Below are 72,089 nucleotides of genomic sequence, written 5' to 3'. Positions count from 1 at the left end.
AAACTGTTTTACACGCCGCATACAGCGATTTACAAACATGCCTCTTCTTAGATAGTCCTGCCACGTCCACCCTCGTTCTCGAAGCATACACACTGCCTGGTCATGTGCCTGCTTGCAAGAGAAACTCACAAAAACCCGCCCACCAGCTGCCTGTGTGTGTGCCTCTGTCTGTCTCTGGCGCTGCCTCTGTGTGAACCGGTCAGCTGCTGAGAGAGCGTATTGACTGTTGCAGGGCCTGCATTGGTGAAGCAGGCGAGACGGTAATGAAACAGAGGCACAGGGCTTATTGGTTTTTTAAGACTGCTTCCTTTATTGTGTTTTAACCTCAGTTTTAAGGATCCCATGGGATACCCTTCGCAAACTGTTTTACACGCTGTATATAGCGATTCACTTACCCGAGAAACATGCCTCTATGAACAGTCAACGTGGCTCAGAGCTGCCTGTGGACTCTACGACAGACGAACATAAATGACGCCGTTTTTCCTGTGTCGTCACGTCCAAGTTGGTGGGCGTGGTTCAGCGGGTTGTCGTCATATCCAATGGTCTTAGAGTTGGTGGGCGTGGCTCATTCCTGCGTGCGCCATGGGCGGTTTAGTGATTCCACGCCCCTTCCGGCGTGCTTTCCATGAGTGTCTTACCTTAGTGAATTATATTTATAGATTATTGATTATATTTTTGGTTTTGTTCTTTCTGTGTTTTATACATTTCATTTATAGTGGTTTACTAATTATTGGGCTTTGTATTGTCTATTATTTATCCATGTTTTCTGCATGTGTTCCAAATAACGATATATTATTTACCCAACACATCTCCAGGCACTTCACTCCCAGATAAAGAAACCTGATTCTGAGAATATTTTGATGGACTCGGCTCTGTCAGTTTATTTTTGGAAAGGGGGGATTTTATAGCAGGCTGGTAGCTGCTTGTGCTGATCAACACATTTGCAAAACTAAAGATGATAATGGAGAGGTGCAAAGAAATTTAAGGTGGCTCAGGATTACAAGTTTTTTCATTGGCTTCATGGATTCTAGTGTTAAAGTTTGTCAAGGTGTTTGATTCAACTACATGTCTTGGTGGTCTGTTCCAAATTCACACAACGTTTTGCATAAAGAAGTGCTTCCTGGCTTCAGATTTAAATGTACTTTCCCTTAATGTCCGTGTTGAGACTCAGGGGATGGGGCCACCTAATGCTACATCTGAAGAACTGCCCCTCCAGTGTTTTAGGAAGAAACAACAGATAAAATGGTTGCTTCAGTACTGAGGTTTCTTCCTGTATTGCGGTTTGTTTATTTATTTCTAAGTTTGAATTCACTGGTTTTGACCCCCTGTTCTTGAATAAAGGTAATGTTTTTGGCTTCTGTCTTTGGTTTTGTTCACATCAGATTTGCTTACTTCTGTTTTCCTTTTTTGTGCATGCCTTTATTTTCTATTGGATATTAATTTTGGACTTTTGGATAAATAAACAGATTATTATTAAACAAACTTTGTTTTTCTTGGCCATTTTTATAATTATCATTTTTACAATTTTTCTTTTGTCTCTTTCCCTGATGTATATGCCTCTTATGTCTTTGCCCCAATTTTGGGCCTGTGCAGATCTTAACAATTGCCCTTTCAGTTTGGGCTGAGGTGATGAGGCCTACTTTGTTGACACAGACCTGCTACTCCTTTTTAAGATTTTTGGAGCAGGCAGGTAACAACATTCATCCTGTCATCAACAGTTAGTCTAGCAATCCTGTGCATGAACTTCAATATGGCTACTGGTACACAGGTCTCATTCTTTTGGTTATTATTAAAGTGACTGCAAAGAAACATTTCCATCTCTCTTATTCCCAAACCAAAAATTAATTTCTGGGTCGTTGGAGTGAAACAATGCCCTATCATTCGGGGCCACATGGCTCGCAAAGTAGTGGGAACTAACCAATCAACCTGCAAATATGTGTCTGAATTTCTGGAAGGAAAATTACCTGCACAAGTTCAGAGAGAAGATTCAAGTGGATGCAAATCAGGTGGTCAAATGAAATAAAGTGGCAGTACTGTCATGGTCGTGAATCTAAGCATTTTATCCATATACAATTTGCCCTTTTCAGGAATTTAGGGCATATAGTAAGCATATGTGTATATATGTATCCATCCATCCATCAAAGGGTGGTGGCAACCCAAAAGTAATTCAGGACCCTTGACAGCACACTAGTTTAACATGAGGCACTTCCACTGGAGGCAAACTAAGAGTGGAATCATCATGATTAACTTTGTGAGGGAAATCAGAGAAAACCTGACAAGAATGTGTAAAATTCTCACAGTCAGTCATTGCACACCTCTATAAATTGCATCCATAATGAAATTTTTAGTGTAGCAAATGGTCATATTAATTTACAGTATTTAAATCCATCAGTTTCATGTGGATAGCTTACACATTTGTGATATTATTCATTGGTGAATCTTTCAGCCAGAATCCAAAGAATATTTATTAAGGTGATTAGAATCAACGATATGTGTGTGTGTGTAAGTGAGTCACACAGCTACTTTATGGAATGGCAATCATTGTTTTAATTTTGTGTTTGAATCAATTCTAGCTTCCCATGACGCTGTGTTAAAATATGACCACATCCACAAAAAGTACAGTATGCTATGTTGCACTTGGCACCGTTGTTACGCTCATCTTTTAGTTGTAGCCCATCTCTTGCTCTGCACAAGATATTTCAACTTTGCCAGCTCTTTTCAGTTTCTAGCAGTAAGATCACTATTGGCTAGATGCTTCTTTGGGCAGGGTCCATTCACACTACACACATGCATATAATCTGTGGATGGGTGGTTGTTTCTGAAATGATCAAGGCAGCATATCTGTATTGGAATTTTAAAGGGGTGCACACAGAAAAAGTCAAACCTGCTCTATTTTTAGGTCTGGACCTGCCGAATTGGTCTCACCCTAGACAGCCTTACCCTCGATAAAAAAACAAGCTTTAGACCTACAAAGACTCAAAAATGGGGCCAAGTTTTTTAGGCTCAGAAATACTTTTTAAGTTTTTAAATAAAAAACAATTGTGGTCCAAAACACACACAAAAAAAAGTTTCTTATTTAAAGAATGTATTATATCATTCTACCGAAGAATCAAAAGCATTTGTATTCATCACTCAATATTTTAATTTGTGCTAAAATAAAGACATCATAGGCACCAGTTTAGTCTGTTTGGGGCTTTTTTATGTGAGGAACGCTGACACACTATATATATATATATATATATACAAATAAAGGGCAAAGCCCTCACTCACTTACTCACTCACTCACTCATCACTAATTCTCCAACTTCCCATATAGGTAGAAGGCTGAAATTTGGCAGGCTTATTCCTTACAGCTTACTTACAAAAGCTAAGCAGGTTTCATTTCGAAATTCTACATGTAATGGTCATAACAGTCGACAATGTCCGCCATGTTGAACTTTCTTATTTATGACCCCATCTTCACGAAATTTGGTAGGCGGCTTCCCTGCGCTAACCGAAAGCAATGTACATACTTATTTCGGTGGTATGATGCCACTGTCGGACGCAATATTGAACTTTTCAACGGTCTTTGTTACTTATGGGCCCATCTTCAAAAAATTTGGTACGCGGGTTCCCAACGCAAACTGAATCCTACGTACATACATATATACGTCCATAGCCTGCAGCTCGGTCACTGTGTGAGGTGGCGTTGGGTCCCTCATCCCAACGTCTCCCACATTGTTGGCTGCCTGCCTCTATAAGGCCGTCTGTCGCTCCGGTCTCTACATTCCCTTCCTTGCTTCGCCACGGGATTCACATCTCCCTGCTGATAACTACAGCCTTTTTATCTTTTTATTTAATCCACGGCTTTTCCGCTGTTTTATTGTTCGTTTATTACGATTATAGTTATTGTGTAGGTATTTTAGACTTACTTTACATTGTTCAAGTACCCATTTCCTTTATCATTTCAACCATACCCCCATTACCATGTCTATCGAGGTGATCACCATTGATCAAAGAAGTGTCACTTACCGAGTGGTTTCCATGCCGGGAGATGACATCTACCTTTTCCATTCTCTTTGTTACATATTGCACGGCCAAATCAGGCTCACTCTTGATATCCGGAGGAACATTGTGCCTTATGTATTGAATGACTGGCACAGGTTCAAGGTGTGGACTGATGACGGTACAGGAGATAATTAGACTACACAGGAGCACTAGAAGAGTGAAATGCTTAAGACCTTCACCTATGGTTCTGCATGTGAGTTGATGGCTGCCGCTGAATTGTTCGGTTGTCGCTTTCAAGTGTACCGAAATGGCCAAATATTTTACACCTTTCGACAACTGCCAGTGCCTCTTAAACATCTTAGACTCACAGGTGACGATTTCAGTATTGGACACTTTGATGTTTATGAATGTTTAAACTCTCAAAAGCTGGATGTGAAGTTATCGATGAAACCGGTTGTATGCTTACAACGCTTGACAGATGCCGAATGTCACTTCAACACAACAAGTCCTGCAAATACTATCGTCATTGAAACAAACCATGAAACTCAAACCGATTACGACAGCAGCAATTCAAGGTGTGAGATTTGAGACAAGATTACTGTTCACATGGCCGACTGTACGTTACATGCTCAAGAGTAAGCTCAGCGCACAGCTTGGTCAGATTACAACCGGAGGGCCGGACTCACAATGTGGTATACAAAGAGATCCTTAACAAATAATTATTGGTATATTTTCCTTCAGTTTTAAAAGGTTTAATTTTTTTCTTAATAAAAATTTTAAGGCAGTACTTTGCTGCTGCAAAGCACGGGTATTTTGCTAGTATATATATATATATATATATATATATATATATATATATATATATATATATATATGCCCTGCGGTGGGCTGGCTCCCTCTCTGCGGTTTCTTCCTGCCTTGCGCCCTGTGTTGGCTGGGATTGGCTCCAGCAGACTGTTAGGATACAGTGGGTTGGGTAATGGACGGATGGATACATATATATATATATATATATATTTAAAATAACTTACAGAAACTGTGCTTTTAAATCAAAGCAGAGGGTGAAAGCTAGAAAACCCAACATCAAAATCGTAATCTCAATAGGCAGGACTCAAAATCAGAAGTGCAACGCTGAAACTGCAGGAAGGCTGGCTAATTATGTGGCCCCATCTCCTTGACCTCAAGTTAAATGAGACAGGGCAAATAACAAAGCCTTTCATTAACAAAACACACAATTACACAAAAAATTGCAATACAAAAAAAACAATATAAAGTGAATCCTAAAACAGAATTAATACTGAAATACACAAAATAATATAAAACAACAACAAAAAAAAACTTTTGGGCCAGGGAAAGAACCTTGGCTGAACCATGACAATCTGATGCCCTGATCCATGTCTCATTCATATCCCCATACGGTTTTACCAGGAAACACCAAATGCCTGTCACTCTCCTTTAAATAGCATTTTCTCCAAATGTCATGGCAGTCATTAATTAAGTAGTTGTTAACCTGTGAAATGAAATATCAGCCTAAGATAGTGTCCAAACAATATATCCATACAAATCCTCATGGGCGAACTGTTTAGCCAAGGGGCAGAGATCTTAATTTTATTTTCTTTTATTTCTTCAGAGGTGTATTAAAAGTATCGTCAAATGTAGCAAAGTTCAGAAAGTAAAAACCTGAGATCAGCAAGTGAGGATCAGGATCAATAAACTCATATAATAAAGGTAAATTAAAAAGAGGATGACATGAAAATATTATGTCTCTCACAAAAATTTCTTATTTTCACATTGTTTGATCCCCCTTGAGATAACATGGCTACAATTACATCATCCTTAGTAACATGCTACTTGTATAGTTACATAGATATCGAAATTTCCCAAATCAGATAAGATATTATTTGCACATATATAACAGTATATTCCACAAGGAAACACTCAGATATCTGGGGCCTCATGCATAACGCCGTGCGGAGAATTCAAACTCTAACATGGCGTATGGACAAAAATGGAAATGTCCATCCATCCATTTTCTAACCCGCTGAATCCATACACAGGGTCACGGGGGGTCTGCTGGAGCCAATCCCAGCCAACACAGGGCACAAGGCAGGAACCAACCCACCGCAGGACACACACAAACACACACTAGGGCCAATTTAGAATCACCAATCCTGTATGTCTTTGGACTGTGGGAGGAAACCGGAGCGCCCAGAGGAAACCCACGCAGACACGGGGAGAACATGCAAACTCCACGCAGGGAGGACCCAGGAAGCGAACCCGGGTCTCCTAACTGCGAGGCAGCAGCACTACCACTGCGCCACAGTGCTGCCCTAAAATGGAAATGTGCTTATGCAAAAAAACATCTAGATATATAAATCTGTGTGTAAGTCAACTTCCACATTCTATATGGCTATATAAATCAATGGTCAGCGTGAAAAGTAACGCACGTACATGCGCCTGCCTCCACTACTAAACTCCTCCCAGAATTATGCCTCTTTGAATATGCAAATCAATATAAAAAGCCCTTAAACTCAGCATTCTGTGAAAAGACAATGGCAAAAGCATGGGGGGAAAATAGAAGAATAAGTTTTCAATTTAGACCACGATCAAGGCTGTAGTCCCAGTGTTTCATGAGTAATCATGTCACAGACAGGCACAATGCTTAACATTTTTTATACGTATTGATTCTTTTGAATTCTATTCTGTTCTCTTGTATTTTATTATGGCCACTAGAGGGCATTCTGTTAAGATTAGAAACATCTTTAATTTTTCTCAGGTTTGATCACACATATTTGATTTGCTTTTTCATTGGAATTTTTGAGTATAAGGAATTAATTCCTGTACTTAGTTTAATGATCAAAGTTAGTTTGGAAGTTCCTAGAATTTTTACATGTCTTGCTGCCATGCCATTTAATTTTTTTGTGGCCACATTTATTTATGGTTGTTTTTCCTGCTGCTGCCTTGTGGCAACTGGAATTTGGGGCCAGCATTGTCAGCATTGCAATGGTATAAAAGTTGTGTTACACACTTCCTGGTTAATAATAATAATAATACAACGTAATACATTTTATTTATATAGCACCTTTCCATTGCTCAAGGCGCTTGCCAAATAAAGAAAGACTTTTGCAGTGATAGCTATTCTTTGCTCAGTGTAAAGGTTTAGAATCTGTTACATATATCGTTATTGCAAATATTAGATTGCATATTGGGGTTAGTTAGTTTTTGTACTTTTTAAATTAGAACTCTTATTTGGACACCCACAGGGTAGCAAGGGAGTTGTACTTCCAATTGACAGCCCCACTGGAATCCTTGGGTGCCACTAATGGGAGATGCTGAGGGAAGCCCCCATAGCATGTGCAACACTCACCTGGAGAAGAGGAAGGAGAAAAAAGATTACTGTCACTATGGAGTCAGAATCTTTTTTGAGTGCTTTAACCTGGATAAAAATTAATGTAGCCTAATAAAGCCGCCATTTTTGGACAGCAAGTTGTGTCTGAACTGGTATTGTCTGGGGTTTGGAGTACAGGATGCCTCCTACAGACTACAATATATATAAAAGGACAAGAGTACCACCAGGATGGCACACTGGAGAGCATTCCAAACAATAAGTATGGAGAAAAAGGAGAGGGAGCCACACTGGCAATAGAAAAGATTCTGCAGATGCTGGTGTGGGCATGCAAGGGCTGCTAATACCTGAATGTCTTCTGTGTACTCTTGAGGGGTATTAGACATAATAACAGCTATGGAGGAGATAGAGAGCATGTGCTGAAGCAGGGCAAGCAACCCAGCAACTGGCATCAATGTCTGCCCTTTTGGGTTAAGAGAGAGAACTAACACTGAAGGTGGCAATGTGTATTCACCCATAAAGGGCACACAGTCACAATAATGTATGGGACTGTGTTATCCATCTAATAGACCAGAAGGCTAGGAAGCTGATTTGGAGGCTTTGCACTTTAAGGGGGTGCAGGAACATCAGGGGTCTCCATTTACAGTTCTAGCTTGGTGACCCTGGAACAAATGTTAAGCCATGTCCAAACCTGGAGGGCTGGCTGAAAGTAATACATGGATGAGCTTTAAAGCCAGCCTTAGTGCCAGACGTTTATTGGGCATGGGTATAGGAGGGGAGCCATTGGTGAAAGTTCAACTTGCTAGAGAGAGGAAGAGGCGATGATGGCCATACCTGTGCTGCAGTAGATAAATAGGGTTCAAGACCCATTGTAGCAGGTCTGGCATGAATTTGATGGAGTTTGTGTTCATGCCTCGGTATTTTACTTTGTATTCAATAAAAGCTCCAGTTTGGCCTTATTAGTGTTTTTTTTTTTTTTGTATAAGGAAAGCTGACACACAACATATATAAATAGAAGATCAAATAACTTACAATTTACGGTGGCTCGTCCCTATTCTTTTAATGATAAGTTGCTCCTCCATATCAGCATTATAAATCATTATTAGATTGATTTTCTTTACAATGCTGCTGTGCTCCAGTACAAGCTCTAATATGACGGACTTTATCTTTTGCACATTCCCTTGCACAGTCCATGTCAGCATTTCGCTCGCTTTCTCTCTTTTTATTTCTGATTACCAGCTGCATTTAATCAGACAGATGAGGGTTAACAATAACCACATTTATTACGTGAAGAAAAGCAAATACATTTTTTAAAAGGGCATTTTAATAATTTGTGATGTCTCCACAAAGTCAGCTTTATCAGAAGTTCCATTCTTTTTCTCAGAATATGTTCACATCCTCACAGCCCCGAAGACGCCCATCTCCCATATATGTGTTTCAGAAGAACGATTCATTTTCTTCGGCACTACCCTTCTAAAGTGAAAACAGACAAGGGGCTTATAGAACAGAGCCTCTCTATTCAAAGAGTATGGCCTGAGCAAATGTGTTGAATTTATTTTTAACTTCTTCAATTTATTCGCAATTAATCATCTACTGCAATTCACTTGGATCAGCACTATGATGAAAGTTAATTACTTCGAGAGGGATACTTTGGCAGCACTGGCTTTGGTAAAAGCACTGGTGAAAATTTTCTCCTCGGTGTCTCAAGTTATATGAATGCAATGTGTAGATCTGGTTGACTTTGTGAACTAGATGCCAGACCACATCATAAGATATGCTGAGTTTGCAGATCACACAGCTAACGTCGTTCTCCGTCTTTGCTCATCCTTTCTCTGAGACACTTCCGGCCCCAGCATGGTTTTGATATACTTTAACCTGCTCATATCTGATCAGGCCTGATTCTCAGCAGATAAAAAAAAGCTTTTGCTGTGTCCATTTTTGAGTTCTGTTACGTTTACAACAATCAAGCAGGGAGAAGAAATCAAATGCATACTAAGTGTAGCGTGGGCATTGGTTTGAGATAGTTATGGAAGGTGAGAACTGACACAGCAGGTGTTGTGAAGCGTTGGGCTTTCCTGGTATTATCTATTTTAAAATCAGACCAGTTCTTCCAGCTTTGATGGCTTGGACTCCAGCCAGGCCCTGTCAGAGGATTGTGAGAAAGTAGTCTGAATGATTCACCTGGCAGACAGTTTTGACCCATCCTAATTTTTTCTACGTATTTGAAAGAGGGCAGCTGAGTTTAGCTCTTCTTATGTTCAAACACAATTCACACGTGAATGTGTTAGCAGGCGTTGTTTAAGGTATCTGCACTGCGGTTTCTCAGTGATTCATTAGTACTGTGGCAGAAACGCAGAGAAGCAAAAGTGAGCTCATTTGAACTTCTTTTGGCTTGTTTTTTCTTTGATATATATATATTTTATTTTATTTTTTTTTGTTGAAATTCATAATGGCAAATGCTAAATAAAATACATGAAAATCATTTTACTGAGGAAATCAAAGTTTTATACTGCAGTTCTATGTAATTACTGAAGGAAATCAGAAGCTCTATAGCAAATATATGGGAAAAGTGGAATACTGTAGTGAGTAATGAGAGGGACAGCAGCCACACAAGTTGTAACAGGTTAGGACGACTTTGACACTCCGTTGCTGTGAAAACAACAGCTACTGTTGGCATGCCGGCTAATGGATGACATAGAGAAAGAGGTCAAATTAGTAATAACACAAATGAGGGGTACGTCTCATCTTACTGAGACAGCCAGTTGGTCACAAATTTCACTAGCATTCCTCCTACCTCCTGGACCCTCCATTGCTATTTAATTTTTTTTAACATATGAAACTTAGCACAAATGCCTACAAAAGTATCAAAATCTCATCCTTTAACACTAGAATTACCAGAGCCTACGAAAAAACTCATAGATCCGGCCCACCTTAAATCCGTTCGCACCTCTCTGCCAGCGTCCTTTTGTCCTGTAAATGTGCCGATGAAGACAAACAGCAAGCAGCTGGCTGTTCCATCCCCCCACCAACTTAGAACGTTCACAAAGTTCTCCCAGCTGATGCCTTGATTGATTATCTGGGAGTGAAGTGCTGGAGTTTTAGAGTGGAAATATTAGATCGTTATTTGGAACATACGCATTTCATGTGTGTTCCTTTTCTACAATAATCTGTGTAAACACATTTTTAAAACAGAAACTTTTTTATATTTTAGTAGTAAATGACAAAATGTACGCAAAAACTGTATAATGTATGAAGCCTAAAGTCCAAAGATCAAACACTGGTTCGATCCCCAGTGCCTCCTATATTTGCCGTTTTCAGTGGACAGGGGACTCTTGATTACAACACCACAGGAGCTGTTGTCTTTTCCTTGAACCTTTTGTGAAAGTGTTTATTTGATCTTTGGACTTCAGGCTCTCTCGCTCCAGTCCTTCCATGATCGAGGTGTCCCAGCCGAGTAAGGGCCCCAGTGGTCCACCACAATGCATATAGGTATACAACACAACAAGCACCATGGAAATTAACTCTTTTATGTCTGCTATGTTGGAATGTGTTTTTCTTCCATGAACGGTCACCAATCAGAGAATGAGACGTTTTAATGAGCAGCATCTAGAAAGCATGGAAAAGGAAGACTGCATTTGCAGTCTGTGTTTTTGAAAATCTGAGTTTTTGATCAGTCACACCACATTGCTGAGGCAGCACTTTCAGACGTATATGGCTCTGTAGAATGTTTGCAAAACTTTTACTTTTCAGGGGGTTGAAAACACTTGGTAGTGTGGACGAAAGGTAGAAACAAAAATTAATGGCTGTGTTTTAAAATGAAAATGTAGTAGTGTGGATACGGTCTAAGTTTTCAAGAAATGGAAAGATAACTTAGGTAGACATGAGGAGAATATGCGTCCTTCAGTCTGGCAGCATCTGGGCTGGGATTCAAACTCAGGTCTCTGGGGCCACCGGGTACTGCTTTGATAAAAAAAAAACATAGCATTGTGCACATTAATGAAAAGTGACAAAAGCAAAGTGATAGGAAGAAATAGTCAATAGGCAAACATGTCATTGTCCGATGGAGTAACTTAAAAACAGTATTTCCCAAAAAAGAAAGTACAAGATCATTCTTGTTATGCTTTACTAAGTTACTGTATTGAATTATTTAATTATATCTGTCGCTGGAGTGCATTCGCTGGAGCTGAAAGTATTCTGCTACGAAAACTGTAAGGCTTCATTTGCTCTCATTCAGGACAGGACTGGTCACTGCAGGTTCTTACCTCAATTCTGTAACCCTCTCCCTGGATCTATAGATAGACAAATACATACACAGATATAAGAGGCAGTATTAGATAGATAGATAGATAGATAGATAGATAGATAGATAGATAGATAGATAGATAGATAGATAGATAGATAGATATTTTATTGATGCTAAGGGAAAATTACATTGTGACACAACAAATATGCATAAAAACTATATAGAATATACTTAAAGTTCATGTGTGAAAATAAATACACTCATAAGCTAGAGGAACGGCCTAAAATTTCAATTCACATAATTTTGCAACATTGACACTAAAATTCATTTCACAGGCGATTTCATAATTGTGCAGCATGAACTCACTAAACAGTTTTTTGAGATTTTACATTTTTTTATTTTTTGGATGTGGAACAAAGAATATGGCTACCTAAAGTCTTGTTCTCACTTCTGTGTTTACCTGTGTTTTTTGCTTCACTTGTGTAATGCATGTAATCCGTATCATATCAGTAAAATCAATTCTGGTTTATGTACCTCTTTTCAACATTGTGAAGCATGGTACGTTTTTTAAAATATCGCAGGCTGCATTTTTTCCACGTGAAGATATATTAGAACAATCTAGACGCGAACAGGCCATTCAGCCCAACAAAGCTCGCCAGTCCTATCCGCTTGTTTCCTCCAAGAAAACATCAAGTCGAGTTCTGAAAGTCCCTAACGTCTTACTGTCTACCACACTACTTGGTAGCTTATTCCAAGTGTCTATCGTTCTTTGTGTAAAGAAAAACTTCCTAATGTTTGTGCGAAATTTACCTTTAACAAGTTTCCAACTGTGTCCCCGTGTTCTTGATGAGCTCATTTTAAAATACAAGTCTCGATCCACTGTACTAATTCCATTCATAATTTTAAACACTTCAATCATGTCACCTCTTAATCTTCTTTTGCTTAAACTGTAAAGGCTCAGCTCTTTTAATCTTTCCTCATAACGTCCTAACCTGTTACAGCTTGTGTGGCTGCTGTCCCTACTTTTCTTACTTCCAACTGGCCACGTCATGCCACCAGACATACTCCGGGGTTCACAATAAAAGAGAATGTGCTGCCTTGTCCAGGCGAGATGGAGATGGGAAGAAGGAAGGCAACACATGAGTGGAGGAGAGCAGCGCAGTGATGAGAGGGTTGATTTTGAAGAAAGAAAGAAACTGTTTGTAAAAACAAGGTGTTTTGTGGGGCGGCAGAGTGGCGCAGTGGTAGCGCTGCTGCCTCGCAGTTAGGACACCTCGGTTTGCTTCCCGGATCCTCCCTGCATGGAGTTTGCATGTTCTCCTCATGTCTGTGTGGGTTTCCTCCCACAGTCCAAAGACATGCAGGTTAGGTGATTTGGTGATCCTAAATTGTCCCTAGTGTGTGCTTGGTGTGTGTGTGTGTGTGTGTGTGTGTGTGTGCGCCCTGTGGTGGGCTGGCGCCTTGCCCGGGGTTGGCTGGGATTGGCTCCAGCAGATCCCCATGACCCTGTAGTTAGGATATAGCAGGTTGGATAATGAATGGATGGATATTTGTGCAAAGCAAAACACTGACCATTGCTACAAATTCAATTTTGCGCAGTTCATTTTGATCATCACTACTAATCACATTTTACATATTAAAATTCCAGAAAATGAAACCTAACCAAGTGATATGCTGCAAATTCTGTAGGTTAAAACATAAGGTCAGAGCATATTTCAATCTATTAAATAAAAGTAAATGATAAATAACTTACTCTTCTTACCACATTAACACCATTTGCATTTATTTAGAGCGACATAATACCTTGTTTTCTTCAACAGCAACAATTCATTTCTTGTATAGCCCAAACTCACACAAGGTATGCCTCAATGTTCTTTTACAGGCCCTGATTTTCTTTTTGTTTTTTTGACAGAACCCAGCCTTGACTCCCTAAGAAGGCAAGAATAAACTCCCCCAAAAACCCTTGTAAGGAAAAAAAAACAGAAGAAATCTCAGAAAAGGCAATTGTATCCTTATACGATATGAATCAATTTCTTAATGTATATTTTTACGTAATTAATATATTGCACACTACTGATGCCATGTGTGGAGCCGACCTGGACACAGACAGGCGGACATGTTGTTAAAATACCACCACATGTTTATTTTACAATTATTATGTACAATAATGGTCACTCAGACCCAGTCAAATGTGCACAATATCCCAACAATCTCAGTCCTGGCCACAATGCCTTCTTCTCGGGCTGCCTCCACTCTCCTCTCTTGCTTTGTCCTTCCTCCTCCCAACTCCAGCCTCGAATGAAGGGAGATGGCCCCTTTTATACAGGACCCGTCTGAGGCCAAGGTGTTCCTGGCATTCCTCCTCTAGCCACGCCCCAGCGTGGCGGAAGTGCCGGCTGTCCTCCCGGCAGCTCTCCGGGTATCATCCAAAGTCTTCCCCCCAGCACTTCCTGGTGTGGCGGAAGTGCTGGGGCAACAGGTCCAAAAGGCACTGGGGCGCCTCCTGGCAGTGACCACGGGCCCCTACAGGGTAGGGCTTCCATGCCCTCGACCCGTGGCCCCCAAAACAACCCGTAAGGCAGCTCCCACGTGATCCAAGGTGAGCTCAGACCCACATCTGATCCCTCATGGTGTCCCGGCCGGGTCATGGCCCATGGCATCCCTGACACATGGTATATATTGATATTTAAAGAGTCACATTTTTGTTTTTTATTGCCTTTTTTTAATATTTTTCCTTCAAATGTACAGTCTCGGAGTTTAGCAATTAAGCATGTCTACAACATGCTGTACTGTATATAATTGTAGGTGACAAATAAAATTGGATTTGATTTTTTATTTTTATTTCTTAGGATAGTTAGCAATTCTACAATTCCGGCTTCCACACCCGATGACTGATTGTGATGCTCGCTGACCCCAGGGTCAGTGTGACTGACGGTATATGCCGGAGAGGACTTTATGACAGGCTGGCCCCCTGTCCAGGGATGTTTCCTTCCTTCAGACCCCTGATGCCAGGAGTGCCTCTGCCCCCCCCATGACCCTTAATTGGATTAAGCGGTTTTGAAGAATACATTTATGTTTATTTGGTTAACAGTTTAGAACTTTGTTACTTTGGCAAATCTATTTGTCACTTTGTGCTATGTGACACCACCTTAACAAAGCCTTTGCTTGAATTGGTGTCACTTAGTAATATGTGACTAATAGATGCAATACAGTAAAAACCTTCAAACCCAACCCCACCACTTATTATTACTTTTTTTTTTTTTGCACGTTTTTGGTCTTGTGGGAACACTTTCACTATTTTAAAACTTTGTTAGTCATATTTTTATTAACCCATAAAGAGAGTGCTTGAATATGTATGCTTGACATTGTGCCAGTTGGTGCTATGCTGCATTGCCTTTCCAAACACAACATTTGAAGGCCAGCAAACGATTGTATGCACTTATTGTGTGGGCATACACTGAGCTTCAGAATGGCCTTTTTTATTTTTTCATCCAGAATCTGAGAAGTAATTAGTCTTTATCTTAGCCATTTATGTTTTATAATGCTTTTAATTAAAATAATTAGTTTTCACATGCAGAACTGTTTGATGTATTAAATAAAAGCACTTACAAAGGTCTATATTCAGTCACTGTGATATGCAAGGCCTTCGCTTGACTTTGTAAAGTTATAGAGCTGAAAGACAGGTAGATGAAATACAGTATATATTGTGTATATATATATATATATATATATATATATATATATATATATATATATATATATATGTATATATATATATATAAAAGCGCTATATAAATGTAATGAATTATTATTATTATTATTATTATATATAAATCCCAAGATATCAAAATATCCCAATATTAACTTCTTGTGATTTGTCACTTTTTGTATGTGTTTCAAATGATTTTGTTCCACCTTCACAATGATGGTACACATTCTGGTGCTAAACTGAATTCAATCATTGTATTAAGAAAAGGAAAAATATAAGAAAACTCTGAGATCACTATCTGCATTTACTCTGACATGTGTTTGTTGAGTTTAAAGCTAACTTTATTTATTTTATGCAGGTGTCTGCTACTAGGCCCCACGTATAGTTAAACGGGCAGGCCGCTGACGGATGATGGTGGGAGGTCTGAAAGTAAATATTACCGTCTAAATGTAATTTAGCAAAACAAGAAATAACTGCCAGTGTTTTTCAATAAATTTCCATTACAAGTAAGCATTATTTATTGATAAAATAAGCTGTTGCCTCGCTGTTACTATTATACAAATAAAAGATATCTTATTCTCAAATGGGAGTAGTTTTCATGTAGTTTGTAAGTAATGGGTAAGAATCTCACTTTACTTATACTTTTTTATATTTTATTTGTTCCCAAGGGAAAATGTAAACTTTGCAGAAGCTCAAGAAAAAAAAAACCCAAATATATATAAATATATATCTACTCTCTCTCTCTCTCTCTCTGTATATATATATATATATATATATATATAAATCCTAAGCCTAAAAGTGCAACGGTGACTTTTTTAATGCCACATTTTTCGTCATGCTTTAAATCGGGCTTATTTTAAAACCTACATATATATGTTTGGTATAATTCTTTTCAGAATTTATCAAACTTTAATGTGATGTTGGTAAATTTTCAGATTCTAATTCCGTGTTTAAATTATAAACTAAAATATTATCAAGAACTCACGTCTCACAAGACAAGACTTTGTGCCAAAAGATTTAAACACGCCTGGGGGCAGAAATAAAAGACAAAGAGTAGGACAGCTGTTGTACAGGCTTTTAAATGTTTGAAGCACTGTGTGAGATGAAGATCTTGCAGCATGACAGCAGCAGCAGCAGCAGCACCACCACCAAGCCAGCAGCTGATCGAGCAAAGAGGAGTTAAAAAAAAAAGTGTGTGTTCTCCATTTTATCACCATTTAAGAGGGGGTTTCAGAGGAGCGACTGTGTCTCCTTGGGGTGCGAAAAGCCCCCGTCTTCACAACGTGAGCGGCAGAGACGTGAAGTTGTGTGGCGAGCGAAGCGAGCTGGGGAACCCAGTAGTATATATATATATATTTATATATATATATATATATATATATATATATATACACAGTGGAACCTTGAGTTTAATTCGTTCCAGCACTGAGCTTGTATAGCGAATTTCTTGTATCTAGAACAAACTTCCCCATTGAAAATAATGGACATCCAGTTAATCTGTTCCGCACTCCCAAAAATATCAACATAAAAATCAATTTTCCTAACAAATAACACTGATAAATAATATATACAAGTGGAACCTCGGTTTGCGAGTAACTTGGTTTACGAGTGTTTTGCAAGACGAGCTAAACTTTTTAATAAATTTTGACCTGATAAACGAGCGATGTCTTGCAATACGAGTAGTATGGATACACTTTGTCTGCTGAGCGTCATGTGATCACAACTGAGCTGATGGTTCTTCTCTCTTGTGCGCGTCTCTCTCTCCTTATCTCTCTCACTTGCGCACCCGTCTCTCTCTCTCTCTCTCTCTCCTTATCTCCTCTCTCTCTCTCCTTATCTCCCTCGCTCGCTTGCCTCTCTCTATCTCCTCTTGAGGGTAGAGAAAAGCCAAGAAAAATGAACACCTTTTATTGGCTGACTAAAAAGATTACAATATGCAAGCTTTCGAGGCAACTCAGGTCCCTTCTTCAGGCAAGATGTAATCAAAGCTTGCATATTGTAATCTTTTTAGTTAACCAATAAAGGGTGTTCATTTTGCTTGGCTTTTCTCTACATTCATAATGGCTAACACGGTATAACACCCTTGTACTCCTCTTGAGGGCAATCGTCTCCTATTCTCCGTCTGCATGTCCGCGATATTTTTGGATACGCTTATACAGCGAACTGCTACAGCGAAACAATGAAATCACGCTACAGGAGAACAAGGAACACTGAGTGAGCTGGCAGCGTCAGCTTGGGTGAATCCCCGAGTCGAGGTGGATCGGAAAACGCGTCACACATAACCACAGCCTGGCTCGTTACGTGAGCCAATGCTTGTATTTAGATCAGAATTTTTCGATCATACTTTCCTCGTATCTTGAATTTCTTGTATACAGAGCTGTCCGTATTTTGAGGTTCCACTCTATATATATATATATATATATATATATATTTTATATATATATATATATATATATATATATATATATATATATATATATATATATATATATTATATATATGTGTGTGTGTGTGTGTGTATAACAAACAATCAACAATCTACTTCCTGATCTCTCAAACACACATAAGAAGTTCTGGCATAAATAAGAGAGCTGCTGCTGTCAGTCATAGGCCTGTAGGTGGGAGTAAGTCATGGTCAGATCTGCCCAGGTGTACTGCAGGTTTACATTTAATGGCATTGACATTTGGATAGAGCAGGCCCAGCTTCTTGTTTCCACAAATTCACCATGCTAATTGAAGTTCTGCTGTCCCTCTGGTCAAGTCAACAGCATTCTAGAGTCAGAATGGTTTAATTATTAGAATATTAGCACAGAGTGAACCATTTCTCTTCCTGAGTTAATAATCATTATAGAGTTATGTATTCCTTATTTCTTGTCTTTTTTATTATTCTTCCTTCTAATGCACATTCTTGGGGTTTAGTAATTAAGCATTTCATTATATATTGTACTGTATGTATAACTATATGTGAGAAGTAAAATTAGATTAGATTTTCTTTGTACTTATTACAGTGTGCTATGGTGGTATTCATTTCAACCATCCAGTTTCCATTCCTGATCACTGCACCTATGAAGTTTGTGCATTCTCCGTGTTTAGATGGCCTGCAGTTATTTAATTAACAAATAACAGCAACAGTGGTGCTCAAAGAAATGGATTAACTGACTTCTGACCACTTCTGTCACAGGTATAATTGTACACTGGTTATAATCTGAAGTCCTGGGACTCCCCTGGCCCTTTTTTTATAAATAATATATTTAATTCAAAACAACTTTAATGGTGTAATGGTGAAGTCACACTATCATGATCTTGATTGGTGTTCTTGTGGACACCACCATTTTGAGCTTGTTTTCATTATTAAGAAGGTCGTAAGGCAAGGGCTTTACTCATGTATTGGATTCATTTCAAAACAAAGTGATTGGTATGGATAAGTTAGTGAGGTCTTAGGGTTAGGAATCTTAGCTTGATTTCTGATTTTGACTTTTGGTTTCTTGTGTTAGGCTTGGCTTAAATTTCCTGTTATCTTTTCAAACCTTTACTCTGCACTACCATTGGGAATTTTCTTTAGCATTAGAGGAGCCTAAAAGACATATCCAAGAAGATGTCAGCTCTAGTACCTATTGATTATTTCTTTGTATACTTGTTTTTCAGCTTCTGTCTTTTCGGCTTGTTTCCTATCATTTCCTGACTGATAACATCATAGCACATACTGCAGAAAACTGAAACCAGAAAAATATCACATAGTCTGCTGAATCCCAGAACCTGCTGATTCATGCTAATGGGATGAGTGGAACATCACAAACACAATATGAATCCATGAGTCCATCCAGGGTTGTGGCAACAAACCAGGCTGGTGGTAGTGGCTTTAGAAAGGAATGGGTATGGTTTTATGGTATACTTTGGATGCCTTCATATGAGAAGAGGAGAACTGGAATGCCAACAGATTTGTGAAGCTTAACGTGGGTCTGTGGTTTCCATTCACGGCTGGTGAATATCCATTTGCAAATAGTTTATATAGTGCCTCTAAAAAGTACTCACTCGCCCCAAGGGACATTTCCACATTTTATTGTTATACAACACTGAATCACAGTGAATTAAATTCATTTTTACCCTACATACTCTCAGGCTTTCTAGGGCCTGCCTACTGTAGAAAAGCAAACCCAGAGCACTGAGTTACACCACACATGCCCTCTGATGGTCAAAAAGCTCAGTTTTGGTCTTTTTAGACCACAGAACTATATACCAGCTGACTTCAGGGTCTTCCATATGCCTTCTGGCAAACTCCAGCTGATATGATACTGTATGTGTGTTTTTTAAACAGTAGCTTTCTCTTTGCAACTCTCCCATAAAGCTGTGACTGGTGGAGCAGCTTAGCAACACTTGTTGTCTCTCCAGTCTCAAGCACAGTAGCTTGTAAGTCCTTCAGAGTTATTATAGATCTTTTGGTGGCCTCCCTAACTCCGGGGCGGAGTGGTGGCTGTGAGGCTAGGGATTTGCACTGGTAATTGGTTGCCGGTTCGAATCCCATAAACGGCAAAAGTGACTCTACCCCATTGGGCCCTTGAGCAAGGCCCTTAACCTGCAATTGCTTCACCCTGGGTAAGATGTTAATCTGCATCCAGCCCTGCATATAGGCCCTCAAACCTATAGGGAAAAAACATGGAAGTTGTTGGCAGAATTGGCATTCCAGCCACCATAAAAAAAAACCCTCACACTGGTTCTATTCCATCTATACTTGTGTTGTGCTGAGGTGTCACCCGTTGCATGGCTGCACTCGGGTCCTAATCTGGGATCCCAAGTTGGTTTGTCATGTGGTGGCTGTGGCAATGCGCGGTATCAGTGCGTGTTACTAATCAATCCTCCCCAGTTGTCTCCTTCTTGCACAATCACTGACTTTTTATGGACAGCCTGCTCTGGGTAGATTTACAGCTGTGCTATACCCCTTCCATTTCCAAATGATTGCTTTAAACAGACTCAAAGGGATATTCAGTGATTTGGAATTTTTTTTTTTTGTCTCCATCCCCTACCTTCTGCTTTTCAATCTCCTTTTAATGGAGTTTTTCTTCATTGGATGGGACAGGCCACCATACTGACCGATCATAAGTTGGACCTTTCTGACACAGAAGTGTATTTATACTATAATCAATTCAAACCCCTTGACTGCAGACGGTGGATCTCCATTGAATTACTTATGTGACTTCTAAAACCAATTAGATGTACCAGTGACGATTTGGAAATGTCATACATGTGCTATCAATTATTTTGTGCTTTGTATTTGTAATTAATTTAGATGACTTTGCAGAGATCCTTTTGATATTTCCATTGATTAATGGCAAAAAAATCTAAACCAAATCCATAGTGAATCAAAGAGAAAACAAATGTGAAAAGTTCCAAGGGGGTGAATACAATACTTTGTATAGGCACCTTATGCTCAATAATGCAAGGCTAAGGAAGTTGTGGAACAGTTTTTCAAACATGACAGTGAAAATTGTCAAAAGCAGGTGCCATCCAGACGGACGACCTAACTTGCTGTGGAAAGTGAATACTAGACAAATTTTAATTCCCGTATCTCAGTTCAACATAGTCTTGTGGGACCAAACATGAATACATGTCATGCTAAAATGTTTGTAGTGAATGTGGTGAAATCTACCACTGAAAAGACTCTGTCCACAGGGTTTTTTTTTTAATAAAAAAGACAAAAATTTTCTCCAGTCCATGCACTTTAAATTTCCCAGATTGCAGCGTCCCACTTCCAAAAAAAAATGCTTTGTAATGGAGCTGAAAGCGGGAAATGTAGCCAAGCAATTAAGAGAAGACTGGACATGTTTGACAGAAGATGCTTGAGATGGATTATGGGAATAAGATGGCCAAGAGGATTTAGTATCGAAGATTTGAAAGAAAAGATTGCAATAGGCTTATGGAGAATGATAAGATGAGCAAGACATGTATGGTATATGGACGACTCAAGGACAGCAAGAAGTGCAAAAAGTAGGAAGGAGAAGAGCAGGAAGACCAAGAAAAAGGTGGAAAGATATAGTGATAGAGGAAGTAAGAGACAGATGAGCAAGAGGAAGAAACGTGGAGGAAGTGGAACAGGATAAAGAAAAGCGGAGAGAAAAGTTTATAACAGGCAGGGAGGCAGTGTCAAAGATGATAGAATCATGGCTAACTATCTATTAGACAAATATGGAAAGAAACTATGAGAAAACAGAGAGAGAGAAAAAAAGATACGAACCAGGACTTGAAACGAGAGCTAAAATTCCTGGGAGTTTAATGATTAATTTGTACAATGTAACGAGTGGGGCTACAGGAGAGACAGACACACACACACACACGTAAGCAAGTGCAGGTACTTGGCCCCATGCGTTTGAGAAGCGCTTCTGTCTCCTACGATATCGTTCTCTCATTTTGACTATTGCATCACTACATGACGTAAAAACGGCAAATAGAGTTTAGATAAGCATTGTAGCCTAGGTACAGCATGTACTATGTGTTAAAATGCTGCGCTTATATTCTGGTATAATATGTTTGCATTTGTAATTAGACAGTAATATTGACTTCTTTTAGGTATTCATTTAGACATGCAGTCAGAAGGTGGATGGTGTGTAGCCTCGCCCGTTGCTCTTCTGGTGTCGTTAGGCAACATTTACTGATTCAGATGTTTTGAATATTGAAATTGCATCTCCTGTGATTCTTCATTATCTTGTATTTTAACGGCAGTCTGTTTTACCCCCTTCTGACAGTGTGTTACACACTGTTTCCTTCATATGCATATTTTGAAATCGATATTTTCACAAACATAGCTGCTAATTCTTTCAACCTTACATTGACTCCGATGCTGTTGTCGTAACTGTGAACACTTGAGCGCAAACAGCACCTGCCATAACATATTGTTCACTTCTACCAATCGTCTATTGATGTTTTTGGATTCTGGTGTAAAATGTAATTTTACAGAAAGGTTTTCCCGCACACCCAACACACATTTATATGTTAAGTAATGGTCTTTTTAGGAGACGTTTTGGCTGAAAACAGTTTATCGTAATCAGAGGCTTGCTTGCTCTCTGTTGGCCCAGGTTAACGTGAGCACCTCTGATCTTTGTAGTTCAAAATCACCGCCTATGCTTTGAGCGCTGCCTTCAAGTGGCATTGGATTGATTTAGAAATGTAACACTCAATGAGCAATCTGATTGTCCCCAAGCTACTTTTAAGCAAAATTCACTTATTGTTGTCTCCCGACGTGAAAGCAAGAGTTCAATCAGGTATCTGTCAAATGACATGGAAAGAGCTGGTAGGAGTAGAGCTCCAGCAATGGCTAATGGGAAACACTGGAGTCAACTTGAGACAGCATCTGTGGGCTACGCTTTACACACTTTTTTAAGTTCACGCTCAGGCCAGCTTGGGTACGCATTAACAGTTGGTGAAAGAGAATGCAGCAGTTGTATTCTAAGCATCTTTGATGAGTGTCTAATTGATTAGTTCACTTTATTGGAGCTTTACAATTAATAACTTACCTCACATTCCATAACCACCAAAAATTCTCTTTTAGATAGATAGATAGAAGTGAAAGGCACTATATAACTGATGATAGATAGATAGATAGATAGATAGATAGATAGATGAAAGGCACTATAAAATAGATAGATAGATAGATAGATAGATAGATAGATAGATAGATAGATAGATAGATAGATAGTAAATGAGGCTAAAACACAGAAAAAGGGTGTTTTGACTTATCACGATTAAATATAAACATTTTGGACAACCTGCATGTTTATTGCATAAGTCTTCATGTTATATTCCCCACTTTTACTGAGCCTAATGAAATGGATGGATAGATAGATAGATAGATAGATAGATAGATAGATAGATAGATAGATAGATAGATAGATAGATAGATAGATAGATAGATAGATACTTTATTAATCCCAACAGGAAATTCACATACTCCAGCAGCAGCATACTGTTAAAGAACAATATTAAATTAAAGATTGATAACAATGGAGGTATAACAGACAATAACTTTGTATAATGTTAACGTTTACCCCCCGGGGTGGAATTGAAGAGTCGCATAGTGTGGGGTCTCCTCAGTCTGTCAGTGGAGCAGGATGGTGACAGCAGTCTGTCGTTGAAGCTGCTCCTCTGTCTGGAGATGACATTTCTGTGAAGCAAAGAACATGAACCTGCTACTAGTAAAAACTCTGGACATGTAGAACCATTTATTAAAATGTTTACTGTTCTTTTTTTGAGCTGAGGTATGGTCACTTGAACCCTCAAAATCTTAAGTCAAAAAAATCCCTTTAATCAGTGAAATGGTAAACTCATCTGATTTTGTTTTTTTTCAAAAGTGACAAAAAAAAACAAAATACCAGCAAATTAACGGAAGAACATTAGCCATGCAAACACACTACTAAAATTACAAAAACACCGGAATGGAGGAATGTGTTCTATTCTTTTGAAAAGTAAACAGCTGGTGACATTGCTGTTTGCAAAACCGTTGACCGTTGATCTATCAGACTAAGCATTCGTACACCGGAAAGGGTTAAGTGTCTTGCAGTGGCGCAGCTGAGCAAATGGTTTTCAAAAAAGCCACATCAATATGCTGAGATCAGCTACACCTGGACTTTTAAAAAAAAGTTATTCTGTCAGAATGCAGAGCTGAAAGAAACCAAACTCCTAAGTGTGGCAAGTCTTTTTTATTTAAAATATGCAACCAATTCTCGAGAGTATTCATTGCATGCTTTAAAAAGCAATGAGGCCTAATTTATGCAGAGCACTTACCCATATTCCTATTTTCTTTAAGAATACATATATATATATATATATATATATATATATGTGTGTGTGTGTGTGTGTGTGCTCCCAGCATTCACCTACATGCATCACAGTGGCGGATAAAAGCCTTTTTTATTTAAATGCAGAGGCTTTATTCACACTTAAATGTCATGTAATAAAGAGGACACATACACTCTACAAATGTGTGCCCTATAGCTTTATTTTTTGGGTTTTCTGCTCCCACACAATACAAACACTTTTTTCTCCCTGTCACATCCCACTCTTTCAAACAAGTGACTTCTTTACATGCCAGCTGCTGATTTCAAACTGGTTTCCAGCTCCCCAGATGTTACATTTCTACACCTTATGTTGACATGAGTGTCAAGGGTCACTCCAAGGCTTCTAGACGTTGTACAGTACCAAATCCAGACAGTTCCTGACCCATGTACATACAGGGTCTGAGTGAAGTGGTCATCGTCGTGTTCGCTACACCTAAGTGTATCTGTATATGTGGCGCTAAATCTTTTCTAAAACCACCTTCGTTAAGCAGACCAACTTCTTGATTTTAGGACCTGAAAACAGCTCTCAGTCAGACAAACACAATACATTTACACATTAAGGAATACTATTTACACCCAAGCCATATTTTTACTTCATTGTACTAATGATGTGAATTCTGTAAAGTGGTTCAGAATAATGTCCACAGTAATAGTACAATAATACTTTATTAGTTCATCATCAAGCCACACCAGATAAATTCATTTAATTCCACTGTAGCGATTTGGATATTCTATAAATGAAGTGATGAAAAGTATTCTTTGGATTAATAGCATAAACAGACAAATTCTTTATCAGTCACCCTTCTCATTTTTGAATCTTCTTTTTCCTGTTCCTGTTGATGGTCATGGGTAATAAGAGCTCACTGGGAGTGTTCAGCTCACTCGCTCACGGTGGGCCAATATGAAGTCATCAGTTAACCGAGACTGCACATCTTTGAGATGAGGGATAACGCCAGAGTACCTAAAACAACAATCAAGCAGGCATGGGGACAGCATGCAAACTCCACATATAAGGTGGGGAGATCAGGAATTGAAACCCGGTCATCATTAGACTGCAACAGCACTTTATGTGGCGTCTTTCTCAGCCAGTTTTAGTACCAGAAAGATTTACAAATTAAGCTACGATACAGTAACTGAGCAACAAGATTACTGCATCGATGAGAAGATAATTCATTCCTGGAAACAAAAGCATAAAAGGACAATTCAAATAGATACTACCATCATCTTGGCCTCATCCACACATCCATCCATTAATTTTCAAACCTGCTTAATTTCTTTACGGCATGCAGTAGGCCAGAGCCTGTTCGAACAGCACCATCCTAGCAGCATTTTAGGATATGAGTGGAAAACCAGAAGACCAGGACAAAAAAAACGGATTTAAAACTGGGGTCTCCGGAGCCCAGAAGCAGCAGAGCTCCACCGGGCCAATCAGCATCAAATCTGAATCATTAATTAATTAACATAACAACTTTCCATTACAATTAGTTATGTATATCACAGAATGAGCAAAAATATTCCAAAGTTAACATTTATTTTTCAGGGTCTACAATTGTGATCTAGTAAAGCAGTTTTTTGTTTCACTCTGACCCATTTATTGCTTTTCCTGACTGACATATGGTAATGTAGAGTGAAATTGCAAAGAACCGTGACCAGATCACCAAGAAGAGGAGGGCTGTTAGAGGTGATTGGCCGTAGAACGTCTCTGGAGACGTGGCCCTCCTACTGTACACCAAGAAAGTTGCAGGATGATGTCCAGATGTTAGGGAAAGCAGCCAAAGCGTCCGCTTATTTCAATATGTGCCTATTAAAGCAAGTATAACGCAGAAGGCTCATCATCATTGTTGTTCCCCAAGGATACAACAGGTAATTTCTCTCAGGTAAAGTCATTGCCTTATAATCTCCTGATTGCTGTTGTTGAGTCAAACATGTAATCACTATTTGACGGCAGTGAGATTTTAGGAAATCATAAAAACACACCTGTTTATGAAATACAAACGTGATGAGAATCAGCCGACTTTAGGAGGAAGGCTGACAGGGAGCATGAGCTGTGCAATTATCCTTTTGGGTCACTTAAATGATTTAATGTTTAGATAGACGGGACACATCTGAATAATGGCCGCCTCTGTTAAGTAGAATTCTGTGCAACTTCAACGTTTGCTGGAGTTGTGAGGTCTAATACTGCACTGAAACTGATAATGGCATAAAGATATACATATTCTTTGTGAGTAGATGAATTTATGAAAAAGAAAAGTTAATAACAGCGAACACCTATAAACTACGTACCCATTTTAAAGAGGGCGGCAGCTAAACCACTCTCCTCTCTGCTTAGCTCTTGACTGCTGCTCTCCTCCAGATCCTGACCATGTCAGAGACCTGTGGTTCTCTCTCACTCAGTTTTCAACTATTTTTGGTCCTGTTCTGAACTTCTCTCAGGAATTACTTCTGAGTTCTGTAATGCCATTAAAGGGCCGGACAACCAGGAGTGTTCATGCCATGTTTGGCTTTTGACAATACAGAATGGCTCCAGTGCTTTCCTCTTGGGAATATCTAATGGAGCCTAATATCTCAGAGACTTGACTCCCCTTGTACATCAACCCCTTTGTTCCAAGTCTAGGCTTGGCTAGCTCCATCCTCTTTTCTCTGCACACATTGGACTATAAGTGTAACACCAGGGTATGTCACTTCTGATGATTCTCCACATATGAAGGATATTGATAAAGTTGATGAGACAGTGTATAGGTGTCAGGTGGAGAACTTTGAGAATTATCTGCAACTTAACATCAGCAAAGCCAACTGGTTATTGGCTTTCATCATACCAAAAAGCCTCTAAACCCCATCACTATTCAGAGAATAAATGTGTCGGTGGTACATGGGGGTCCACATCAATGACAGGTTCGACTGGTCTGAGAACACATTGGAACTATATAAGAAAGGGGAGAGCAGACTTTTTTTCTTAGTAGAATATGTCCCTTCAATGCGGGAAGTGGCATCCTTCACATCCTTTCCAACTCTGTGATGGTGTGCTGGACTGGTAGCATCGCTTCAAGAGAGGTCCACCGAATCAACAAGCTAATTAAGAAGGCAGCCTCATTTATGGGACACACTGTGGACCCCCTGAACGTAGTAGCAAAGGAGAGAGTTAAAACAAAACTGAATGCCATTATGAACATTGCTGCACATCCTCTCTAGACACACTAGCATTAAGTAATTTTAGCTAACAAATTATTTAGTAGAAGTGTGTTAAGAAACACTAATATGGGGCTCCTTTATAGCAACAGTAATATACCTTCATAATGTCTCACTGTCACTAGGACTGCCAAGTCGAACGTTTTCTTTCTTTTCAGTCGTTCCCATGTACTGTATATTTTTGAGGGATTTGTTGCTTGTTGTAATAAAATAACAATATACCCCTTTGGACAAATACATATCTATCTATCTATCTATCTATCTATTACGGGATTGCTGCCCTCTGGTGAGAACACTGTGTATTCCCTCTCGATGTTATGGGGCACACGGACACAGGATACATCCCATTGTGATACTCTGCCATTCATCTACCTGCTTTATCTTTCTTCTTCTATCTTTTGCACAATTGTGTCTCTTCTTCTACATATACCAAACCTGCATGCCTTTAGCTCTGCTCATACACATTGGAAGGATCACCTTTAAACATAATATAAGGAATTATTTAATGCTGGATGGATTACTTCTGATATGATCATTTAGATAGGAAGTACAATAGCATAGTGGTAATGCTGCTGTCTCACAGGAAGGAGACCAGAGATCATGTACTGATTTCTCCCTGAATAGAATCTACATGTTCTTCTCTTGTCTGTGTGGGCTTCCTCTGGGTGCTCCAGTTTCCTCGTACAGCCAAAAGACATGCAGGTTAGGTGGACTGATGTGAAAAAAAGAAAACAAGAATCGAAAATATGAAAACTACATCTATTGAAACCAAAACAAATTAACTTAAGCTACATTCTGATACTAGAAAAATAAATATTGAGTTAGATAAATGTCGATAAAAGTTAAGTAGGTATAATAATACTTGTAGCGGTGTATCTGTAGCAAAAAATATAGGAATACATTTTATTAGAGTTTCAAAAAAACGTTAGGGGGACGCGATTAAAACTGTTATAAAAACTTGGGTCGCAAATACTTAAAGGTTGAGAAACGCTGGCCTAGTGACATAAGATACTTCATATTCAATAATGTTTATATGTCTCCCTCTGCCTTGGGGAATTAGCAACAAAAATGATTCACTTTCCATTAACATTCTCATGATAAATAATTCCAACCCTGGAATGGTGGTAACTTGACCCAAGGGACCTGTGGAAGGGACAATGACAGATTTCCATCAGTATGTATCGCGTTCCATTTGTGGCCACAACAACCTGCACCTTCTTTATTAAAATGTCAAATGCTTTTAAGTGTAAACCTGTGGCACAACTAGGCAGATCTGACCCCAATCTAATACAGTCCTGTTTTTAGACAGCAATACCTCTCTTCCGATTATCCAAGCCAGATGTTCTTATGTGTAAGTTGTTATCTATCTATCTCTCTATCTATCTATCTATCTAATACGGGATTGCTGCCCTCTGGTGAGAACACTGTGTATTCCCTCTCAATGTTATGGGGCACACCGACACAGAATACATCCCATTGTGATACTCTGCCATTCATCTACCTGCTTTATCTTTCTTCTTCTATCTTTTGCACAATTGTGTCTCTTCTCCTAAATATACCAAACCTGCATGCCTTTAACTCTGACCATACACATTGGAAGGATCACCCTTGAACATCATATAAGGAATTATTTTTGTGGTGCAAGTAGAGCTATGAGTCACTTCTTGCTTTGTAACACAAACAAAGCCTTTGTTGAGCACTTGTTACATAGCAGTAAGTGACTCATTGCTGCAAAATACTGTGATGTCTGACTGAAGACCCAACGAGAATTTAAAGTGTGAACGGAAGATGAAATGTCAGTAACCAGGAGTCTGTCTTCTCTTTCTTATAAGCTAAAGATCAGAACCAAAAGTTAAAGACAACAGAATCAGAATCATGAATCTAGTAAGCAGCAGAGTGTACTGCTTAAAAAACATCGGTATGAAGAGAAATGGATAAAGAGATGAATCAAACTCTAAAGCCAAAAAAACAGGTCAAAGTAAGACAGTTAAATCTTTTGCCAGAGCCTAAATACTAAACAAATTCAAGGACTAAAGGGCATCACCTAAAATTTTGATGACAGAATTTTCTACAAAAACGTCTTGACTATCTACAGTCTTGGATGAAAAATCAAGAAAGTGTCATGTTGATAATGTGAGATGCCAAGATATCCAAGACTGCAACCCTTAACAACCAGAAGCTGAATCTGGGTAATGGGAATTCCAAAATGGCTGCATCCATCATCAAAACAAAATTGTGTTGCACTAAACAGCTAAACAAAAATAATCAAATAGATAAAATTGTAATCACAAAATAATAATACATCCAAAATCTACTACATTCCAAGAATCCAGTAGTGAATGGTTTATAGATATTTCTTTTCAGCATAATACATTTTTAAACTGTCTCTATCGTTGTTATTGTCAAGCAAGGGTTGGCCTTTTTGCCTTCTTTGTTCACTTTTCATGATTGTTCTTTGTTTTCCATAATTTTCTATAATTTTATTCTGTTCATTTAATTGTGTATTTTCTGTAAATTTTATTCAATTTAGTCTTTCAGTAGTTGCTATGTGTTTGTTTTGGTTCTCTTATGTTTCTTTTATTTTGTGGTGGATCCCGAAGAGGCAGGGTCGCCTGTCCATCACCATTAAGAGACCACCCCACGTCCGTCACGGTTCATTTTGAATGTGCTCGTGTGGAATTGGTATCTAGTTGTGAGTATTGTTTTCCTCTTTGTATTTCTGGCTTATTTTGACATGCTGTTTCTGAATTAAGGATTTTGTCTAAAGATTGTCATTTGTATTTGGTGTTTATTGGTTTGGCTGTTTGTCACCAACTCTTTTTTGTCTCCTTTTTGAGCCATTGTATTCTTTTTATTTAATAAAAAGTTTATTCATTTAGATTCTTTCAGGTCAGGTCAGGTCAGGTTAGGGAGCATGCACAGGTACAGCACGTTACGGCACCCACCACACAACAATACAGCTTGGGATCCCGGTTGGCAACTCCATAGGCAGACACGCAGTCCAGTCCCACCCTTTGGGAATGACCCTCTATCTGCCGCAGCCAGGTGTTACGTGGGCGTCCCCTTGGCCAGGTCCAGCCACTCAGGTCCTCAACAATGAGGATCCTGCGAGCCAGATCACCCTCATCGAATCGTGCCACATGGCCATAACTGACGCTCCCTTATAATGTAGGTAATGTGTCTCACTTGGGACTCCATGAGCAACCGCTCATTCCACACAAAATCAAACCAGTGGTACCCAAGGATTTTCCGGAGAGACACAGTACCAAAGGAATCTAGTCTTCGTCTCGGGTCACTGGATAGCGTCCATGTCTCGCAACCATATAGCAAGACAGGAAGCAGCAGGACTCTAAAGATTTGGACCTTTGCCCTTTTGCAGATATCGGGAGCGCCAAACACCCCTTTCTAGCGACCTCATAATCCCCCATGCTCTGCCAATCTGTCTACTGACTTCATAGCAAGAGTCACCAGAGACATGAATGTCACTGCCAAGTAAACCTCTCGACAAGGTCGACACGCTCTCCCCAAAAAGACACACTGCTGATGTCCATGTCCAAGAGGTCATTAAAGGCCTGGTGTTGATTTTTATCAGAACACTCGCAAGCCCAGACACTCAGACTCCTCACTTAGTCTCTCGAGAGCCCCGATCAGAGCCTCCATTGACTCCACAAACATCACAGCATCGTCAGTAAAGTCAAGATCAGTGAATCTTTCTTCACCAACAGATGCCCCACAGCCACTGGATCCCACAACCTGGCCCAACACCCAGTCCATACAAGCACTGAACAGAGTAGGAGCAGAACACACCCCTGACAAATCCCAGAATCAACTGGGAAAAACTCGGAGGTCCTGCCTCCACTCTGCACAGCACTCACAGTACCAGTGTACAGGCCAGCCATGATATCCAGCAACCTCGAGGGGATCCTGCGAAGTCTCGATCAACTGAGTTGATTGCCTAATGAAAATCAACAAAGGCTGCAAAGAAACTCTGCCGATATTCGCATGTGTGCTTCATGAGAACCCTCTGTTCTTGGATGCGGTGCTTTTTGCCCGAATTGCATTTGGGGTCAAGTAATAAAAGTTTAATAGGTTTATTTTGCACTTTATTTCCATGAAATATGTTGTTCTTCTTTTTAAAGACAGATAGCAAATCAATAGCGACTCTGCATTTCTGCAAATAGTCCAACTGGAAACCCACATCAATGAAGGTGAATCGTCACAACTCAGACCTCCAAATAGTCTGACAGAGCATCAGTGCAGCATGATTCAAATGTTACCAATTGTAGGCACACAATTAAAAGCTGATTCATGTGGACTAATTATAACTAAAGCAGTTTTACATGTTCAATATACAGTAGGCCCTCTCTGCTGGGTTCATAGTATTTGATTATATAAGAATTATTAGAATGACCCCAGCAGGCTGAACCTACTGAGATATGCTTCAGCACCTTGCAGCCTTGTATTAGATTTAGCCGGTTTGAGAATGTTAGGTTGTACTTCTAGCATCTTAGTCACTGGCAGCTTTATGTTATGGGTAGTGAGTGAAGTTGGGTGTTAGAGCTGAGCCCTTCCAATATGAGTATTCATTCCCTAAATTTTGCTTGTCAGAGACTCTGATATCTACATGGACCAAACTACAACAGCAAGTCTAAAATGCAACTTTACTTACTGATCAGCAGAACTATCTCCGCTTCTCTAAAATATCATCCATTTCCTGAACCTGCTGATAAATTCGGGGTCACAGGAAGCCTGTCCGTGCAGCATTGAAACTGAGCAAAGCACCAGCCGTTAGTTGGGATGGCAATCCAATCACAGGGCACACCCATGCACACACCCACACCAGAAATCCTATCCTGTATATCTCAGAGATGTGGGAAGGAATTCGATAAAACACATATGGATAAATGGATAAGCTTGGTGATTGGAGTGCTGATTTAACCAGGGCTGTGAGGCAGCAGCTAGAGCCGTCACACCACTGCTCCGCCCTAGTATATGCAGGTTAAACATACCACCTCCCGTCTTTCTTAATCTCATGCTAGTATGACAGGTACAGCAAGACCACACATTCAACAATGACGTAAATGCCTTTGCTTAATTGTAAATTAAACGACATCAGCTCTCCCTGTTTCCCCTAAGTATTTTATACCCAAAATAGAATTGATGCTATAGCATATGGGGCTTAACAATTAGATTTTTTGCATATGTGGTACTGTTTTGGCTTTTCTGAGGTTCTTGTGGGCTTTTGTGTGTCATGCCCAAGCCCAAATGTCAGGCAGCAGGAGGCGTGCTGTGACTGCAGACAATGAGATTAACACACTCTGTGCCAAAGAAGTACTCATGAGCACTGTCACACACATGCTGTTGGAATTTTTAACATCACTTATTTATATTAATTTCATCTCTGCCAAGGCACCCTATAGGGGACACCCAACACTATCATTCTTTCTTTTATACCTTTCTATTTTTTAACTTTTTTATGTTTAGTTTGCTCTTGGTAGTTTTAGTTCTCAATATTTTTGAGCTGAACTTTCAGTGTCCTTGTGACTGAGTGAATGTACTAAAATAGTGTCAAAAAAAAATTTTCAATGCATTTTTACAAATTGAGTATTCTGAAAGGTGTATCTTTCATTATTGTTAAGAGCTTCTTTCATGAGGTTTCTTTTCTGTACTGACTTGAGGCTGATGTATTGCTTGGAAGTTCTGTAACAGAGGTTTAAATATCATTTTGCACTTTTGCAATCCTATTCAGTAAAAACCAAAAAGAAGGGTGAAAAAGTCAAACATTTGCATCATTGATATGAAATTTCACATAATGCATACTGGAGGTACCATTTCTCTTATACAGAAAACTAGATGTACAGAAAGAATGCAGAGCGGCCACAGCGGTGTAAAGAATATTTCTCAACATGAGGAGATGGCTAATTTTAAATCTACACTTTGATGCTCATAAATTGCCTAAAAAAAGATTTCTACGTTTACCTTCATAATGGACTTTTATATACTACAAAATCACATGTAGGGCCATGGTGGCATAGCAGTTAAAGTAGCAACCCTCACAGCTACAGAACACTGCGTTAGATTCTGGTCTGGTCACTGCGAGTTGATATATTCTCCGTGTGTCTGTGTGGGTTCTTCTGTTTTCCACCCAAATCCCAAAGGTGTGAGATTAAATGGTATGTTAGCCCTATATTGGCCTCTGACCAGGTGTGCGGATATGTCTGAATATCATCTCACCAGGGGAGGAAAGTTAAACTATCATGGGCTTGTTCCTACCTTGAAACTAGTGCCGTCAGGGTAGGGTCCAGCACTCCATTACCCTGCAAGTGGATGAAGCGAGTCCAGCTGACAGACAAATAAATACAATATGGATTGTAATACTGCTAACAGAGCCCGTCTATGTGGACTTTGTACATTCAGCGGAGAAGATTTTACTTCTGTATCTTCTTAAGATATTTCAGTTTCCTGCCATATACAGTGGAACCTCGGGTCACCACTGTAATTCGTTCCAAAACTCTGGTTGCAACCCTAATTTGGTCGTGACCTGAAGTAATTTCCCCCATAGGATTGTATGTAAATACAATTATTCTGTTCCGTACCGTAAAAGCTGTATGTAAATATATTTTTTTAAAGATTTTTAAGCACAAAAATAACTAATTATACCATAGAATGCACAGTGTAATAGTAAACTAAATGTCAAAACATTGAATAACACTGAGAAAACCTTGAATAGAGAAAACTAACATTGCAAGAGTTCACGCTACAGCCTTACGAACCGCTCGCTGTAAACGCTTTTTTTTAATGAGTTTTAAGCACAGGGAAAAAAATAAACGTTTGAAAAATCCGTAATTTATACAAAAACTAACCATAAACAACCAAGAAAACTAACCTTGCATGAGTTGAGTTCTGGCATGAAGGAAGTGAGGAGGAACTGGGTGAAGAGGAGCTGAAAGTTTTGAGGTAAAGTCTGTGATGATGCTGGTTCGCTGCATGCTCCTATCTCGTCCAGGAACCCTTAAACCCAGCGTCGGTAATGTTACCGATGAGCACGACAGTAAGGCACTATTGTACAATGGAGCCATCGGATGGTGCAAAAAGTGCCAAGTGCTTTTCATTAACATCAACAAAACAACAATCAAAAGCAAAGTCCAAATTAAATAAAGTGCAGTGCTTTCAGAATCCTTCAATAAATAAATGATCCCATAAAAACAGAAGTGACGTGGAGGTTAAATTTCCAATAGAAAAAAGTCTTCATTAAGTACAACGAGGTTAAAACAATGCTCGAATCAGTCTCTTTAAAAACAAGCCCGGTGCATTCTTTAACTGCCTTCTCGGCCTTACGCAGTCAGCCATCCATCTTCTGGTCACTCTAGCTCCTTGATTGCTCAGCTGGAGCGACCACTTCCTTCTGCCCCACCGAGTGTCGGCCAAAACACCCCTGCTCTCTCTCTCTCTCTCGCTCGCTTGCTGCACAGGGAATGCACAGGGAGAGACTGAGCACGTGCAGAAATCATCGGCGTACTGAAACCGGAAGGGAAACTGGCTTGTTCGTCACCCAAGTGTGTGGTCATGAACAGATGCAAAAGTTTGGCAAACTTTTTGGTCGTAACCCGATTTGTACGAGTTTAGAGACGTTTGTGACCCGAGGTTCCACTGTACCAGAATCATGCCAGTTGGGATAAATGACCCCACAAAAGGCTGGTGCCCAATGTATTGTTCATTACTGCCCTGTGCCCAACACTGGATTAAGACCTATGTGCCCCAGGGTGTTGAAGCTCAAAAGGCTTCCCCTCACCTCACTTCACTACGCCCTACTGAAAAGATCCCTAGTGGGCACTTGCATATAATCACACAGTGTGGACATCATACACAGCGACTCCAAAAGATATATTCACCTCTGTGAAAGTCTTTCACATTTTATTGTTGTACGACATTGAATCACAGTGGATTTCATTTCTTTTTGACTCTGATTAACTGAAAAGACTCCTAAATGTCAAAGTGAAAACAGATCTCTGCAAAGTGGCCTAAATTAATTACAAATCTAAAATGAAGTATTTGCCTCCTGTGAATATGACACAACTAAATCATCGATTGTTTAGCCAGTTAGTTTAAAAGTAGCATAACTCATTCAGTGGCGATCACCTGTCTGTATTCAAGGGGTTTTAATTGATTGTAGTCTAAATGCACCTGAACGTCGAACTTGTAGTGAGTCAATATGGTAGATTAATCTACAGAATTAAAACCAAAGAACACTTCAAGCAGCTCCGTAAAAGGGTAATTGAAAATCACATGTCAGGGAATGGAGACAGGAAAATATCCAAGTCATTAAATATCCAACTAAATCAATCATTAATTATTGGAAAGAGTGTGGCACAATTGGAAATCGGCCTAGAGCGGGCTGTCCATAAAATCTGATTGATCAATAAGATGAAGAAGATAAGTAAGGGAGGCCACCAGGGAATTGGAGAGACTGTACAGACAACAACTGTTGACTGGGGTCTTCAGCAAGTTACTGAATATCTCTTCACATCCAGTTAAATTAATCATTAAGAAATGGAACGGTTATGGTACATCTGTAAATCTGACCAGAGCAGGCTGTCCACAAAAACTGAATGATCGGGCAAGAAGAAGACTAGCAAAGGAGGCCACAAAGTGATCTATGATAACTCTGAAGGAGTTACAAGCTACTGCTCTTGAGATAGATAGATAGATAGATAGATAGATAGATAGATAGATAGATAGATAGATAGATAGATAGATAGATAGATAGATAGATAGATAGATAGATAGATAGATAGATACTTTATTAATCCCAAGGGGAAATTCACATACTCCAGCAGCAGCAGCATACTGATAATAAACAATATTAAATTAAAGAGTGATACCAATGTAGGTATAACAGACAATAACTTTGTATAATGTTAACGTTTACGGGTGGAATTGAAGAGTCGCATAGTGTGGGGTCTCCTCAATCTGTCAGTGGAGCAGGACGGTGACAGCAGTATGTCGCTGAAGCTGCTCCTCTGTCTGGAGATGATCCTGTTCAGTGGAAGCAGTGGATTCTCCATGATTCACAGCAGTCTGCTCAGCGCCCATCACTCTGCCATGGATGTTAAACTGTCCAGCTCCGTGCCTACAATAGAGCCTGCCTTCCTCACCAGTTTGTCCAGGTGTGAGGTGTCCCTCTTTTTTATGCTGCTTCCCAGCACACCACCACGTAGAAGAGGGCGCTCGTCACAACCGTCTGATAGAACATCTGCAGCATCTTATTCCAGAGGTTAAAGGATGCCAGCCTTCTAATGAAGTATAGTCGGCTCTGTTTTTTCTTACATAGAGCATCAGTATTGGCAGTCCAGTCCAATTTATCATCCAGCTGCACTCCCAGGTATTTATAGGTCTGCACAGTCATTTCCAGGCAGAGGAGTAGCTTCAGTGACAGACTTTTGTCACCGTCCTGCTCCACTGACAGACTGAGGAGATCGTTCCTCCCCCACACTATGCGACTCTTCAATTCCACCCGGGGGAGTAAATGCTAACATTAATTTTATTTTAATTTTTTTCATTTTTATTACTATTTAATTTAATATTGTTTCTTTGTATCAGTATACTGCTGCTGGATTATGTGAATTTCCCCTTGGGATTAATAAAGTATCTATCTATCTATCTATCTATCTATCTATCAGTCACCTCTGATGATCACGGGGTCCATGAGGGGCCTGGTCCTCCTATAATCCACCACCAGCTCCTTGTTTTTGCTGGTGTTCAGCTGTAAGTGGTTTGAGTCGCACCATTTAACAAAGTCCTTGATTAGGTTCCTGTACTCCTCCTCGTGCCCACTCCTGATGTAGCCCACGATAGCAGTGTCGTCAGTGAACTTTTGCACGTGGCAGGACTCCGAGTTGTATTGGAAGTCTGATGTATGTTGGCTGATCAGGACCAGAGGAAGTACATTCCCCTGTAGCGCTCCTGTGTTGCTGACCACAATGTCAGACCTGCAGTTCCTGAGACGCACATACTGAGGTCTGTCTGTAAGATAGTCTACGATCCATGCCACCAGGTATAAATCTACTCCCATCTCTGTCAGCTTGTCCCTAAGGAGCAGAGGTTGGATTGTGTTGAAGGCGCTAGAGAAGTCCAGAAACATAATTCTAACAGCACCACTGCCTCTGTCCAGGTGGGAGAGGGATCGGTGTAGCCTAAAGATGATGGCATCCTCCACTCCCACCTTCTCCTGGTATGCAAACGCAGAGGGTCGAGGACGTGGTGGACTTGTGGCCTCAGGTGGTGAAGCAGCAGCTGCTCCATGGTCTTCATCACATGTGACGTTAGAGCGACAGGCCGGAAGTCGTTCAACTCACTAGGACGTGATACCTTTGGGACTGGGGTGATGCAAGATGTTTTCCAAAGCCTCGGGACTCTCCTCTGTTCCAGGCACAGGTTGAAGATGCGCTGTAGAGGACTCCCCAGCTCCAACGCACAGACCTTCACAGGGGAGACTGTGCATTCAACAACTGTTGCCCAGCTACTCTACCAGTCATAGCTTTATGGGAGAGTTGCAAAGAGAAAGCCACTATTAAAAACACAAAAATGACATCTTGGCTCCAGTTTACTAGAAGGCACACAGGAGACTCATGTCAGCCGAAGGTTTTGTGATCACACCAAAATTGAGCTTTTTGACCATCAGACTAGATCCCATGTTCAGCGTAAGCCACACAGTGCAGATTTTCAAAAATGGTGGTGTTGTGCTATGGAGATGCTTCTTTCCATCAGGCCCTGGAAGGCTTGTGAAGGTAGAGGGTAAAATGAATGCAGCAAATTTCAGGGAAATCCTGGTGGAAAACCTGAGGCATTCTGGAAGAAACCTTGATCTTGGGATAATATTTGTTTTCCAGCAAGACAATAATCAGCATAAGGGCAAAGCTATACAGGAATGGCTTCAAAACAACAATTTGAATGCCTTGGAGTCAGAGTCCAGATCTGTCCATTTGAAAATTTATGACTGGACTTGAAAAAGGATGTTCACTTGCAGTCCCCATGAAACCTGACAGGGACTGAACAGTTATGCAAAGAAGAATGGAAGTAGTAAGGCAAATCCAAAACTTTATGTTTGGTGAACTTCTATTTTTGATCATTATGGTACAACAATGAATGTAACAAATTATTTCATAAGTGCAACATCTTCATCCTTCTTTTTTGCATCACAGTAACACATCAAATGTACAATCTCATAAAAGTGGCCTGTTGGACACCTGCTCTGATTGTGCCCCATCCAAATCAACCAATGAGGTCTTATATTTTTCTTTTAATAGCTTTTTATTTAAGTCTGATTTAATTGGTTTAGAATTGTGAGGATCAAAGCCTATAGTGGGGTGTGCTGGATAGCAGATTGTAGTGAGTGTCTGTCTGTGAAAACACTGATTTCCTGCTGTCTGATATTTTTTGTTTCTCTCATATATGTGAAGACCCCAATACAAGAAGGGCCAGAGAGTGAACACCCAAGTCACCTTGATGGAAGATCCAGCCATGACTTAGCCCGATGTTAATGGGAGGACAATCTCTGGCTTCCTTCAATCACTTAATTGGTAAAAAAAGGATAGTATGATGAATTAGATTTTAATATGCATTATCTGCGGTGGGCTGGCGCCCTACCCGGGGTTTGTTTCCTGCCTTGCACCCTGTGTTGGCTGGGATTGGCTCCAGCAGACCCCAGTGACCCTGTGGTTAGGATATAGCGGGTTGGATAATGGATAGATGGACATGCATCATATATTATTATATTAGCTTGTGGTTAAGATAATGTTAACAAGCAACATACTGTATACCAGTGGTTCTTAAACTAGGGGGGGCGTGAAGTAACAAAAAGGGGGGCGCGAAGATGTGAAAAAAAAGAAAACAAGAATCAAAAATATGAAAAATAAATCTAATGAAACCAAAACAAATGAACTTAAACTACATTCTGATACTAGAACAATAAATATAGAGTTAGATAAATGCCGATAAAAGTTAAGTAGGTATAATAAAATATGCATCTATGATATTTCATTAATTAAAAAAGAACAAGTTGGCATTAGTGGGCTCCATTCAAAAAAATGTTGGGTCACGTTTAAAACTGTTATGAAAATTTTTAAAGGTTGAGAAACGATGCTGTATACCCTATAGAAATAAAAAAGAATATCACTTATAAAAGAAATAATCTCAGTTGACACAAATAAAGATAGCAGAGAGTCAATTTTAAACCAAAATTTCCCAGAATTTCTAAGATTCTTAAGCAAAAATTTCAGAGTTGCTCAGATGTGGACAATTTTGTACAACAATATTGATTTATTCTAAACACTAAACAATAAAACCCAGGACACAACAACATTTAAATAAAGTAAATGATTCATTGATATTACTACAGGAAACAAAAACTCGATGCTTATTTACCAGGATGTACAGGCATATTGTGTTCAACTGTCTTATTTGTTATGAGTTGATTTTATAATAATTTCTCTTCAATTCACACATTGCTATATTTGTTGTTTTGCTTTTAATGCTTTAGAACAGATTTAGAGTTTGTTTTTAAACACAGCCTGTATCTTCTGATTAAGGAACGCTTTCATTGGAGAAACAACTGTGAGGCCCTTGTGCACTGGCACCTTTACACACTCTCATGGACTCCGGGCATCTGGATTCATACCAGAGTGGATCAGTGGTGGATGAAATGGAGGCATAGGGCAAAGCATTTGTCCAGAAACAATTATTTTTTTTTATAATATATGTGCCAACAAAATATTTCAGCATCGTGCAACTGTATAGAAGCACAGTTTTTCTGCAACGACACAGACTATTTACAGCAAGAAACAAAAATAAGTGCAGATGAACCTGTACAGTAACTTACACTGGCTCTTTCATAAAAAAGTGTGAAAAAAGCAAACAATTCTACTTCCTCTTCCCTCTCACAGGACAAATCAAACTCAATCGGACGAAAAAAAGTAATTATCAAAGTCAGAAAGTGAGAAAACAACACAAGCACAAAAAATCAGTGCTTATACATATTCAGAAATCAGATTAGGGTCAGGTTGGGGAGCATGCACTGGCACAGCGTGTTGCCGCACCCACCACATGATGAAACAGCTTAGGATCCCAGATGGCAACCCTTTAAGCTGACCTTTTAACTTGTCAAACAAATGACATCAGAAGTCATGACCTCTAAGGCCACATCCCTAGCAACCTGGAGTCTCATTCTAACGTCTAGACTCATAAAATGGCTGTGTTCTAGAGGGAACAAAATGGTGTCGATGATAGCACAAAATAATTTTCAGCATATGCTTAATGAATTCAAAATGTAACACCAAATCTGTTTTCCTTATGAGAAAAAAAACCCTAAAGATACGAAAATCCATGTAAAATGTGACAAATCCTTGTAAAAAAATAAAATTATTTTATGACAGGTAGGAAGGAATCCAGTAGTGTTTTTAAACACCCTTACGTTGAATAATTTGTTGGCTGAAAGTACTCAGTCTGTCAGAGAGAGGATGTGCTGCATTCGCCACTCAGCACTCAGTTTAGTCTTTATATCCTGTTACTACCTACAGCGGGTCGTGAGAGGCTTTGCTTGAGAAAACAAAAATTTAAACAAATACAGTAATCCCTCGCTATATCGCGCTTCGACTTTTGTGGCTTCTATATGTAAGCATATCTAAATATATAACGCGGATTTGTCGCTGCTTCTCGGGTTTTTGCGGACAGTGGGTCATTTTACTTCTCGTACATGCTTCCTCACTTGGTTTGCCCGGTTGATTTCATACAAGGGACACTATTGGCGGATCATTGAGAAGCTACCCAATCAGAGCACGCAGTTAATTTCCTGTGTGCTGATTGGCTCAGCAACAGAGCTCAGAATTTGATCTCTCTGTATTAACCAGGTAGTCTCGTTTCGCTCATTCATGATCAACATGTTTCGCTGTGTAAAGAGTTAACTTTTGTGCTCTCTTGTGTTTATCTTTGTGCATAGTCAAGCCCTTCATTATGGCTCCAAAACGATCTGCTCCTGCTACTGCTTCAGGGGCCGTGCCCAAGTGCCAAGGGAAGATGCTAACGATTGCCGAAAAGGTAAACGTTTTGGATATGTTGAAGGAAGGGAACAGCTACACCGCTGTAGGATGCCATTACGGCATCAATTACCTGCATTGTTATCACTCTTTAATTTAATATTGTTTTTTATCAGTATGCTGCTGATGGAGTATGTAAATTTCCCCTTATGATTAATAAAGTATCTATCTATCTATCTATCTGAGTCCACGATTCTTTTTATTTAAAAAGGAGGAAAAGAATGTAAGATCTACGGCCGCAGTGCCCTTAATCCAGGGCACAAAACGAGTTGTAATTGGACGTAATAAGGCAGTAGTCCGGATGGAATCTGCTTTAGGGATTTGGATTGAAGACTGCCGGAAGAAGAACAATGGCGGTGCTACACAGTTGCCTGAAGAGGCTCCTTTAGAAGAGCTGTAACGCTCTCCTTTGTTGTGCAGTAAAATTAAATTCATCGTTATCGGACAAGTCATCGTGTCATTGTTGGTGAGTAACCAGAATTAATTTTCTACACACAGTACTTAGTACATGTAAGTACATTTAGTATCATTGTACACACATTTTACTGTATACATTTTTTCTTGCATTGTACGTATTTATTGCTGGTGGCCTGTCTACACTGAAAAAAGTATAACATTGATGTTGTTCCTTCAACGTAAATTTTCTCTTTCAAGCAACTTAAGATTAGTCATTTAGTGTTGCAGCTTGAAATATTTGGTTTCAGATCTCAATCAAAGTAAAAAAAAATGTTTGTACCAAATTAAGTTATGGTGGAGGGAATAAACGTAAAAATCCTATTTCATTTAACTTAATATTTTAGGTTTTTCATGTGCTATGTTTGAGGGGCTGTTTGTATATTCTTTCGGTCGAACTTTCCAGTTTGATGGCTTTACAACTGCCAAAAAAGAAGAACAACTTAAAAAAGAGATTTACTTCAGTAAAAAAGACAAGTGAATTGCACCCAATAACTCTAAAATGATTTGCCTCAACTTAAAAATTGTGGGATCAATAAGATAAAAAAATTTATATTGGTTCAGATTGAAAATATTAAGTGTGAATTATTCACATTTTTTTTTAAGTGTATCGTAATGGCTGTAACATATGTGATATCGGAGAGACTCAATATCTTTAAAATAATATTTAGGTTTTACTGTATATAAACAGTGTGTTTATATACTTAATTTCAATGAATCTTACCTAATATTTAAGAGAATACAAATGATTTATGCTGTATAACTGTGTGGGAAATATTTGTAATAGTGTGGGAGAGTTTATAAGGGCTTAAAATATATAAAAATAACCATATGAACATATGGTTTTTACTTCGCGGATTTTCACCTTTCTGGAATGCAACCTCCGTGATCGAGGAGGGATTACTGTATTTTGATTTCAACTTTGGTTTTTGTTTGACTTTTACTGTTATGTTGCTTTTTGAACCTTGTTCAAAATGTAACGACGTGTATTCATGTTAGCTAGTGTCCTTGACAATCCTGTTTATCTGTCTATTCTGTAATGACAAACACTCCAGAAAGAATCATCAATCGTTCTCTTGGATCACATCATCAAGGCTTTGAACTAGAAGCCATTGATCACTTGGGGTGTCTATAGTTCACCCTGGCCAAAGACCTCATGGGGGTGGTTTAGTACTTGAAGGGAAGCCCAGGGTGACATGGTAAATGGCTGCTTACAGTGTGGAGTTTGGTGAATACCAACCATCTGGTTAGAATAAGGTGGTAGAAAAGTGGGAGCAGTAGGAAAGACATTTGGTGGTGGGCAAGTGGTGAAGCAATCCTTTTAGAAGGTGATGAATCTTGATACCAGTCTGAGGAGCCTACAAAAGAAAGTTATTTGATGATAATTGTTATGCTTTGTTTCTCCTTCTTTTAAATTTTGATAATAAAATTACTCTTCTAGTTGACATTATTTCATTCTGGTCAGGGAGGTGTACAGAGGAACCTGCCTTTTACAAGTGCAGTAAAACATGTCAGCTTTGCTCAGCCTGAAAATTAGCCAAGCCAATAAGAAAACATTTTGAAGTTGGACAACAAAACCACTGAGGTGTTACCAGACTTCCTCCTTCCACAGATTAGATTGTCTTTCAGCAGTGAAGTGCTGACATTGATGATTACACGGCCACTGTCACTTCCTCCATCAGCTATAGCAAGGAGATCTGCATCTCAGCTAAAATTTTCTCGGGTTAACACTGACAGTCCACCACTAACTATGAAAGTGTAGAGCCTACAAATTGCCAAAGACGGGGCAAAGCAAATCATAAAAGGGTCCAAACTCACCTCAGTAAATCAATTAGATAGTGCATGCTAAAATGCTCTAACTGCGAAAAAATTAGATTTATAAATAAAGAATCCTACTTTTTGGAAATTCATTTATCTGTCTGGAGCGGATTAACCGCGATAAACAAGGGTTTATGGTATTACTGTGCGGAGAATATCTATAAACAGTGTGGGAGAGTTTCTAAGAGCCTAAAATATATAAAAATAACCATACAAACATATGGTTTCTACTTCGCGGATTTTCGCCTATCGCGGGGTGTTCTGGAACGCAACCCCGCGATTGAGGAGGGATTACTGTACACATATATATATATATATTCTGTATATATTATTACTCCCTTGGGAGCGGGGTTCAAATGGTCCATAATGTCTTACTTAAATGGGCAGGCACAGTTTGAAGCTCTTTACAAGTGTTTTCTTTAAAAGTGTTTGGATGGGAGTCCACAGACATTATCTCTCAAAAATGAATAACTTATTTATTAGTAATTTAATGCAGTTAGTAGCATTGTAAAATACTAAAAGCCTGTAGATGTTTGGCAAAAGAATCCCAGTAGATTTTACTCTGCAGTGATAATTATCTTTTGGCTTTCTTCTCACCTTGACCTATGGTATTTTACTAGTTAAATCGCAGCCTTATTTTGGTGTCAGCATGGTTATGTGCTTGATGGTTGTCTTTCAAAATTCCAAAAAAAAAAAAAAAAACTCTCAGTAACTGACAGATTAACTGCTTTCCTTTTCTGTTGTCAATCAATTGGCCCCTCCAGACAATGGAGAAGTCAACATTTGAAAACTAACACTTTAATTTGTCCATGAATTGAATTTTAGCATCCATCCATTATCCAACCTGCTATATCCTAACTTCAGGCAGGGAACAAACCCCGGGCATACACACACACACCCACACACACACACACTAGGACAATTTAGAATCGCCAATGCACCTAACCTGCACGTCTTTGGACTGTGGGAAGAAATCAGAGTACCCGAAGAAAACCCACACAGACACGGGGAGAACTTGCAAACTCCACACAGGGAGGACCCGGGAGGCAAACCCAGGCCTACTAACTGTGAGGCAGCAGCGCTACCACTGCGCCACCGTGTCACCCTGATGAGAACTTGTTTTACGACCTTCTAAATACATTTGTTAACATTATTAGAGCCCTCTAGACATGAAATAACACCCTTTAGTCAAAAGTTTAAACTGTGCTCCATGACAAGACAGAGATGACAGTTCTTTCTCACAATTAAAAGAATGCAAACATATCTTCCTCTTCAAGGTGCGCCAACAGGAGCAGAGAATGTCAGATAGTGAGAGTAAAGTAAACAATCAAAAATCAATAGGGCTGTTGGGCTTTTAAGTATGCGCACCGCGATAAAGCGGCCGCAATGAAGGGATCAATGTGAAGGTAGTCTTTCAGCGTTTTTTACAGGAGCGTCCGTATCTTCTAGGCAAACAGCCTCTGTGCAAACAGCCCCTCTGCTCACACCACCTCGTCAGGCGCAGAGAATGTCAGAGAGAGTGAGAGAGACAGAGAAAAGCAAACAATCAAAAATCAATACGGGCTGTTAGAGCTTTGAAGTGTGCGAAGCATATCGTATATCATTGAGGAGTTTTATTTAATACGTAATACGTGCTCTGATTGGGTAGCTTCTCAGCCATCCGTCAATAGTGTCCTTTGTATGAAATCAACAGGGCAAACAAACTGAGGAAGCATGTACCATAAATTAAAAGACCCATTGTCCGCAGAAATCCGTGAACCAGCGAAAAATCCATGATATATATTTAGATATGCTTACATTTAAAATTTGCGATAGAGTGAAGCCGCGAAAGTCAAAGCGCGATATAGCGAGGGATCACTGTATATAATTTATAGTAATGTTCATTTAAATCCTATTGAGTGAACCAGCTATTTGCCAAAGATGGGAGATGTTTTTGCCAAAATGAAAACCTTTCTAATATTTTACAATAAAATTACTGGGCCAAATTTTATTTGAGTTGAGTTATTCACTTTGGAGTTATCATCACCATTGCACATTTCAGCTGTTGTCAAGAAGGCTTGTCAATGCCTCTACTTCTTCAGATGTCTGAGAAAGGTGCAGATTTCTCCATTTATTCTCACTGGGGTTCATCCTCACTGGCCACATCACATCTTGGAACAGCTCCTGCTCAGTGCAAGAACATAAACGACTGCAGAAGGTGTTGAAGGTGGCACAGAATGTTACTGGCATCCTGCAGACTTCTATGTAGGACATGTACAACACTCACGAAAGACAAAAAGGAAAGTTATAGACTTCAACCATCCAGCACAGTCACATTTTCTCACTCCTTTGTTCTAGTAATAATATTAATAATAATAATAATAGTAATAATTCTTTGCATTTATATAGCGCTTTTCTCACTACTCAAAGCGCTCAGCAATTGCAGGTTAAGGGCCTTGCTCAAGGGCCCAACAGAGCAGAGTCCCTTTTGACATTTACGGTACAGGGCCATTGGTACTAACACCAGTAGTTTCAGGGACTGTTTATATTCAAAGGTTATAGTGCTATTGAGTAGTCAATATGGTAGAAAATGCTATAACATAAAAACATACTATCTCTTTGTATATATATAAGTATACAGGATGGTTCAGATCTAATTATGCAGATCCAGATCGTCTGGATGACTTTGATTTATGTGGGGATGATTTCAGTTCGGCGCGGCGCTTTATACAATAACTTTGTATAATGTTAACGTTTACCCCCCCGGGTGGCACTGAAAAGTCGCATAGTGTGGGGTCTCCTCAGTCTGTCAGTGGAGCAGGACGGTGACAGCAGTCTGTCGCTGAAGTTGCTCCTCTGTCTGGAGATGATCCTGTTCAGTGCATGCAGTGGATTCTCCATGATTGACAGGAGTCTGCTCAGCGCCCGTCGCTCTGCCATGGATGTCAAACTGTCCAGCTCCGTGCCTACAATAGAGCCTGCCTTCCTCACCAGTTTGTCCAGGTGTGAGGCGTCCCTCTTCTTTATGCTGCCTCCCCAGCACACCACCGCGTAGAAGAGGGCGCTCGTCACAACCGTCTGGTAGAACATCTGCAGCATCTTATAGCAGATGTTGAAGGACGCCAGTCTTCTAATGAAGTATAGTCGGCTCTGTCCTTTCTTACACTGAGCATCAGTATTGGCAGTCCAGTCCAATTTATCATCCAGCTGCACTCCCAGGTATTTATAGGTCTGCACCCTCTGCACAGTCACCTCTGATGATCACGGGGTCCATGAGGGGCCTGGTCCTCCTAAAATCCACCACCAGTTCCTTGGTTTTGCTGGTGTTCAGTTGTAGGTGGTTTGAGTCGCACCATTTAACAAAGTCCTTGATTAGGTTCCTATACTCCTTCTCCTGCCCACTCCTGATGCAGCCCACGATAGCAGTGTCGTCAGTGAACTTTTGCACATGACAGGACTCCGAGTTGTATTGGAAGTCCGATGTATGTTGGCTGAACAGGACCGGAGAAAGTCCAGTCCCCTGCAACAAAGCTGTACAACAGAGAGTTTAACGTTACACAGAGATAATCTGGTCATCCTCAATATTAAAGACAATAGCAACATTTAAATTTCAAAGTACTTAACTTTGAAAATGTTGTCTTGTTCAAGATTATGGGAAATAAACAGTGAGCTATGCCACAGATCCAGTGTTCTGAGTTTGAATTCTGCACCTGCTGGTAGACCATGTGGAGCTTGAATGTTTTTGTGGATGTTTTTCCTGGTGCTCTGGTTTTCCTCCAGTATTCCCAAAGAAGTACTGATTAAGTTAATTGGTGACTCTAAATTGGCTTGAGTGTGTACTTGAGTGGGCTCTGTTGGCTTATGGTGGTGCCAAGATAGGCTCTGGTCTCTTACAACCCTGAACTGGAATTAACTAGGTTTGAGAATGCATGTCTTGTCAAACACACTGGTCTGGTCAGGTGAGTGTCTTACGGGGACAGGTTTAGTGGGAAATAAGGGAAGGGGGAAAGAGAGTGACATAGTGTCTAACCCATATTTCCAATTCTGTTCCCACAGTGAAAGAAGAAATTCTGATGTCATACCCAGAATATCCTTGAGCTTCACACCATCCACCTTGCCAAAAGGAAAGAAGACCACAACAAGAAGGCAGCAGTAGAGGATCACACCCTTGAGAGCAATGTTGCAAACTTCTGTTGTGGACTGAATTTCAGTCCATCTTTTTTCTTCTTGCAACTAAATAGGGATTCCCCGCTGGGATGTCAATCCTTTAACATCTTTTCTTAACATCATTTACAGTTTGCATCTTAAAATTTTACCATAACTGTGTAACTCTTTCACAAATAAGGTACTTCCTCTGACAATTGCAAATAAGCTTATAACACTCATAAAGACTTGAACAACTGTTTGACGTTAAAAAGGGTAAGGTTTATATCTTTATTAATATAATTTTATTTTCTTTATGTTTATTTGAAAGTATAAAAACAATGTTGATGGGTATGTGCTCAGACAGGGATGGCAAGATGCAAATATATTACAAATGCAAAATTAATAGGGTGGCTTGTGAAAGCATATGGTAGAAGCTCTGCTTTTCACAAAGGGAAACACACAATGGAGGCCAGCTAAATGTGATACAAGCTGAATAGAATGTGAACGTGTTGGAAAAATGGAATTCATTATCTTAGAGGATCAGTAATCCAGGGGTGGATCGTGTCAGCCGGAGTTTCTCAACTCCGCTTCTGTCCCTGCTTTGCTGTGAGAGACAGATATGTTGACAGAGTTCGTGATTGCATACTCTCTACCTGACAGGATATTTCTGTGGGACACTGACTGGAGCAAAATGAAAAGCAAAGGGGACTGAGAGGAGCAAGAAGAAGACAGAGGAAGAAATAAAAATAAAAAAAAGCAGCTGCTGAAAGTGTCAGTTTCCTTAAAAGGGAGAACTGGGAAAATACAGTGGAAAGCAGAGCTGCAAACAGCATGTGCATTTTATCAGACTTAAACAAACTGTGGCTGTAAACATTCCGACGCCAGTTAAATTGCAGGTTTGTTTGAAGATCAGTCTTTTCTCTCTCTCGTTTCTTCATGTATACATACATATATGTGCAGTTAAAAAAAAAAAAAAAAAAGAAAAGAAAAGAGGACGGAATTTCCACTCGGCTAACAAAGGACTTGCTGCAGCCAGCAGTGTGGGAAAATTAAATCAGTCAAACGAATGTGGCAGTAGCGTATGGCACCCATTATCTTGTTGATTAAAAGCGAGTTTCTTCAGGCCCCCCATCCCCCCTCTTCACCCCCCACCCCCTTTCCCTCATCCCAGCCACTAACCACAGATATTTCATAGGGTCTATATGTGTCCTACTCATTCATATATACACATTGAACATTTGTGGTCAGGGCAGTTTGCATATGGCAAAGATATAGAAAGAGGAGGATAGAATTAAGCTAGTCGTGTTTCTTAACATGGTAACAGTAACTCTAGCTTTTAACTCCTTCTTCATATACTAAAGGGTGCAAAGATTTAAGGAGAAGAAAAGCAAACAATCCTAGTAAAGATGTAAGTGAAGGAACAACAACAACAACAACATTTATTTCTATAGCACATTTTCATACAAATGATGGAGCTCAAAGTGCTTTACAGGATGAAGAAAGAAAATAGACCAAATATAAAAATAAAATTAGGCAATACAAATTAACATAGAATAAAAGTAAGATCCGATGGCCAAGGAGGACAGGAAAAACAAAAAAAAAACTCCAGACGGCTGGAGAAAAAAAATAAAAAATCTGCAGGGGATCCAAGGCCCAACATAAATGATCTCAACCAGTCCTCAAGGTTTTCAGGGTTCACATGGAAGAACTTGATGATGACGGTCATGTGGACTGTGGAAGAAATTTATGAATACAGACACCCCAAACTGGAATGCCCCAATTTAAGCAATAAAACACAGACAGGAGAAAGCGTCAATCGTTATTCTTTATCTAAATCTCTGAAGAGGTAGCAAGTGTTAGCCACAAAGGAAAAAAAATGTCCTTAGCACTATGTTTATACAATTTGTTGATTAGGTCACTATCCTTTAAAAGGAATTCATCACATATTCAGAAAACGTTTAACATGATTGGTTACACCTAGTTGCTAACAGGACATGGCAGATGTTGATACCTTAGATGACCACAACTTGATTGATAGTCCTGTTTGTTTAGGATGTACGTGACTTTTTTAATGTATATTTTTCATTTTTATTTTGAGCACATGATTATAAAAGGGGCCGCCTCCCTCTGTTCGGGGGGCTGAAGTCGGGAGGACGAGACAAGGTCTTTGAGGAGAGGAAAGGAGGTGGCCTGAAGAGAGTGAAAGAGGCATTGTGTTGTTGGCCAGGACGTTTGGGGGAGGTTAGGGTTGTGTGTGCACTGTGTAGATATGGAAGATTGTAATAAACGTGTGTTGGGTGACTCAAACGTGTCCGCCTGTCTGTGTATACTGTGTATATACATATATATATATATATTATGATCCAGCTTGGTACAAAACAGGAAACAGTATTGTAAAGAAAGGTTATGCCATAGATATAGTACTTCTCTTAAGGGGTTATATAAAGGATAAGAAATACATTTTATCATAGTGAATAATAAAATAACAGCGTCAGCTTTTAAGCATAAGCTCAGAAGGATATGAGACTCAGACACATGCCAGGTGCACACATAGAGCAGGAATCAAAGATAACTCTTACAGGACCCCTGGCCTTCAATCCATCAATGTAGGGACATCACGGTGCTTTGATCGGGTGGTGATGGCAGTGCAGATCGCCACCACAGAACACCTGAAAAAGAACAGCAGAGAAAGTACGAGTTAGTATGGATTACGGAGCCACCAGGAATGATAATGATAATTAAATGCATATACAGAATATCAGATTTAAACTAAAATGAAGCTATGAGAAAGCCATATTAAAATGATGTGTTTTCAGAAGTTTTTTAAAGTGCTTCATCGTTTTAGCCTGGCAAATTTCTATTAATAAGCTATTCCAGATTTTAGGTGGATAACAGCAGAAGGCCGCCTCCCAAGGTGGATGATTTTCTGTTTTCAAGCGATGTTTTCAAGCAAGTTTGATAAGGTGCTCTTCCAGCATTCCCTAGTGCCACTTGTCAAAGCATTTGGGACCACAGACCATTTTAGTCTGGATTTGGCAGACCACATATTAGCTCTGTTGTTTCCTGGATCTTGTTAGTGTCCAATCAGTTTGCGTTCACTTGTGTGACACGTAGAATAAGTTTATATTATGACAATGACATCATTTCCACATCTTCTTGCCAGCTGTTCTACCACACAGGCAGTGGCATTTTGTGTTTGACTTTCAAGGCGGCGACCATGTTGTTGGTGTTAACTGCAGACTCTAGTCAGCAGATGATTAGTACATAATATGGTGGAGCTGGTACCCACATATCTATGAAATGGATCGTACCCTTTTGAACACCATCCTTTTCTCTTAATGTTACTACAAGCTGAAAGGCCCTTTTGAAAATGTTAGGAACTCTTGCATTGCCTTTCTTGGACTATGATTTCTGGTTAATGTGTGTTTTTTTATTCAGCTCTTGTTTATCTTTTTATTTTCTGATCCCTGACTGTAATTAGACAGTGGCGTAGCTAGGGGTGGGCGGAGGGGCCGGTCCGCCCCGGGCTGCACACTTTTGGGGCAGCATTATTAGCCAAAAGGCTCAGTACATTTCGTGTGTAAGCAGTAGGGTACAGAATAATATCACTCATGAATGAAAATAATAAAATTCTGTGATTTTTATCCAGAAATGCTTCAAAAATAATTTTCAGACTGTCCTTCTGTGACGGCATCGGACACAGCAGATGAAATGTATGAGGAAATAACAAAAATAAACATAAACATGACACCGATAATAATTTCTAGGAAGATGAACAACTAATTTACAATTTTGTTTCTTTATCAATCCGATTGCGTTCTTGCTTTGCACAAAAAACATGCCCACCTATCACTTGTACACAGAGGTGGGTAGTAACGAGTTACATTTACTCCGTTACATTTACTTGAGTAACTTTAAAAATAAATTGTACTTCTAAGAGTAGTTTTACTGCACCATACTTTTTACTTTTACTTCAGTACATTTCTGAAGAAGAAACACAACTCTTACTCCACTACATTGAGCAACACTTGACTCGTTACTTTTTTTCCATTAGATACGCTATATTTTTGCCAGAGAGAAGCCACCAGTGGATCTACTGCATGACTGTTTCACCAATCAGACGTAGCAACAATAATCATAAGACTTCGTTTCACCAATCAGACGTAACAACAATAAGCACGTGGCTCCGTTTCACAAATCAGATGTAGCCATTCAGTCACATGACCACACACAAACTGTGGCGGCACAGTGGCACAAACTCCTCACAGACAACTGACAGGGAAAGAAAGAATACAAGTGGAACCTCAGTTTTTACGAGCATAGTTCGTTCCAGAAACGTTCTTGGAATCCAAAGCACTCGTATATCAAAGCGAATATCCCGATAAGAAATAATGGAAACTCAGATGATTCGTTCCACAACCCAAAACTATTCATATAAAAATGATTAATACAAAATATAGAGTAAAAATACATCAAACAAATTAACCTGCACATTACCTTTGAATAGAATCATGGCTGGTGTGACTGAGTTTCCAAACTCTTGTGGGATTTCACCCAATGGGACGACATGCGGAAGCAGCGTTCTGAAGCAACTGCAGGCTCCCAGCTCTGTAGCAGTTTGCCATAAAAGCGAATCCGAAAAGATCGCGGTCATGCTATAAGCACCTGCCATTGATGGGTGATACAAGAAACATTATAAATGCGCAGGGCACAGTATTACATGGCCACTAACCTGGGCATGACCCTGCCTGACTGCTGTGTCTGCATATAGGAGAGCAGTAGATCCTGTTACAATAAATAACCACGCTGTTCCTGTTTCAAGCTGAATAAAGATGGTGTCGCTAAAGTATTGAGACTCAGCTTCGTGTTTTGGGGTGTAAGATGGGGACTCACATGTCACAGCACACACACGTGGTCAAAGTGCCATAGTAAACATTATACGCTCGTATGGATGTTGACTATACGAGTGGGGCACGCAGACTGACGATTGCCCTCAATCCTGCAGTGAGAGAGAGAAGAACCATCAGCTCACTTGTGATCACGTGACGCTCGGCAGACAAAGCGTATATGGACTTCTCGTATTGCAAGACCTCGCTCGTTTATCAAGTCAAAATTTTAAAAAAAATTTTAGCTTGTCTTGCAAAACACTCACAGACCAAGTTACTCGCAATCCAAGGTTCCACTTGTACATGATAAATGAGAGCCAACTCCTGCTGAAGCTTAACCCTTGGGTGAAGAACAAGCACATTTTAACCCAACATACACAGACAGTCAAGGTAAAGTGAGACTTCTTGGACGTGCACAAGCTGCCTTGTTCGGATGTTATTTTCTATCAGCTGTGCTGTTTGGAGGGCAAGTGAATCTGCAGTATTATACTGTCAGTATATAGGAGATCTCGTCACTGTGAGTAGTTTGCACTGTTCGTCACTGTGAGTAGTTTGCACTGTTCAGACAGACATTTTACCTACTGTAGGTATCGGCCTACAAAAGCTTTGTTGAGAAAAACAGATTTGTGCATCTTTATTTTGTAAAGATGTTATTTATTTTTACTCATTTTTTATTTTATTATTTGTAAATAGTAGAATTTTTTACATTATTTTATATTTTCGTCTGTCTTATTACAAAATTTCTAAAAAATAAATCATTTATTATGATCAAACAGTTACTCAGTACTTGAGTAGTCTTTTCACCAAATACGTTTTTACTCTTAAATACTCGTAATATTTTAAAGTAACGCTACTCTTACTTGAGTATAGTTTTTGACTACTCTACCCACCTCTGCTTGTACACTACACTGGCTCTGGTTTTTGCAGCATAATTATATTAAACTAATAATTAGAACACGGCTTATCAGGGCGTCTATACTATATTCTTGTCTAATTGATGTTTATAAATAATTATATGTGAAAAATTATTGCTGTTTCTCTATATGTGAATACATTTATCTTAATTCTTCTCTATACGTCATTTTATTTTGCTATTTAAATAGGTTAACATATTCAGATATGTTGGAGGGCAGCAAATTGAAGTACCGCCCTGCCTCGAGTGGCACAAACTCGAGCTATGCCATTGTAATTAGATTTTGTCTTTTTGGTCTGTGACTGTCGCAAATCATCAAAATGACCACCTAGTGATTGTGTCCACTTTCAGCCACTTCTTAGCACAAATGCCATGTCACAATTACCACATGTATGTGTTTATATAGAAAGAACTAACACTGCTGAATTTGTGCTTCCAAGTCTTAGTCCTAATCCATAGTGACCCCTTGGCCTTGCAGACTGTAACACAAATGTCATGTGAAATTAAGGGGTTGCCTTTGCTATGCTGAATATTCCAGGTGGAATAAAAAAGATGGGAGTGAAAAGACAGCAAGAGGGAGGAAGTGATTGCCAGAAGCAAACACATTAGAGCATGAAAGGGCTGAATGGAAGTACAAGTGGTTACTGCCCATAAGGAAGTTAGATCGAGTTGTTTTAAAGCTGATCCCTATGAATCTAAAAGTGATGAGGAATATTTAGGTGGAGTGAAGTAGGGCAGTAAATAAATAAATGAATACAAAAGCAGGTACTAGCGGACAAATATATCTTAGAGATGAATTAACATGTCAACTGGCTCAAATGCAATCACTATCTCTTTGTAGACCACACTTTGAAATCCATCATCCTCCTTTCTGTGTTACAACTTCAATGGGAGACACTAAGTGTATGTTGCGCCCTACTCGTTGAATATAATAGTAAACTTAGTAGTTAGCCTCAGTGATACATTATTTTTTTTTTTTCTTTTCTTTAGGGAAAGTAGGAACAGAGAGAAATTTGATTGGCGCTCTTTACTACCAATCAAGATATAGCACGCCATCAGTTCTCCAATGAGATTAATTTTTTCGGGAAGGGGAAGAGAGAGAGGTAGTAGAGAGGAAGATAGCGTGGAGACAGAGTGAGGGGTAGAGTGCTAAACGAAAGAGAAAAAATGGGGTAAAGAAAGCTTCCATAAATGTCTAGGAGGGAGAGCAAGTTTTGGAGAAAAGTTTACATTTTTTTTTGTGTGTGTGTCAATATTAAACGTGAAGGGTCATTGAGTCGGGTTGGCTCATTGGAACACAGATGAAAAATGGAGCTCCGCTTTGAAAAGAAAAAAAAAATATGACGGACAGGCAAACCATTTGATGCCTACTTGCTAAAAGAAATGTGAAAAGGGAACGCCAACTAATCCCGCATCAAGACGAAACTGTGAGATTTCCTGTGTTTCATCTAGAATGAAAAAGTGAAGCGCGACTAAAATGCTAGAAGTACGCCGCGAGTACCTGCGGATTTGTGTACTGCATATGAGCTCCAACAATTTTATTTTTAAAATTTTTATACAATTTTTTTATTTTTGATTTCCATGTGTGAACATTGTCTGTGCTGTAACTCAAATCAAGTAATTGAGTTAATGTGATTATTTCATTGAGTGGTGTGTTTAATAAATATCCATCCATTTTCTAACCCGCTGAATCCGAATACAGGGTCACGGGGGTCTGCTGGAGCCAATCCCAGCCAACACAGGGCACAAGGCAGGAACCAATCCTGGGCAGGGTGCCAACCCACCGCAGGGTTTAATAAATATGTTTTATTTTAATGATTGTGTGGACTACTTACATGCTGGTTACATACAAATAAGTGATTAAATGTATATGTGCATAAAAGGGAAGGGTATATTGTGTAATTAACAAAAGTGTGAGTGTTTATAAAACAATACTTTGAAATATTATAACAGCAGGGATAAATATACTTGTTTCATTGGACCTACTGGTTATTAAAATTAATTGGCATGTGTTTAATGCAGATTGCACCAGTAAAATTTCATCCTATGACATAAGGAACGTGCCAGTTAAATGGTGGGAGGCTTACATATACTGTACATTCTGAGAGACTTCTCTTCAGCTCCTACTTTCACTTGAACAGTACAAACTGGTGTTGTGCCCATTATGTGGCAAAAGCAGGGCTGTACGCCATTCCACTGTAAATCTTGAGCAAGGTCCAAAATAAATTAGATCATGCTATGAAGGCATGATAGTCTTCTATAGTGAGATACCAAGCTGATGATGAAATTCACTGCTGAAGTCACACCATCAGACTAAATGAGCAATAAAGAGCTGCCATATTGGTAAAATCTAAAATGTATGTTGAATGACAATGCACGGATGCACCTTCTTCTGTAGAATTATCAAGAACAAATAGCATCCAATGTGTCTTCAGCATCTAGTCAGAGGTCATGCCAAGGGACACAACCAAATGTCTTTGTTAGGCACAGTGAAATTGGCAGGACTTAAGAATTCTGTGTACACTTCATGTCACTTAATAAACTTAAAATTCTGAAAATTAAGACTGAAATTAACCTGTGCACACAATGCCAACTACCTGACCACCACTCAGTTTAAATAGGCTTGATTTAATATTACAGAGTGTACTTCCTTTTGACAATCTAAACATGATGTAAATATTTACAAATATAGTATAGATAAAAAAAGCACAAAATAGCAGTCAGCAAAAACACAAAACACCATAAAATACAGCTCAGGAATGTTTTGAGTTGTCTATCAATCCATCCATCCAAATTCTGATGTTTCTAAACCACTTCAGGTCCAAACAGTGCACTGGTCACAAAGGTATCAGCCCTGAAAACACTGGCGTTCTTCCGGAAACCTGCTTCGACTCTCAAACGTCATGTTCACAGTCATAGGCTCACAGGATCAGCTACAATGACAACAAACTTCACGTTTCATTTCTTTATTTTGATGTCAGTTCAGGGCATTTAACGAGGTGCGGACAGAGCTTCAACTGTTTTCTTTTGATTCTTTCTCTTTTTACACCACACAAATGGGCAACATGAGGCTAAAGGTGTATACACTTTGTTTACTCATAATATACTGTATGTTACATTGGCGTTTAAGAGATTAAAATTACTTTTACAAAATAACGTAACACAACATAACAAAATAACATCCTCCAACCTGATTCCTTGGTGGACCCAAAATAGGCATCACTCATACTGGAATAATTTGCTGGAATACAATGTACCAAATACTGTATATTGCAATAAATGATATACTATATATATATATATATATATATATATATATATACAGTATATTGTGGCAGTAGGGGGCGCTAGTGCTCCCTTGAACCCTCAGGGATGACTCCAAACACCAGGTAAAAGTCCAAGACTTCTTTATTATGGTTCACAGTGCACCAAGCACCTTCCTCACTACTCATAAATATTAAACCAATAACAAACACTCCTCCTCGCCCAGACACTTTGCTCCTCTCCCTCTCAGCACAGCTCAGTGTCTGGACTGGCCCATAGTCCTTTTATAGCCCCTGACCCGGAGGCGGTCCTGTCCAATCAGACCACAGTTCCTTATTCCTTCCGGGTCAGGGCAAACAGTCCTTTTCTTCACCCCGGGAGCACATCGTTCCTTCCCGTCACGTGACCGTGACGTACTCCCGGGTTATAGGGCACACAAGAGCCCATGAGACCCCCCTACAGCGACTTTCGGTGATCCCCAAAGTATCCAGCAGGGCTGTGTAAAAACACTACATAGTCCATGAGGCCCTGCTGGAACTCGGGGCACGATCCTGCTGTCGGGAGAGCTCCTCCTGGCGGCCTGGGGGTGAGGGCCGGAGCACGAAGCCAGCAGTCCTCCACAATATATATATATATCCATCCATCCATTATCCACCGCTTATCCGAGGTCGGGTTGCGGGGGCAGCAGCCTAAGCAGGGAAGCCCAGACCTCCCTCTCCCTGGCCACCTCCTCCAGCTCCTCTGGGAGGACCCCGAGGCATTACAGGGCCAGCCGGGAGATATAATCCCTCCAGTGTGTCCTGGGTCTGTCCCGTGGCCTTCTTCCAGTGGGGCATGCCCAGAAAACCCCCCCAGGAAGGCATCCAGGGGGCATGCTAACCAGATTCCCGAACCAACTCAACTGACTCCTCTCAATGCGGAGGAGCAGCATCTCTACTCCAAGTCTCTCCCGGATAACTGAACTCCTCACCCTGTATCAAAGGGAAAGTCATACCACCCTGCGGAGAAAACTCATTTCGGCCGTTTGTATCCGTGGTCTTGCTCTTTCAGTCACTACCCGAAGTTTGTGGCCACAGGTGAGGGTAGGAACGTAGATCGACTGGTAAATCAACAGCCTCGCCATTTGGCTCAGCTCTCTCTTCACCACAACGGACCGTTGCAGAGCCCGCATTACTGCAGATGCCGCACCGATTCGTCTGTCAACCTCCCGCTCCATTCTTCCCTCACTTATATATATATATTGTTACTGGTGTCACCACTGCTTAGTTGCCCATAACGGTTGCCATAACGGTGGTGGCCATTGCTCTTGTGCAGTTCACCCTGCCCCATTTTCCTCCACATAGCATGACCAGCTGCACACTCTTACACTCTTAACTACGAGCTGTCTCTCTGCTAAACAGTAAACCTAGGGCAAAGAAACACAGCTGCCCTTCAGAAACGCCCTCTTAAACAGAATTTCAATGAGAAATTAACACACAAGGTTTCAAACAGTTAAAAGACCGAGCCCCGGGCCAAGCTAATAGCTCACTCTCCTGTCCTCTCTCCCTCAGACTGTGTCTGCTCCAGTCGCTACTTCCGAGCCATTGAACCCGCTTGATGAGGAGAACTTTGTGTTCTTTAGACCTGGAGATGGGAGCTGGACCACCACGTTTAACAGTTACATCCTTTGGGCTGTGATGACAAAACCCCTTCTGAAAAGGTCTTGTGTTTGTACCTGCCAGTTCAGCAGTAAAGATTTTGTTCCTTGGAAACCTGCTCCCTTTTCCAGTCTCCCGTGCAACTCTGTCAACCAAGCTTAGCATATATATTGTCACACACGTGTGCATGGGAGACAGTTTATAGGCTCAAATAAATGTGTTTCAGCCCCAGACCAGAGGTTGGCACTGTTCTCTAACATCTTCTCCTCCTAGAGACATCATTTACGCTTCTGGTCCCGTAGTGCCCTCCTCTTACTGCCTGTTAGACATATAACGGCCATGTTCTTGTTAATTTTCAGCTCTGTTTTGGATTCAAGTCTGTAAAGACCTATTATTGCTTTATTTGCTCATTTTCAAGTATACAGGGTGGAATTCTTTACTCTTTATGATTGTTGTCTCTCTCTCTCTGTAATTTATTATATAATGTCAATTATAACTTCATAATTATACTCTGTCAGGCATATTCATCATTGATGTGTGCAATATTCCATCTGCTAGAATGTATTTCATATTTTGCATCCACCTTAATATGAGGATGAGTGTCTGTATGTCCATTGGGTTGCTACATTTCTGTCTTTACAATAGGTGCATTACAAATATTAATACTGCTTTTCAAATCCCATGCCAAATGACATATTATAGAGGCAAATAAATGCATTGCATGGTGCACTGCAAACATCAAAACTGAGGTCTACGTTTATTACTTAAATTTTAAACTGTCTTAGTTGGGTGGCACAGCTAGTGTACTAATAAAATGCACCACATTTTTCACTCCAACAAATGGTACATCACAAATATTCCCACTGCTATTGAGAATCCTATAACAAATACCATATAACTGTGGCAACAGACAAATTGATGCTACAACTTAATAAAGGAGAATTTCAATATAAAAATACAATCTATCTATAATATAAATTGATTTTTGTCCTACCAGCATCTACAATTAAAAGAAGCTTGTTTTTATTCAAACCAGTGTTGCTGACATTCAAACTGTTCATATCATTCCCACCAAATCAAGAATTATACTTAAGTAATTAATGACATCAACTATGAATAAAGATATGTGAAAATACACTTCAGAAAGTTGTCAAGCATGAGACAATGGATTGCTTGAACAGCAAAAGGCAAGATTAAAAAGAAAAGTTACAGTAAAGTATACAAAAAGAACAAATGTAACCAATGGGGAAGCACTCAGTAAGCAGGAAAATAAAAAAGCAGTAAATAAATTATGATGTACAAATGAATATGAAGAAGCAAAAAATCCTGGACGTGAGGCAGATGCCGCAATGAAAAGAAACAAAAGGGCAGCTAAATTTGGTGTCAGCGTTCAAAACAATTACAACAAGATGCAAATTATCATCAGCTGCACAAACAAACCTTTTTCAACAAAGATCAGAGACCCTAAGAAATCTAGAACAATTTTAATTAGCAACTGCCAAATACTGTATGGTTTCAGAGCATCACTGTGGCACAATGGACCTCTATGAATACTGCATAAACTTAGAAGATGAGAAGCCCACCGATGCTTCTGCTAGACCAAGAGTGTTTGTTAATAAATAATATTTATATACTCTGATTAAAAAAGAAACAAACTGAATTGCCATATTCTGTATTGTATTGTTACAGGTCATCCTCCAAAAACTGTATTTGCAGAAATGCACATAAATTTCATCTCTAAAATGATGCTCAAGCAGAATTGGGATGTAGTGGTTGGTTCTGTGGCCTTTCAGCTCCCGCTACCTGGACTTAAATCTTATTGCTGTCACGGGGTGAAGTTAACATCTGCATGTGTTTTCTCTCTATACGTTAATTGTTCCCAAACCCTAAAGATGTACAGGATAAGTTGAGTACCGCTCCTTAACTGTTTTAGTATGAATGAACGTAGAGCTAAATGTGTGTAGACTGGCATTCTGTTCAAGGTTGTCTCTGCCTCACCCCCCCCCTGCTCCTGCCAGGGTAGTATATGGATCTCTAGATCCCTGGAATGGAATAAATGGAAACCAAAAATGAGTATATAGATAAAGGTAAACATAATCCAATTATATTTTTTTTCTGTCCTTGTTCTTTTGTTTGTTAAACTAAGCTATAAGCTTTCTTCAACTGATTTATTGGGCAGCCGCCATTTGATCCGAGTACTATACAAAGCAAAAGGCTGCAGTGATATTCATTATTTTATGAAAAATGCTTATGTGCTACCAGATGGACATAATGAAAGACACTCTAAAAATAAAGGGCATATTTAATGACTCTTAAGGATATAATAGGTCTCCTATTTGTAAATCTACATTAAAAATGGCCATGATGAACTATAATGTTTTTAAATGCTTTACAGAAAAAAATCATTGCTAACATGCGGTATTGGGGATTTTACTTCAAAACATTTGAAATTATACGCACAAATATGGACCTGGAAGATTCAAACATCATTAAAGAATAATAAGTGAATGTTGCAGACATCTGTAATTTCGACGAGTGCCTAGTCCACTTCATTCAGAGATTCTTTTCGTGTCTGTCTAATAGTTGTACCAGGGTGTTAAAAGAGTAGTCTTATTTAATCTGGACGGTTATCTTTAGTGGGTAACGGTGTTAGAGTATTAAAATGCATCCATTAAAAAGAAAATTTTGGATTTTCTTTCTTTCTTTTTTATTTAGAATCCAGCTATTGTCTCGACGTACCCATTTAAGAAAATTAGGACAGCTCACATGGTCTCCTAAATCCTGGTGAAGTTAGGAGTAGCTTCCTAAATTAGGAAAATTGAATGTGTTTTTGAGCCAGTCTGAGATACTTAATAAATACAATCAGCAGGCTCTGATTTGGCCACTCCAGGACATTACCATTCATTGCTTTGGCTTTATGCTTAGTGTTGTCTTGCTATGAAACAAATCTCCTAAGGTGTAGGTTTCTAGCAGGCCTCATTAGAATTTCCTCCAGGACTTCTGTTGTTTGCCAGTTTCGTTTTACCCTCTACCCTTGCAAACCTTCCATGGCCTGCAGCAGAGAAGTAACTTCACAGCGTGGTGTTGCTCCCACCATGCTTCACAGTGGGGATGGTGTGCTTGTAATGACCTTCAGAGTTTGACTTATGCCAAACATGGTGTATTTTCTCCGGTCCTGTTCAATCTATATACATCAGACTTCCAATATGACTCGGAGTCCTGCCACGTGCAAAAGTTCGCTGATGACACTGCTATTGTGGGCTGCATCAGGTGTGGGCAGGAGGAGGAGTACAGGAAGCTAATCAAAGACTTTGTTAAATGGTGCGACTCAAACCACTTACATCTTAACACCAACAAAACCAAGGAGCTGGTGGTGGATTTTAGGAGGCCCAGGCCCCTCATGGACCCTGTGATCATCAGAGGTGACTGTGCAGAGGGTGCAGACCTATAAATACCTGGGAGTGCAGCTGGATGACAAATTGGACTGGACTGCTAATACTGATGCTCTATGTAAGAAAGGTCAGAGCAGACTATACTTTCTGAGAAGGTTGGCATCCTTCAACATCTGCAGTAAGATGCTGCAGATGTTCTATCAGACGGTTGTGGCGAGTGCCCTCTTTTACGCGGTGGTGAACTGGGGTGGCAGCATAAAGATGAAAGACGCCTCACGCCTGGACAAACTGGTGAGGAAGGCAGGCTCTATTGTAGGAGAAAAGTTGGACAGTTTAACATTTGTGGCAGAGCGACGGGCATTAAGCAAACTCCTGTCAATCATGAAGAATCCACTGCATCCACTTAACAGGATTATCTCCAGACAGAGGAGCAGCTTCAGTGACAAACTTTTGTCACCATCCTGCTCCACTGACAGACTGAGAAGATCGTTCTTCCCCCACACTATGCGACTCTTCAATTCCACCTGGGGGAGTAAATGCTAACATTACTCAGTTATTGTCTGCTTTTTTATTTTATTTTATTTTTTTTCATTTTTATTACTATTTAATTTAATATTGTTTTTTTTGTATCAGTATACTGCTGCTGGATTATGTGAATTTCCCCTTGGGATTAATAAAGTATCTATCTATCTATCTATCTATCTATTCCAATGGCCAAAAAACTCAATTTTGTAATCATCATGCCACAGAATCTTCTTCCTGCTAACTTCCGAGTCTGTCTTAGGTCTTCTGGCAAACTCTGGGCAAATATTTTTCTTTTTAAGGAGTGGCTTTCTCTTTGCCTCATCCCCATAAAGCTGTGACTGATGAAACAGCCGGGCAGCAGATGTCGTATGAACAGTCACTCCAATCTCAGTCGCTGTGGCTTGTCACGCCTTCAGAGTTCTCATAGGTCTCTTGTTGGCCTCCCCCACCAAGTCGTCTCCTTCTGTGATCACTTCTTCTTTTGTGGACAGCCTACTCTGGGCAAATTTATAGCTGTGCCATACTCTGTGAATGATTTAACTGGACTTCACGGGATGGATATTTTCTTGCCTCCACCCCTAACTTGTGCTTTTCAATCACTGAATTTTCACTTGGAGTGTTCTTTGGTCTACATTGTGTAGGTTAGGCCACCATACTGACTCACCACCAGTTGGACCTTCCAGATAAGGAGCATTTAGACTACAATCAACTGAGACCCCTTGGTGATCTCAATTGAACTAATTATGGGACTTCAAAAAATGACTTGGCAACCTGATGATTTAGGTGTGTCATCTTATATATAAACGTTTACGCGTGGAAGTGTGTGTGTGTCTGCCTATCCGGCCTGGAAGAGCCAGCAAGGCGGCCACAAGTTAACGAGTCAGAAGAAGAAAGACGTACGAGGTTATAGCATGAAACTAAAAGAAACCGACTCAGTCAACAAACTGAAACCATCAAGGAAAGACAAACAAGAGAGAAACTCGCTTAGCCGCTGATAGACAAGGGGGACAAGCACGTCCACAAAACGACGATTTTTTTCTGACGATTGGAACACAAAGCTTGCCAGTCCTATACTCTTATTTCTTCCAAAAAAACATCAAGTCGAGTTTTGAAAGTCCCTAAAGTCTTACTGTCCACCACACTACTTGGTCGCTTATTCGAAGTGTCTATCGTTTTTTTGTGTAAAGAAAAACTTTGTAAAGAAAAACTAATGTTTGTGCGAAATTTACCCTTAACAAGTTTCCACCTGTGTCCCCATGCTCTTGATGAACTCATTTTAAAGTCACCGTCTCGATCCACTGTACTAATCCCCTTCATAATTTTAAACACTTCAGTCATGTCACCTCTTAATCTTCCTTCTCCTTAAACTGTAAAGGCTCAGCTCTTTTAATCTTTCCTCATAATTCATCACCTGTAGCCCCTGAATCAGCCTAGTCGCTCTTCTCTGGACCTTTTCTTGTGCTGATGTCCTTTTTGTAGCCTGGAGACCCAAACTGCACACATGACTCCAGATGAGGCCTCACTAGTGTGTTATAAAGCTTGAGCAGAACCTCCTGTGACTTGTACTCCACACATCAAGGCGCTATATAACCTGACATAACCTCTTAGCCTTCTTAATGGCTTCTGAACACTGTCTAGAAGTTGATAGCTTAGAGTCCATTATGATTCCTAAATCCTTCTCATAAGGTGTACTCTCGATTTTCCGACCCCCCATTGTGTATTCAAACCTAACATTTTTACTTCCTATACTGTAACGCACTCCTCTCAGGACTACCCAAAAAAGACATAAATCATTTGCAACGAGTGCAGAATGCAGCTGCTAGAATCCTAACTGGGAAAAGAAAATCCGAACACATTTCTCCAGTTTTGATGTCACTACACTGGTTGCCTGTGTCATTCAGGATTGACTTTAAAATACTGCTTATGGTTTATAAAGCCTTAAATAATCTCGCTCCATCTTATATATCGGAATGCCTGACACGTTATATTCCAAATCGTAACCTTAGATCTTCAAATGAGTGTCTCCTTATAATTCCAAAAGCTAAACTTAAAAGAAGTGGTGAGGCGGCCTTCTGCTGCTATGCACCTAAAATCTGGAATAGCCTGCCGATAGGAATTCGCCAGGCAAATACAGTAGAGCAATTTAAAACACTGCTGAAAACACATTACTTTAACATGGCCTTTTTATAACTTCACTTTAACATAATCCTGATACTCTGTATGTTCAATTCTTCATAATAACTATTCATGGTGGCTCTAAAATCCGTACTGACCCCTACTCTCTCTTCTGTTTCTTTTTCCGGTTTCTTTGTGGTGGCGGCCTGCGCCACCTCCACCTACTCAAAGCATCATGATGCTCCAACAATGATGGACTGAAAGCCAGAAGTCTACGTGACCATCATCATCAGGTCCTTCCATGAAAATATGATGATTTATGTTAGGTAGAATGCCCAGAGGGGACTTGGCGGTCTCTTGGTCTGGAACCCCTACAGATTTTATTTTTTTCTCCAGCTTTTGGAGTTTTTTTTGTTTTTTCTGTCCACCCTGGCCATCGGACCTTACTCTTATTCTATGTTAATTAATGTTGACTTATGTTTATCTTTTATTGTGTCTTCTATTACTCTATTCATTTTGTAAAGCACTTTGAGCTACATTTTTTTTGTATGAATATGTACTATATAAATAAATGTTGATTGATTGATTGATTGATTTATATTTACTGACATTAAATTTCATCTAATTTCAGTAGTTTCTAGAAGCCCGAGATTTTTACAGCATAGCGAGTACATAATAAAGAGGATGAATAATTGTGTGATCAATTATTTTGTGTTTTATGCTTGTTATTGATTTAGACCAGTCTGTTGTCACTTTGAAGAGTCTTTTCTCTTTTGACCTACTGTATGTTAAAAAAACTAAATTAAATCCATTGTGACTTAATGTTGTATAAACATAAAATGTGGAAACCTCCAAGGAGGTGAATACTTTATTCAGACACTGTGTGTTTTTCCCAATTTAGTTTTCTTACAGGGATGTACTGAAACACCAGCCTAATTTTAAATAAAAAAAAAAAAAGTGAAAAATCATCTTTGGGAGATGAATTGTAATATTTGAATACTGTTACCCACTAAAGATAACTGTGCATGTTACCGCTCACGTAACACCCCGGTAGAAGTATGAGATACACAGAGAAGAATATCAGAAAGAAGGGGACTAGGTGCAGGTCTGAAAGCCATCAGGATGCCTGCAACATTCCCTTTTTATTCTGTAACAAGATTTGAATCCATGCCACATGTGAAGAATGTGACTTTGACATTAAAGAGTCTTTTTCTGATGAACCATTTAGAAAAAAAAAAAAAAACCAGGAAAGCCAAATGAAATCCACTGTGATTCAATTTTATATAACAAAACATCTAAGGGGGTGAATGCTGTGGCCAAACAAACAGTCTTCATCATCCTTCTCTCATTTGGTAAAATCTGAACGTTCATAAATTCCCAGAAAACAATTTCAAATACATCAGAATAATTACAATATTACATAATCCCATTCATAGGGTTCAAATTAGGCACTGCAGTATTAATCCTTAAAAATGGCACCAGTAACACATCATTTTCAGAGAGGATTGACCCCCCCAATAAAAAATAAAAAAAAAAACCTCTCCCACCCCTCAGGGCTAATAAGTGATTATAGCAATGTGTCAAAGCACATTAGCATTCAATCTGCTGGTGAAAGAAAGTGTTAAAAGTTTTTTTTTTGGATCCTTGCTAAGCCTTAAAGACTTTTCACATCATTTGCTGATCGGAAAACTCAGATAAGATTGTAGCTTGAGAGAGTGAGGCCTTGAGGTTTATTTGGCTGAATAGCTCCCAAGTTTCAATGAACTGAAAAAGCAGTTATTACCTGTCCTATGGGTTTCTGATGCTGCCTAATTGTGTAATAAGCCCTGAGCACTACATAATGATAAGCCTGTGGAGAGAGGCTTCTTGGCCTAGTTTTGAGGTTAACGACCAGTGAGATGGCAGGCTTGATAAGTGCAGACTACAAGAAGCAGATGTCTTCAATATCCTCTCCTCCTCAAAGAACCTGAGCAGAAATCCCCCAAAATGTTGTTATGCAAGTATGCACAATGCGGTTTTCAGGGACAGATTAGAGACAGTTAAGCAAAGACAGGGCTTGAGGTGGTTTCTGACAGTTGCTGGCTCAATGCTAACTTTACGGGCAGGTTTTTCTGCGGTGTACCTGCAAGTGATCATATGGCATGCTGTCACATTTCAAAGGGAACTCTGTTTAAAACAATGAGCTGTGAAATTTTTACAACTGGTATATTAGTCATCAAACACATATAAATATTGTTTTAATATTTATATTGAAGTGAAGGCTACCCTATCCAGCTTGATTCTGGTCATATTTATTGCTTTATTGTTAAAGGTCTCTGTTCATTACGGGGTCATTAAGGGAGGACATTAGCCACTTCGGCTAATCACAGGACACAAAAGCCCCCTCCGGGCCATATCAAGATTAACTTTAAAAATTGCCCAAGCATGTTTGTGATGTAGGATGAAGCTGGGATACTGGGAGAAAACCAGCATGGCTACAGAGAGAATGTGCAAACTGCACATAGACAGGAACTAGGTTTGGATTTGAACCCACATCACTGGGGCTGTGAGACAGATCCATTTTGTCATATTATCAAAAAAATGACCTTTGTTTTATAAAGCACATTTCTACGTATATGAGACAACGTTCCATGTTGCTTCATATTTACACAGTAGTTGTTTCTGTGTGTAATTATTGCCGGCAGTAAGTCGAGCCCGTTTCCAATGAGAGTTGGACTCCACCAGGGCTGCCCTTTGTCACCGATTCTGTTCATAACTTAGACAGAATTTCTAGGCACAGCCAGGGCGTTGAGGGGGTCCAGTTTGGTGGACTCAGGATTGGGTCACTGCTTTTTGCAGATGATGTTGTCCTGTTTGCTTCATCAGGCCGTGATCTTCAGCTCTCTCTGGATCAGTTCGCAGCTGAGTGTGAAGCGGCTGGGATGGGAATCAGCACCTCCAAATCCGAGACCATGGTCCTCAGCTGAAAAAGGGTGGATTGCCCTCTTAGGGTTGGGAGCGAGATCCTGCCCAAAGTAAAGGAGTTTTAAGTATCTCGGGGTCTTGTAAACGAGTGAGGGAAGAATGGAGCGGGAGATCGACAGGCGGATCGGTGCGGCATCCACAGTGATGTGGGCTCTCTGTCGGTCTGTCGTGGTGAAAAAGGAGCCGAGCCATAAGTCAAAGCTCTCAATTTACCAATCGATCTACGTTCCTACCCTCATCTATGGTCATGAGCTTTGGGTAGTGACCGAAAGAACGAGATCGCGAATACAAGCAGCTGAAATGAGTTTCCTCCATAGGGTGTCTGGGCTTTCCCTTAAAGATAGGGTGAGAAGCTCAGTCATTTGGGAGGAGCTCAGAGTAGAGCCGCTGCTCCTCCGCATCGAGACGAGTCAGATGAGGTGACTCGGGCATCTGATCAGGATGCCTCCTGGACGCCTCCCAGGACACGCTGGAGGGACTATGTCTCTCGGCTGGCCTGGGAACACCTCAGGATTCCCCCAGAAGAGCTAGAAGAAGTGGCCGGGGAGAGGGAAGTCTGGGTATCTCTGCTCAAGCTGCTGCCCCCGCGACCCGATCTCAGATAAGCGGAAGAGGATGGATGGATGGATTATTATACCTGAAGTTAGGAGTATGCTCCAATACAGTGTTTTGCCGCACCCACCACACAATGAACCACCTCAGGATCCCAAATTTGGACCCGAGCACATCCATTCAACGGGTGACACCTCAGTTTCATATGGAATGGAACAGTGTGAGTTTTTTTACAGTGACTGGAGTGCTGATTCTGTCATCAACCCTAACACCAAGTTGGAGGACTTGCTTGCAGGGCTGGATGCAGATTGACGTCATATCCAGGATGGAGCAATTGCAGGTTAAGGGCTTTGCTCAAGGGCCCAACGGAATGGAATCACTTCTGCCACTTACGGGTCTCGAACTGGCAGGTTTCCAATTGCTGCCACAGATCCCTAGCCTTAGAGCCACCACTTTGCCCTTACATTATACCTGAGGCAAAGGTAAATTAAGTCACTCGCTAGGGGTCTGTGGTAAAGCCTGTCAAAGGCTTCTGGTGGGTTTTTTTTATAAAAAAACAAATTTGCTCAGAATATGTGGATGTGGATGTGTGCCTGTAAAAATCATTATGGTCACTAAGTGTTTATTGGGTATGCTGGCTGATTGCTAATGTGATCAGCCCAGCCATTCCTCATTGATACTCTGTTGGTTGTTAAGGCAAGCATTTACAACCTCAAAGTATGTAATGAATCCAATGAGGCCAGAGGATGAAGAAGAAAAAGAAAGAAAGAGAAACAACGAAGCAATAAAATCAAGGAAAAAAGCCCAGAGAGAGCAAAGGACAAAATTGGGTGATCGAGCCAGTGTGGTGGACAGGAGCCAATGTCGTCGGGTGATCCTACAGGGAGCAAGAGGAATGGTCTTCCAGAGACAGGTTAACAGGAGCAACAAAAGGCTTCGGGTGTCATCTCAAAAACACGGAGGGATAGTTGTGGGATGATGGACCTGGGCTTTGGGTGTCCCAGCAGTTCAGTTAACCATGATTGCCAGCGTCTCCATTGGCTGAGCAGACCCAGATGGTGAACAAAGGAGATGAGAGAGAAAGCTAGGCAACCTGATTTTAACTGTTTTTAACCCTGATTTTAACATGTGTGGATGCCACATGGGCTGGACGGGTATCCCAGCCAGAAGAGGGGATGGTTCCGTACCCGGATGGGAGGCTCCTAACAGGCAGATAGGCATCCCTGCTCGGGAGGAGCAGGAGGGGATCAGACCCGGAAGGAACGACCAGAAGGGATGGACGGACAGCCCACTGAAAAGGGAAGACGTCACTGGGGGCTTTTTATTCTCTCAGCACGCTAGATGGCAGCAGCCCCGAATATCCCTTTTTAATGATTATATGGATCGAGTTTAACACTTTATTGTCTGTCACCTTTTAGAACACCTGTGCTTGCTTGAGTCTTCTGATGTTTGATGATTCAATGCACAACGAAGTAAAAAAGTGACAAAATGCACAAGTTATGAACTTACAAGGAAAGGCCCTCATAAAAATCGATAAACTAAAACAAAGAAGTTTAGCAGCCAAACTTATTCCTCAGGGAATATTTTGAAAGTTTAGAAAGCATATGACAGGGTGCCTCGAGAGGAGTTGTGGTATTGTATGAGGAAGTCGGGAGTGGCAAAGAAGTATGGAAGAGTTGTACAGGATATGTACGAGGGAAGTGTGACCGTGGTGAGGTCTGCTGTAGGAGTGACCGAGGTGGGATTACATCAGGGATCGGCTCTGAGCCCTTTCTTATTTGCAACGGTGATGGACAGGTTGACAGACGATATTAGACAGCAGCCCCCATGGACTATGATGTTTGCTGATGACATTCTAATCTGTACCGAGGGTAGGGAGCAGGTCAAGGAGACCCTAGAGAATGGAGGTATGCTCTCGAGAGGAGAGGAATGAAGGTCAGTAGGAACAAGACAGAATACATGTGTGTAAATGAGAGGGAGGTCAGTGGAATGGTGAGAAAGTTGGGAGTAGAGTTGGTGAAGGTGGATGAGTTTAAATAGTTGGGATCAACAGTACAGAGTAACGGGGATTGTGGAAGAGAAGTGAAGAAGAGAGTGCAGGCAGGTTGGAATGGGTGGAGAAGAGTGTCAGGAATGATTTGTGACAGACGGATATCAGCAAGAGTGAAAGGGAAGGTCTACAGGATGGTAGTGAGACCAGCTATGTTATATGAGTTGGAGACGGTGGCACTGACCAGAAAGCAGGAGACAGAGCTGGAGGTGGCAGAGTTAAAGATGCTAAGATTTGCATTGGGTGCGACAAGAATGGACAGGATCTCTTCTTCTTCTTTCGGCTGCTTCCATTAGGGGTTTCCGCAGCGGATCATCTTCTTCCATATATTCCTGTCCTTGTCATCTTTCTCTGTTACACCCATCACCTGCATGTCCTCTCTCAGCACATCCATAAACCTCCTCTTAGGCCTTCCTCTTTTCCTCTTCCCTGGCAGCTCTATCCTTAGTATCCTTCTCCCAATATAACCAGCATCTCTCCTCTGCACATGTCCAAACCAACGCCATCTCGCCTCTATGACTTTGTCTCCCAACCGTCCAACTTGAGCTGACCTGAGGGGAAGAAAATTTGCTACCGTGGAAGAAAATCAGGAGAACAAGCATGAGGTTCTAGACATGGTAACAAAACATGAATACAGGAAACATTTCCAGGATTGGGAGAAACACTCAGACGAACGTATTGCATTTCAAGGAAAGGACATTGAAGGTGACTAAAGGGAAACTGTTAAAAGTTTTAGAACAAAGGCTTTTTTTAACAATTCCTGGAATTTTTGGGTCCACCTTGTAGAATAAATGGGGTTATATAGTGAGAAATAACAAGAAATTCAAGTACCCAAGACCATTAGTAGGTAGCAAGGAGGTCTTCTGCAGTTATGTGTGTACCCCCTAATGGGGATTGCCTATCCCTTTAAATATATGTAGGACTCAAGACTACAAGGATTACCCAGGGCCAGTAACTGTAGCATAACTTTGAGTCGGAAAGCGTGTCGCACTTAATGATTGCAGATACCTTGATGATGTCAGATTACATGACGAGATTTCACAGGAAATGGAATTCATGACTGTCTTTTGATCTCTCAGCACCGTTTCAAATATCCTATTTTGCCATTACAGCATTGCAAGGTAGGCACATTTTGGTTGTCAATCAATGTAGACCATTTTTTTGTTTCCTACTCTCTGTCATGGCACTGCAAGGACAAAATATCAAATACTGTAGACTTTTGTGTTGGGAACAAAATCCTATGAGCCTCTCCTCTGTTTGAGCTCTCCATAACACCCATTGTCCTCCATTGCTCTTCTCTGTTCTTCTGTTTCTTATACAGTAGATTTGATCATGAGCTATCATTCTGTAGGTATTGTACTTCCAGCTGAATGCCTCATGGCTGTCAGCTCTCGCACATTTAGAAGTCCATCCCTATGACTAAGACAGAATCAAACCTGCTTGATTTTGTTGCGGCTAGTAGCTTACCATTCTGACTGAGCCGAAGAGACTCTCATATAACATGACTGGGGGGTCACATACATGAGTTGTCATTGACCTCAACTAACTAAGATTTTGTAAATGAAGTGCAACTGAAAATCACTGGAAAAGATGGATATGGTAATGGCTGCATGAGGGGAAAGCCAGCCCAAGATTTTTTTCTTTGACCCTGGTAATAATTAGATGGTTTACCTTGAAAGTGATCCTTTACTGAGCTTAAATGCCACTTATAGTGAATTTAGGATTGGAATTGGAGCTAAAAAGGGACATGGTTGTGTGGAAGGAATGCTTAGTGATGGACATTAAAGAGACTTGCCCTAATAAATAGGAAAGCCCAGAGAGGCATCAGTTTACTTGTTTTGCTTTTGTTACTCCTTTTCCTCAGCTTGGTGTGCAGTATTTATTAAGAATTTTAAAAATAATCTTGGGTTATGCTGATGTCCCTGCCATGGCTTGGTGATCGCAATATTGTTTGCTAAATTCTATCATCTTTAGCTGATTATAGCCGAAGACTGCTGAAAATGCCACCA

The sequence above is a fragment of the Polypterus senegalus genome, chromosome 18 (genome assembly GCF_016835505.1).
Source record: "Polypterus senegalus isolate Bchr_013 chromosome 18, ASM1683550v1, whole genome shotgun sequence".
In the NCBI taxonomy this organism is placed as follows: domain Eukaryota; kingdom Metazoa; phylum Chordata; class Cladistia; order Polypteriformes; family Polypteridae; genus Polypterus; species Polypterus senegalus.
This window is presented reverse-complemented; position numbering follows the sequence as displayed.